Below are 71,630 nucleotides of genomic sequence, written 5' to 3' on the forward strand. Positions count from 1 at the left end.
AAGGCATTCAAAACAAAACAAAAACAACCATCATCTACTATCACCCATTGTTTTATTTTTTTTATTTTATTTTTTTCCCCCAAAGCCCCAATAGATAGTTGTATATCATAGCCGTACATCCTTCTAGTTGCTGTATGTGGGACGCAGCCTCAGCATGGCCAGAGAAGCAGTGCGTCGGTGCGCATCCGGGATTTGAACCTGGGCCGCCAGCAGCGGGGATTTGAACCTGGGCCGCCAGCAGCGAAGCGCGTGCACTTAACCGCTAAGCCACGGCGCCTGTCCCCACGCCCATTGTTTTAATTATTATTTTAAGAAGGACCATGACACTGGAAAGTAGAAGAGTTGCAGACTCGTGGAGCCTGGACCTGCATCTGTGAACCACAGGCTTGGGTGGAGCTTCCTCACTCCGGGGCCCCTCCGAGCTGAGCCACCCTGGAGCAGCCTAAGTGCAGCCCTGTCACCTGCCCAGGCCCTGCGCACCCCTGGGACAGCTGGCAACTATGCTGCGCGATGGAAGAGGCGGGCGACATGAAGTGCATCCCGGGTTGGAATGGGAAAGAGACCCGCGGGGGCACCGTCTGGGACGCGGGGAGCCTCACTCCCCACTTCCCCCGCCAGGAATTGGTGGCTCCTCGGGCTGCAAACTGACCTAGATTTGGTCAGAGGTTCCTTCCCGCTGACAACCCTCCTTGGCCCTTCCGTGACCCCAAAGCCACAGTGACAGTTTCCAGACCCAGAGATGGGCCAGCCTCTGGCCATCCGCCCCCACACTCCGCCCCGCCGGTCCCAACGGCTCCTCGGCAATGTTTGGCCTTGGGGGGTAGGGGCTTCTCCACGCCCTCTCTCTCTGGACCGGTGGAGCCACCTCCGCTCGTTCTCCCACGGGTCTCCCCTCCCTCCGCCGGGTCTCCAGGCGGCCCTCGGCCCCCCATCCGCCCCTTCGGCCCGCGGTCCCTCCAGACCTTCCGCTGGCGCCGGGGACCGGCGCGGGGAGGCTCCGTCTCCCGGCACAGCCCAGCGAGCCCGCGGGCCCGCGGAGGAGGGCGGGGACTCACCGCTCTGCACGGCCGCCCCGCCGCTCGCCGGGCCCTCGGTGCGCGAACCCGGCCTCGGGGTTGTAGGCGGCCAGGGCCTCGCTCAGCGGAGCGCGGAACGGCGTGGGGGTGGAGCAATCCGGGGTTGGCCGGATCTGAATTCGAATTCCAGCTCTGCCATTACCAGCAGGGTGACCTTGGGTAAGTTACTTTTCTTTCCTGGGTGTTAGTTTTCTCATCTGTGAAACGGGAATAATAATATTAACTCCTCCTGTTGGGTAGCTGAACAGGAGAAATGCCTGGAAAAGATATCTCGATCGACCATGCACAGAGATAGCGCTACACAAACCGGGGCTGGAAGAAGCCCGAGTCCCTCTGATTCCTCAGGACCCTGCCAGTTCACTCCCCGCCCCCAAGATCCTCGCTCCCAGGCTCTCCCCATCCCTTGTCCCCTGCATACGCTCTTATCTCCTTCAGGCCTCCCTCCCATTCATTTTCCCTCCTGTAATAAAGTTGTCTGCCCCTCCCACCACCCGGGCTGGTTTTAAACTCTTTAAATTTTAAAGAGAGGGGCACTCCATGGAGGCAGGATTGGCTTCTGGCTGTGGGCATCGGGTTGGGGGGCTGGTTCTGGTGGCAAGAGCAGCCACACTTGGAGCTGGATAAGGCACCAGCCCCCCTTGCTCTGAGTCTATGCTCGCCAAGGAAATGCATTTATAACTCATAAGATTTTAAAAAGTCAGAACCATGGCTGGCACCTCCCCACTAGCTGGTACATATTCAAAGACAACAGGAAGGGATGAGAGAGCATGGACCACTAATTTATCAAGTCATCTATTGTGAGAGGCACATGACAGGCCTTGTGCTATTCAGATTCTATCCGTCATAAAGTTCAGAACCCAATTTGTAAGCACTCAGGCAACAGAGAGCCTTGATTGGCTTAGCTGGAGCAGGGCAGAGGCACAGCTGGTGAGGACTGGAGCCATGCCAGGAAGACCCCTGGAGAGCTCCTCTCTGCCCTGATCACAGCTTTGATCTCCTCCACCCCATAGGCTTTCATTCTCCAGGTGGCAGGGGACATAGTCAACTTCCAGACTCATATCCTCACATTCCCTCACACTAGGGAAAAAGAATGTTTTTCTCACCCTATTCCTACTCCTACTTGGCTCAGAATTTCCCAGGGAAGCATTCTAATTGGCTCAGCTTGACTCATATGCTTATTCTACTTGGCGAAAGAGGATGAGTCAGCTGTGCCCCACAGCAGTTGGGCAGGTAGGGTCATCTAAGAAGCCAGCAGTTTGGACCACATGTCTGGAGCAGGGTAGGGAGAACTTTCTTAAAGGAAGGGGGATAGTGTTCTCAGAAGAAGGGAGAAATTATGGCAGACCATGACAGCATTTTCATAGGTGCTCATACAATAGTTTTAAATGTCATTACATAGCAAATCCAAATGACAGGCATTATTATCCCCACATTGCAGATGAAGAAACAGTCTCAGGTAAAGAACCTGCCCAAACGATCATGGATGGTTGCTAAAAACATCAGGCTGTAGAGGAATAGATTCTCCACATGGTGCTGGAGTTTATCATCCTTGCAAACCACTTACTAATTGCAAAAAAAAAACCTGTCTTCACACAGGAAAGATCTGGCAGTCACTACCTTAAACAGGTGAACAAACAGCACTACTTAGAGTGGAATGATCTGACATCCTCTGCCTCCTGAGGTGACACAGTGTGAAGGAGACATCACCTGTGAGGTATTCTTGCCAAAAATGTTTAATCAAGTGTCTAAACCTCATTCCACTTTAGAGGAAATACAGGGAGTTGAGAAGGAAGTTAAATATCACCACAAGAAAACGGAAATAAATTCTGTGGAAAATTCTAATGGATAGCTGTTCTTGACTCGCTCAAAAGTCAAGGCCAGTCCTCGACAAGAGGGAAGTCAAGATGGCGGCGTAGGCAGACTCTGAACTCAACTCCTCCCGCGGACACAGCCAATTTACAACTACTTGTGGAAAAATTACCCCTGAGACAGAACTGAAAACTGGATAAGAGGAACTCCTGCAACAACGGACAATCCTAACTGAGGTAGAAGAGGCAGAAACTCCCTTCTGGAGAGAAAAACGCCGCCTTCACAAGCCGCCAGCGTCACGGCCGCCCGGGAGCAGCTCACAGGTACACAGCCCTCCCTGGAGGAGCCGGGCCCTGAGCCGGGGAGCGCCCCGCACTGTGGGCATTTTGTGGACCCAGCACAATTGAGGCAAGTGGCATAATATCTGACTTTGCCTGCTACTAAAACATTGGGGAGTACCCCCAGAAAAGCCAGTTCACAAAGAAATTAAAACTGGCTTTTAAAGGGCCTACGTGCAAACTCACCCGTTTGAGAAAGCAACCTAAAATCACCAGAAAGAAAGGTGCACAGTGCTTTGGTGAAAAGAGACTCACCTAATAGGTCCTGAGTACATCTTGGTGAGAGGTGAGACCTCTCCAGGGACTGGGACATTGGCGGTGGCCATTGTTGTGGCCTGGTGTAGGCGTGCTAACACATACGCCATTGGAGTTCTCCCTGAGGCCTGCTAGCCCAGGGTCTACCCCACACTCTAGAGGACCGATTTAATCCAGCTCACCCAGGGCAGGCAGCCCACCCTAGAGACTGGCCCCACCCAACAACAAGCCCTCAGGCAACTTGTGGGCCTGCCTAGATTGGTGACTGGGTTCCCTGCAGCCTGGCAACTGAGCCGACCTCAGTGGGGCAGGGCGTGCACAAGGAGCCAGTGGAGAGTGTGGGGCGGTGGTGGAGTGTGTGGGGCTCCCGCCGTGGAGAGACTGGGTCCGCTTCGGGAGGTCGGGGCGCGCACACAGGGCAGGACTGTGTTGACTGTGTGTGTGGACCTGTGGGCGGCAGGGCTTGTCAGCTGCAGAAGACTTGTGTTTCTCAAAGACCCACATAGGGGGTTTGCCCCACCTTCCAAAGCCTGAAACAATTGGGTGCTCCTATGCCTGAGGCCAGCCTCACCCAGCTGCAATCCTCAGAGAGCTGACAAGAGACATAAAGCCTGGAGGCTTATAGCAATTGTAAGCCCCTGAGCCTAACAACCTACCACGCTGGGGGCCTACTCACTTAAAAGAAATACTACAACACAAATGTGGTATTAGAACTTGCAGCCAACTGTGCTGGGGCTCCCCACACCTGATAAAGAGACTGAAGGGCCCACAGCAACTACAAGCAGCTGAGCATTACAACAGCTGGCCAGGAGTATAACTCGACCTCCCTGGGCGCCTACAGGGAGAGCAAACAGGCCACAACAGAAGGACACATGTAGCCCATACAGGGGTCACCCCTGGAACATTGAGAACTGAGGGATGCACACTGCAGGCCTCCTAAGCCATCACTTACATAAGGTCACCTATCCAAGATCAGGAGACGTAGTTGACCTACCTAATACGTAGACACAAGCACAGGGAAAGAGGCAAAATGAGGAGGCAAAAGAATACATTCCAAGTAAGGGAACAGGACAAAACCCCAGAAAAGGAACTAAGTGAAACAGAAATGAGTAACCCACCTGACAGAGAGTTCAAACAAAGAGTGTTAAGGATGCTCACTGATCTGGGGAGAAGAATAGATGAACTCAGGGAGAATGTCAACAAAGAAACGGAAGATATAAAAAAGAACCAATCAGAAATGAAGAATACAATACTGGAAATGAAAAATTCACTAGAAGGACTCAAAAGCAGAGTAGAGGATACAGAAGAATGGATCTGTGAGCTGGACAAAAGACTAGAAGAAATTACCCAAGCTGAACAGGTAAAAGAGAAAAGAATTAAAAAGAATGAGGACAGTCTAAGGGACCTCTGGGACAACATCAAGTGCACTAACATCCGTGTTATAGGTGTCCCGGAAGGAGAAGAGCGAGACAAAGGGGCAGAGAATCTATTTCAAGAAATAATAGATGAAAACTTTCCTAACCTAAGGAAGGAAACAGACATCCAGGTACAGGAAGCACAGAGAGCCCCAAACAAGATAAACCCAAAGAGGCCCACACCAAGACACATCATAATCAAAATGTCCACAATTAAAGATAAAGAGAGAATCCTAAAAGCCGCAAGAGAAAGTCAAGTTACATACAAAGGAAACCCCATAAGGCTATCAGCTGAATTCTCAGCAGGAACCTTACAGGCTAGAAGAGAGTGGCATGATATTTTTAAAGTGCTAAAAGGAAAAACTTACAGCCAAGAATACTCTACCCAGCAAGGTTATCATTCAAAATGGAAGGAGAGATCAAAAATTTCCCAGACAAGCAAAAATTAAAGGAGTTTGTTACCAAGAAACCAGTGCTACAAGAAATGTTAAAGGGACTGATTTAAGGGGAAAAGAGAAGACCACAAATAGGAAAAATTATCTATTTCCATGATAAGAACGTAATGGATACAAATGCACAAAAAGAGAGGTTAGATATGATATCAAAACATAAAAGGAGGGAGGAGGGGAGTTAAAGAGTACAGCTTTCAGACAGAGGTCAAACTAAAGAGACCATCAATTCTGTATAGAAGGAGAAAGGAACAGAGAAGGACTACTAAAACACTGAGAAAACAAAGTGAAAAATGGCAGTAAGTACATACTTATCAATAGCTACTTTAAACGTCAATGGACTAAATGCTTCAATTAAAAGGCATAGGGTGGCTGATTGGATAAAACAACAAGACCCATATATATGCTGCATACAAGAGACACACTTCAGACCTAAAGACACTCACAAACTGAAAGTGAAGGGATGGAAAAAGATACTCCATGCAAATGGCAATGAAAACAAAGCCGGGGTAGCAGTACTCATATCAGACAAAATAGACTTTAAAACAAAAACTGTAAAAAGAGACAAAGAAGGGCATTACGTAATGATCAAGGGAACAATCCAAAAAGAGGAGGATATAACACTTGTAAATATCTACGCGCCCAATGTAGGTGCACCTAAATATATAAAGCAATTATTAACAGACATAAAAACAGAAATAGACAGTAACACAATAATAGTAGGGGACTTGAACACTGCACTTACACCAATGGATAGATCATCCAAACAGAAGAGCAATAAGGAAACATCGGCCTGAAATGACACACTAGAACAGATGGACCTAGTAGATATATACAGAGCATTCCATCCAAAAACCGAAGAATACATGTTCTTTTCAAATGCACATGGAACATTCTCCAGGATTGATCACATATTAGGCCACAAAACAAGTCTCCATAAATTTAAGAAGATTGAAATAATACCAAGCATCTCTTCTGACCATAACTGTATGAAACTAGAAATCAACTATAGGAAGAAAATCAGAAAAGCCACAAATACGTGGAGATTAAACAAAATGCTACTGAACAATGACTGGGTCAATGAAGAAACCAAAGAAGAAATCAAAAAATACCTGGAGACAAATGAAAATGAAAAAACAACATGCCAGAATTTATGGGATACAGCAAAAGCGGTTCTAAGAGGGAAGTTTATAGCAATACAGGCCTATCTCAACAAACAAGAAAAATCTCAAATAAACAATCTAACAATGCACCTAAAGGAACTGGAAAAAGAAGAACAAACGAAGCCCAAAATCAGTAGAAGAAGGGAAATAATAAAAATCAGAGCAGAAATAAATGAAATAGAGACCAAAAAAACAATAGAAAAAATTAATAAAACCAAGAGCTGGTTCTTTGAAAAGATCAGCAAAATTGACAAACCTTTAGCTAGATTCACCAAGAAAAAAAGAGAGAAGGCACAAATAAGTAAAATCAGAAATGAAAGAGCAGAAATTACAACAGACACCTCAGAAATACAAAAGATTATAAGAGAATACTATGAAAAGATATATGCCAACCAATTCGACAATCTGGAAGAAATGGATAAATTCTTAGAATCATACAACCTTCCAAAACTGGATCAAGAAGAAGTAGAGAATTTGAATAGACCAATCACTGGTAAGGAGATCAAAACAGTAATCAAAAACCTCCCCAAAAATAAAAGTCCAGGACCAGACGGCTTCCCTGGTGAATTCTACCAAACATTCAAAGAAGACTTAATACCTATCCTTCTCAAACTCTTCCAAAAAATTGAGGAGGCGAGGAAGCTCCCTAACTCATTCTATGAAGCTGACATTACCCTGACACCAAAACCAGACAAGGACAACACAAAAAAGGAAAATTACAGGGCAATATCACTGATGAACATCGATGCAAAAATCCTCAACAAAATACTAGCAAATCGCATACAACAATACGTTAAAAGGATTATACACCATGATCAAGTGGGATTTATTCCAGGGATGCAGGGATGGTTTAACATTCGCAAATCAATCAACGTGATACACCACATTAATAAAATGAAGAACAAAAATCACATGATCATCTCAATAGATGCAGAGAAAGCATTTGACAAGATACAGCATCCATTTATGATAAAAACTCTGAATAAAATGGGTATAGAAGGAAAGTACCTCAACATAATAAAGACCATATATGAGAAATCCACAGCTAATATCATCCTCAATGGTGAAAAACTGAAAGCTATCCCTCTAAGAACAGGAACCAGACAAGGATGCCCACTGTCACCACTCCTATTTAACATAGTACTGGAAGTCCTAGCCACAGCAATCAGGCAAGAGAAAGAAATAAAAGGGATCCAAATTGGAAAGGAAGAAGTGAAACTGTCACTATTTGCAGATGACATGATTTTATATATAGAAAACCCTAAAGAATCCACCAGAAAACTTTTAGAATTAATAAACGAATATGGTAAAGTTGCAGGATACAAAATCAACATACAAAAATCCGTTGCATTTCTGTACACTAAAAATGAAGTAGCAGAAAGAGAAATTAAGAATACCATCCCATTTATGATTGCAACAAAAAGAATAAAATATCTAGGAATAAATTTAACCAAAGAGGTGAAAGAGTTGTACACGGAAAACTATAAAACATTGCTGAAGGAAATTGAAGAAGACACAAAGAAATGGAAAGATATTCTGTGCTCTTGGATTGGAAGAATTAACATAGTTAAGATGTCCATACTTCCTAAAGCAATCTATAGATTCAATGCAATCCCTATCAAAGTTCCAACAACATTTTTCACAGAAATAGAACAAAGAATCCTAAAATTTATATGGAACAACAAACGACCCCGAATAGCTAAAGGAATCCTGAGAAAAAAGAACAAAGCTGGAGGTATCACACTCCCTGATTTCAAAATATACTACAAAGCTATAGTAACCAAAACAGCATGGTACTGGCACAAAAACAGACACACAGATCAATGGAAGAGAATCAAAAGCCCAGAAATAAACCCACACATCTATGGACAGCTAATCTTTGAAAAAGGAGCCAAGAACATACAATGGAGAAAAGAAAGTCTCTTCAACAAATGGTGTTGGGAAAACTGGATAGCCACATGCAAAAAAATGAAAGTAGACCCTTACCTTACACCATACACAAAAATTAACTCCAAATGGATTAAAGACTTGAATGTAAGACCTGAAACTATGAAACTTCTAAAAGAAAACATAGGCGGTACGCTCTTCGATATTGGTCTTAGCAACATATTTTCAAGCACCATGTCTGACCGGGCAAGTGAAACAATAGAAAAAATAAACAAATGGGACTACATCAAACTAAAAAGCTTCTGCACAGCAAAGGAAACCATCAACAAAACGAAAAGACAGCCTAACAATTGGGAGAAGACATTTGCTAACCATACATCTGATAAGGGCTTAACCTCAAAATATATAAAGAACTCATGCATCTCAACAACAAAAAAACTAACAACCCAATTAAAAAATGGGCAAAAGACCTGAACAGACATTTCTCCAAAGAAGATATACAGATGGCCAACAGACACATGAAAAGATGTTCAAAATCCTTAACTATCAGGGAAATGCAAATCAAAACTACAATGAGATATCACCTCACGCCTGTCAGAATGGCTATAATTAACAAGACAGGAAACAACATATGTTGGAGAGGATGTGGAGAGAAGGGAACTCTCATACACTGCTGGTGGGAGTGCAAACTGGTACAGCCACTACGGAAAACAGTATGGAGATTCCTCAAAAAATCAAGGATAGAACTACCATATGATCCAGCTATTCCACTGCTGGGTATTTATCCAAAGAACTTGAAAACACAAGTGCATAAAGATACACGCACCCCTATGTTCATTGGAGTGTTATTCACAATAGCCAAGACTTGGAAGCAACCTAAGTGCCCATCAAGGGACGAATGGATAAAGAAGATGTGGTATATATACACAATGGAATACTACTCAGCCATAAGAAACGATGAAATCCAGCCATTTGTGACAACATGGATGGACATTGAGGGTATTATGCAAAGTGAAATAAGTCAGAGGGAGAAGGTCAAATACGGTATGATTTCCTTCATTAAGTAGTAGATAATAACAACAATAAACAAACACATAGGGACAGAGATTGGATTGGTGGTTACCAGAGGGGAAGGGGGGAGAGAGGAGGGTGAAAGGGATAATTCAGCACATGTGTGTGGTGATGGGTTGTAATTAGTATTTGGGTGGTGAACGTGATGTAATCTATGCAGAAATAGAAGTATAATGATGTACACCTGAAATTTATATAATGTTATAAACCAATGTTACTGCAATAAACAAAAAATTAAAAAATAAAAAAAATAAAAAAAAAGTCAAGGCCATAAAAAAAAAGGTGGAGAAACTGTTCTAGATTAGAAGAAACTAAAGAGACATAAAGTCAAATGCAATGTGACCCTTGATTTTTTTCTGATGTGAAATAGAGCAGCTATAAAACACATTCTTGGGACAAGTGGGAAAATTTTGAATATGGACAGCATTTTAGATGGTATTATCGAATTAAATTCTTTTTCTTAGGTGTGTTAATCGTATTGCACTGTGTAGGAGAATAACCTTACTCTTAGGAGAAGCATGCCATGGTACTCAAGGGTGAAGGTTATATATGAGCTTACTTTCAAATGATTCAGAAAATATGTAGGTAGATAGAAAGCAAATATGAACAAATGTTAATAATTATTCATCTAAGTGGAGGACATATAGAGTGTTCATTATACTATTCTTTCAACCTTTCTATATATTGAAATCTTTCAGATAAAAAGTTGGAAACAATAAAAAGAGAACTTGTCTAAGAACACACACACAGCTGGAACTTAAACTCAGGCCTATCATTCAGCCACCCACTATCTGAGTGCTTTCTCTGATGACAGATAGGATGCTAGGGGCACACAGGCCCTGCCCTCCTGGAGCTTGCACTCTAGCTCAGAAGACAGGCAACTGAATAAACCATTTTTTAAAGAATGTGTTCAGTGCAGGAAGGAAGTGTAGCCTGCTATGGGAATCGCAGAGGGAGAACAATGCAGTCCAAGGGAAGACCTGCCAAGGAGGCGCCATTCAGACAGAATCTTATTCCTGAAAGGGAATCACATCGTGCAGAGGTCTTCACCTGCTTTACAGCAACAAACACTGTACATCAAGTGCACAAACAGGCACACGTGCACACACATGGAATGTCAGTCTCACTCACCTTTGTTATGTGCAATGCACACAAATGTCTTCTATTCTATTCTAGTCCTTCCTACTTTTCTCTTTTACCCTTAGTGCTGGTTGCAACTCACTACAATAAATTTTATGACCCACGAGTGGTTTTTGACCTACATTTGAAAGTACTGCATTCTAGGACCCAATGAAATTCAAAATGACTGGGAGAAGAGTGGCCACAAGAGGGCTGGGGAAATCAGTGGGCAGAGCTGGGATGTGAGGGTCTTGTAGGATTTCATCCTGAGGGCTGTGAGGGCCTTTGGTGGGATTAAAACAGTCACATTTGAGTGCCAGTGCCAAAACTCACCTCCCTCCTCCTATCTCCCCCTTTGCCCAAAGACTCCTTTACCTCTTCAACCAGAGCCCAGAAAGTGCCTCTCACCTGGTGGGGCTGAAGGCTGTGTACAGGTATGGCTAGGGACTGCCAGGCCAGCCCCTCCTAGGACTGGAAATTTTAGAATGTGTGCATAAGTTTAGGTTATAGCCTCCTCTGGAAGCATTTTCGTATTTTTCCAGGTCTAGAGTAGAGGGACAGGCAAGAAAAGAGAGAACTGCCTGCTGGAAAAGGGGGTGGAGTGCCCCTGAGCTGGGGCTGGAGTCTAGAGTTCTGACTTCCTTCAGGCTCTGTGTGTCCTTGGTCCAGAGCTCCAAAGGGAAAACCCAAGTGGCCCAAACTATACTTTTACTGCATAACAGAACTAGGAAATGAACAGGCCCCTGCTCCCACCAGTGTCAGCTACTGCCCTCAGGGAATCCACTCAATAGCTGGCTCCACCCCCAATGCAAGGGCTCCCTCCCACCACTCCTGCCATCTAGTCAAGGACATCCTCTCTCTCCTTTCACACAGGCCCTTGATGCTCTCCATACTCCCAGCCCAGCCCTCTTGCTAGCCTTCAATGACTAAGCCACCAGATCGTATGTGGTCTCTTTGTGTCCTTCTCTCAGCACCTGTGAAGAGTTGATATCCTCTATTGTATAGATTCTCAACCTTGGTTGCACATTAGAATTACCTGGGAATTTACAAAATCCCAATATCTAGGCCATACCCCACAGCAAATACATAGAATCTCAGAGACTGGCATGGCGGCATCAGTGCTTCGAAAGTTCCCCAGGTGATTCCAATGTGCAACCTAATTGGGAATTCCTGCTTCACTGTGTCTTGTTGCAGCCAGGAACCATGAGGGGGACAGGGGGATGGGGTCACTATGGGTTCGGGTGACCAACCATCCTGGTATGCACAGGACTAAGCATTTTCTGGGATGTGAGACTTTCCATGCTAAGACTGAGAAAGTCCTGGCAAACTGGGGTGAGCTGGTCACCCTCGTGTTCACCTGACTAAGTTCTAAGAGCTCAGTGAACTAATCTGTCCACTAGTAATACTTGTGCCCGAAGAACCAGAGCCCCACTTTAGTGCTTTGGGTACTGCTAGACAAACTCTTTCTCCCCTTTCTTGGCCTCTGCCCTTGGGGCCTGGCATGTGGCCCTGCACACTTACCTTGTCCTGGGCTGCCCTTCCCTGCAATGCTTCTCTGCCGGTAAGAACCCTGCCCAGCCTTCACACCCAGCTTGTCAAGCCCTGTCTCATCCCTGAAGCTTCTCAGACCCTACAGAAGGAAAGGGCCCTTTCTGTGGTATAAGGAGGGGGGAGGGGCTTGAGGAGGGTCACATGCCAAATGGAGTAAGTGGGCACAGTAGCTCAGAGCTCAGACATCACCTCACAGAGTGTAAGTCCATACTCAGGACATCCAGAGAGCAACGTGACTCTTATTAATGTCAGTAATCAGCTATAGGGATGGTGGAGGAAGGAAGGTGGAGGAGTGCAGAGAGGAGAGTTGAGACAAACAAGACAACTTTGGTTTCCAGTAAACAGACTCATCCCACAGCCATCCACTGAACACCTACCGTGTGTACAGCACCAGACCAGGCACAGAGGCCACAGGAGAGAGGCAACTTTCAGTTTCAAGAGCCCATGATGTAAGTATAATTTTCACTGATTTTTTTAGATAATCACAAATCCAGACTAACTGGAGGAAAAATAATCTGTTTTTTTCAGATGAAAAATAAGCATTTACAGGGCCAGCCCCATGGCATAGTGGTTAAGTCTAGCACGCTCCGCCTCAGTGGCCCAGGTTCACAGGTTCAGATCCCAGGTGCAGACCTACACCACTCATCAAGCCATGCTATGACAGCGACCCACACACAAATGAGAGGAAGATTGGCACAGATGTTAGCTCAGAGCAAATCTTCCTCACCAAAAAAAGAATTAAAAAAGCATTTACAACAAAGTAGGTACTTCTCTCAGATACCTAGAATAAATCTAACAACATACTACCTAGTAGAGGTACTTTTGGAACTTCTTTTAGTGATTAAAATATTCATGGTAAATGGGTGCTCAAAAGTTTTCTTTTTTTTAATCTTATCAATCAATTAGGTATCACACTATTCAACTGCTTTGCAAAATTTTTCCTCGACAATCACATGGTAGTGAAGCTCTGCCTCAAGTTATGATGGAGTTTTTGTTATAGTGGAGTTTGAACAGTAGCTTTTTCTGATAGGAAATCTTGAAAATTATTATTGAGGTTCTTTTTTAAAAAATAGCCAGAAGTTAACAACTTCTTTCTACCTAAACTTGAAATAAATGTGTATTTGTCATAAGGATAGTAAGCATGTGTGTCACTAGGATTCAGTCTGAGAAGCAGGGCTGGGAGGAGATACACACACACACACACACACACACCCCTGGCCCAGCAAGGGCAAAGGAGGATCCAGGGGAAAATAGAGCAGTTGCAGGCCCAGCTGCTGCTTCAGGCCAGTGAGGTGAGTCAGATCAGCAACAACGCGTGTGAGCTACAAAGCAGCTGCTTGTATTCTGCCTCCAAATCTCCCAAGAATCTCCTTGTAGCCCACTGGAACTGAAACATACCAGGAAGGGAATTCTGGCAAATACAGTTCAGTCTACCCAGTCGACACATAAAGCCATGATTTGTCATGCTGAGAAATTATTTGGCTTACAAAATCTGCCCATTTATTAAGTGCATTTATGTCATATAAAACAAAAAAAAAAGATTCAGTAGTCTGCAGGACACTGAGGAGCGAAATATTGGCCCAAGAAGACCCAAGAGACACTTCCATCTACAGTTACAACAAACAGGACAGATGGCAGAAGGAAAGCTATTGGGTTCAAAGGTCATCCTACTGCTTTCCTGATCTATGAGTCTGAATCCAGAATTCCCTGATTGTTTCTTCCCTAGAATGGACCTAACTCATTCCATTTTCAGAGAATGACTATGGAGATTTGAAAAGCAAAGCACAGAATCTCCCCTTTTTTTTTTTTTTTTGGTGAGGAAGATCATCCCTGAGTTAACATCCATGCCAATCCTCCTCTTTTTGCTGAGGAAGACCGGCTCTGAGCTAACATCTATTGCCAATCCTCCTCCTTTTTTTCCCTTTTTCTCCCCAAAGTCCCAGTAGATAGTTGCATGTGATAGCTGCACATCCTTCTAGTTGCTGTATGTGGGACGCCACCTCAGCATAGCCGGACAAGCAGTGCATCGGTGCACGCCCAAGATCCGAACCCAGGCCGTCAGTAGCGGAGCACACACACTTAACCACTAAGCCACAGGGCCGGCCCCCAGAATCTCCCTTTGATGTAGATCCTCAGTATCAAATGAAAGAAGTGCTAAAGGTGCCACTTTAGTCATCACCTCTGCAGTGCTGCATCATGCCCCTTTCGTGTAGACTCTCTGACACACAGCGAGGCCTTCCCCGTAGCTATCATTCCCCCAAAGTGAACCTGCTGATGTTGAATAAGGCAGGAACTCTGTCTAAAGGTGTTCATACACTGAACACAGCCATGAGATTTGTCCACCATGTGGACTTTCAGGTCTTAATAAGAGTTGAACTAGGAATGACGGCCGTCCACACTTACTATACCCAAAGGGTTTCTCCCCAGCTCAAGTTCTCTGGTGTTCAGGAAGAGCTGAGGTCTGACCAAAGGCTTTACCACCTTCATTTCATTCATGGCTTCTCCCTTATATGGATTCCCTGATGATTAATAAGGGATGAACTATACTTGAAGGTTTTCCCACATTCTTTACGTTCAGAGGGTTTGACTCCACTGTGAGTTTTCTGATGCTGAATAAGGTGGGAGTTCCGACTAAAGGCCTTCCCACATTCACTACATTCATAGGGTCTCTCTCCAGTGTGAATTCTATGATGTTTAATAAGGAATGAACTCCTACTAAAAGATTTCCCACACTCATTACAGTCATAAGGAGCCTCCCCTGTATGGACTCTCTGATGCTCAATAAGGTGCGAGTTACAACTGTAAGTTTTCCCACAGTCATTGCATTCATATGGTCTCTCTTTGGTGTGAACTCGCTGATGATCTGTTAGATTCTAGCTCTGGCTGAAGGCCTTCCCACATGCAGTACATTCACAGGGTTTTTCCTGAGTGTGGATTCTCTGATGTCGAATAAGACTTGAGCTCCCACCAAAAGCTTTTCCACATTCATTACACTTATAAGGCATCTCTCCTGTATGAATTATCTGATGCTGGATGAGGTGTGAGCTGCGCCGGAAGGTCTTCCTACACTCACTACATTCATAGGGTTTCTCTTCAGTATGTATTCTTTGATGCTGCATAAGGTTTGAACTATGTCCAAAGGCTTTTCCACATTCATGACACTCATAAGGTTTCTCTTGTGTGTGGATTTTTTCATGCTGAATAAGGTAAGAGTTCCGCTTGAATAATTTTCCACATATGTTACACATTGGAGATTTCTCTTCAATAAGAGTTTGTGGCTGTTGGATAAGGTTTGCGATATTACTGAAGTTTCGTCCATATTCATAGGCTCCCTCACATTTGTTTTGTTCACATTCATCTCCTTCATGTAGTCGTATCCCTACTTCAAGATTTTCTGCTTTATAATTAAATGATCCTCAGTCTAGGTCTCACCATCTGACGAAAAATATAAAAAAGGTAAATGTAACAAGAAAAACTCCTGGGGGAAAACAGGATGATCAAAGAATTCCAAAAGTATTTCATTCAAAAAAGTATGAAAAATGGCCTTGCCATATAAGGAAAAGATCAATACAAGTTGAGCAGATTTGGAGAAAGTGGTGGGAAAGCTAAAGTTAGGATTTATATATGAAGGAGCTAACCAGATATATTGGGATTAGCAGAAAAGGAAAGCAGAGTTTGAGGGAAGTGGGATTATCTCAGAATGCAGGAAGGGTGATGTTGGGTGCTATGTGTGGGAGGGGCAGAGACTGAACAGGATAAGTAAAAGAAGAGAACCTCACCCCAGAGGTTTTGTCTACACGGTACCCTGGCCACATGGATTGTCTCTGCTGTAACAGGGAAGACTCCTTCACATGATCAGACATCAATACCTTCCTCACTCCTGTGGAGAGTCTCTCTCCTACACACAGATGCTCACATGCTCACTCATGAACACAGACACACTCATACCTCACATGTACCTTTATAAACAGTGCAAATTGGGAGGTTCTGATAAAGAAGGGGAGAGAGAAGAAGAAAAGGAAAAGTTGTTTAAAAAGTGAAGCATGGGGTAGAGAGAAATATTTCCAAATCTATTTCAACTCTCAGAGAATACATAAAAACAAATTCTGTACCCCAGCTGCGTCTAAGGGAAACATGATAGAAAAACATCTGTTTACATTAACACATTTCTCCTCTCTAAGTTGTACTTACTAGTTATGGCTTACTGAAGCTAGAGGGGTTATTTTGCAGTGATGTTATAGAAAGTAGGCCCTCTGCTTAGAGGGAGCTTTCCGGAAGAAGGGGGTGCTGAGGAATACCCAATGCATCTTTTCCATCAGCAGTGAAAACCTGATATGTGCACAGCCCTGATTCTATTAGGAAATAGTCATTGCTTTTAAGGAATTTAATAATTATTTGTGATATCATCACAGAACCATATTTACGCTTGTTCTCCACCTCCAGATATGCCCTCATCTTCTGAATGTTCAATTTGGATATTGGGGGGTTTTTTTACAAATTTTTTTTCTTGTGATGAGAACTTTTAAGATCTACTCTCTTAGCAACTTTCAAATATACAACATAGTATTGTTAACTATATTTTCCATGCTATACGTTACAGCCCCAGCCTTATTTATTTTATAACTGGAAATTTGTACCTTTTGACCAACTTCACCCATTTTACCCACCCTCCACCCCTCACCTCTGGCAACCACCAATCTGTTCTCTGTATCCATGAGTTCAGTTTTGGTTTTGTTTTTTTTTTAGATTCCACATATAAGTGAGATCACACAGTACCTCTCTTTGTGTGTTTATTTCACTTAGCTTAATGCCCTCAAGGTGCATCCATGTCGTTGCACATGGCAGGATTTCCTTCTCTTGTATGGCTGGATAATATTCCATTGCATATATATACCACACTTTCTTTATCCATTCATCCATCAATGGACACTTAGGTTATTTCCATTGTAAATAATGCTGCAATGAACACAGGGGTGCAGATATCTTTTCAAGATAGTGATTTCAGGGCCAGCCCCGTGGCTTAGCGGTTAAGTGCACGCGCTCGGATGCTGGCGGCCAGGGTTCGGATCCCAGGTGCGCACCGACGCACCACTTCTCAGGCCATGCTGAGGCCGTGTCCCGTGTACAGCAGCTAGAAGGATGTGCAACTATGACATACAACTATCTACTGGGGCTTTGGGGGAAAAATAAATTTAAAAAAATTAAAAATAAATGTTTAAAAAAGATAGTGATTTCATTTCCTTTGGATAAATACCCAGAAGCAGGATTGCTGGATCATATGGTACTTCTATTTTTAATTTTTTGAGGAATCTCCATACTGTCTTCCAATTGGCTACACCAGTTTACATTCCCATCAACAGTGCACAAGCATTCCCTTTTCTCCACATCTTTGCCAAAACTTGTTATTTCTTATCTTTTTGATGATAGCCATTCTAACAGGTATGAGTGGATTACTGGTTTAATGTTTTTACATCCCCTTGCACATATGTTTACCTCACGTGTCAGACAAATTCCAAGTTCCTGGAAAGCAGGGACTAGGTCTAACAAGTTAGGTACGTAAAGACTGATAAAGACATCAATCAGGTCTAAATGCTAGCTGGGCAGGCCATTCTTTTTAGCAAGATACCATAATGAACTCAAGTCACCCACTGATGCCTAGAACAGCATAATCCAACAGAACTTTCTGTGGTTATGGAAATGGTCCGCATCTGCGCTATCCAACACAGTAGCCAATACCACATGTGGCTACTGAACACTTGAAATGTGGCTAGTGCAACTGAGGAGTTGAACTTCTAATTGTATTTAATTTTAATTAATTTCAATTTAGTTAGCCACTTGTGGCTAGTGCCTCCCCTATTGGACAGCACAACTCTAGAGCTTTCTAAATCTGCCAAATCTGTCCCACAGGGCTTGGAGCACTTAAACTTAGAAGCCCTTCAAAGCTGGATTGATTAAATAAGATGAAACACCAGAAAGAGAAGATGACAAATAGAGTCTCCATCAGCTCATCAACAAGTGAGAGAGCAGTAACCTGGGCATGCCTCCACAGGACTTGGATTTGGAATTCTTCATAAAGCAGTAGATTTGCCTTCTGTACTTGGCTTAGGCAAATATTAAAATGAAGGTTTCTTCTATATCTCCCTGGCCTGGCCCCTACCTGTCTTTCCAGCCTCCTTCTGATCTTCTCCCCTACAAAGCCTCTTCTGCTATCTGTTGAACCACTCTGTTCATTCCCTCCCACAATATGTGAAGGCTTAGATGTTCTAGAAGATGTGCCTTTTATCTGGCCCACTGCCAGAGATTTAACAGCCTGCCCGACAAATTCAAGAACGTAAATCCTACTGCTCTCAGGCCTGTTTAGTATCACCTTCTCCATGAAGCTGAAGGTGATCCTTCTATAGCTCTTGAAATACTTCTCATCTTTAAGAGTCCTATGACACTTCATTCATTCATTCACATTTATTCAGTACATTTTACTGAGCACCAACAACATGCCAGGTACAGTTCCAGGCTCTGAGATACATCAGTGAGCAAAACAGACAAAAACCTGCCCTCAAAGACCTTTCATTTTAGGAGGGGACAGGGATAATAAACTATGTTAATACATACTATTAGAAGCTGATAAAAGTGCTATAGAAGAAAAAAGCAAGGAACAAGGATTAGAGTGCCCAGGGGAGGGAGTGGGCAGAAGGGTTGCAATTTTAAATACTATGGTCAAAGAAGGATGAAGAAAATGGTATTTAAGCAAAGACTTGAAGGAGATAAGGGTATCTGGGAAAGAGCATTACACACAGAAGAACTAGCAAGTGCCAAGGCCTTGGGTGTTCAAGGAGGCAAGTATTACTGGAGCAGAATGAGCAAGGGGAAGAGCAGTAAGACGTGAGGTCAGAGACATAAAAAGGGGATCAGAGAACGTAGGATTCTGTAGGCTATTACAAGAGGTCTGCTTGTACTGAGTGAGATGGGAAGCCACTGGAGGGTTTTGACCAGAAGATAAGATCTGACATTTTAACAGGATCATGCTGGCTGTTCTTGGTTACAGACTGTAGGAAGGCAACGGTAGAGGCAGGACAACCAGCCAGGAGGCTATTGCAATAATCCAGGTGAGAGATGATGGCGACTTGGACCAAGATGGTGGCAGAGGAGGTAGTAAGAAGTACTTGGATTCTGAAAAAAATGTTGATGGTTGCGTCTCCTGAAGGATACAGATATGAATATGAGAGAAACAAAGGTTTCTCTCCGGCTTGAGTAGCTGGAGGGATTGTGTTCCTATCTACTGAGATGGGGGATATTTGCAAACCAGCTACAGCATCTCCAATAATCTAAAAAGACATTTCCACATGGCTCTCATACCAGTCTCTTGAGATCAACATGTCCCAAACCTGCTCCTCCTTCTGTTGTATGAGTATTTGGTATAATATTCTTGCAACTTTCCTGTAGCTTTAACATTTTTCAAAATAAAAAGTAGGGGGGGTGGGGAACGACAACTATCAGTGAGTCCCTTCTCCGCCCCAACACATATGCACTCAGTAAACAAGTACTATTGCCTCTACTACAACATACGTTTGATATTGTCCCTGCCTTCCTGTTATCACTGTTAATGTCCTAAAGTCAGATCCTAATCACCTCTCACCTCACTAAACAAAGCAGATTCTCTTCCTTAATATAGAATGCTCAGCTGCTAGCCTCCTGTTAAGGAAAGCTAACATACCTCAGTATCTGCCAAACAAAATCTGAACTCTTTGGCCTGCGTTCACTGTCCACAATCTTACTCCACTCCCCCTTTACAGTCTCATCCTCTTTCACATCTTCTCCATGGTCCAGTTAATCTGAACTGTTTCCTGACCATTTATATCCCCAGGCATTTCCTTCTTCCTCTACCTCGAACAGCCTCCCTTCCAACTTCACCTATCAAAATCCTATTCACCCTTCAAGGTCCAGCTCAAAGGCTGAAACCTTTCCTTCCTGAAACCTAACCCTGCTCCAATCTCCAGCTGGAAAGGATCTGTTTCCTTTGAACCTCTAAGGCATACAGTTCCTGCCTCCCTCATGGCACTTAACCACATTGTCTTCGGGCCTCTCCTAAGAAATATTTTTAGTTGTGTGTGTGCGTTCTCTTCAATTTATATTGAAAGCATCTCTAGAGTAAACGATGTCTTCCATTTCTTTTTCTCCAACTCCAGTACTACGTAAACAACTCTGCATACATTAGGTGCTTTAAAATGCTCCTGATTATTTCCCAGCAATCCATTAAAAGCAAGTTCTACTCCATCAAGAGAAGAATCTATAAATCACTAAGGGTCCCAAATAAACCACTTATAAAAAGTCTTCAGGGCTGAGACTCAAACAGAATTCAGAGAGGTATATCTCCTCATGGGTCTGAGCCACTTACAGAAAAAATATCAAAAACTTGGATCCAAACTCTGGTAGATGGCAGGACCCCCTGGAATGCCTCAGCAGACAGGGGCCAGTCTGAGACACAGCTGGAGAAGCTCAAGAAGAGAGCAGCTGCCTTCTAAATAACAGGCAAATAAAATGTGTCCCTGTGGATGAAGGTTTAAAAAAAAGTTTCTTGACTGATCTGCTTCTAATTTAAACAGAGGAGGAAATCTATGCAGTTCTTCAAGTAGTTTAACCACAAAGCTGTGTGATTCCAAGTACATTTACTTCTAATAGCAGAAGAAATGAGCAATGCTTCCTGTACTGGGTCAAATAGTATCCCCAAAATTCATGTCCTCCTGGAAAATCAGAATGTGACCTTATTTGGAAATAGGATCTTTGCAGAGGAAATTAGTTAAAGTGAGATCATAAAGGATTAGGGTGGGCCCTACGTTCAATGACTGGTATCTTTAAGAGAAAAAAGAGAGGAAGATTCAGACACAGAAAGACACAGGGAAGAAGGCCATGTAATAATGGAGGCAGAGACTGGAGTGATGCATCTACAAGCCAAGGAGCACCAAGGGTTGCTGGGAGCCACCAGAAGCTAGGAATAGTCAAAGAAGGATTCTGCCCTAGAGCCTTCAGAGGAAGCTTGGCCCTCTTGGACTGTGAGAGAATACAGTTGTTTTAAGCCATGCAGTTGTGGTAATTTGTTACAGCAGCCCTAGGAAACTAATAGACTTCCTATTTGAGCTAACCAATCAACAAACATATGTACTACCTACTATGTGCAAGATACTGGTAGAGGTATTCAAATAGTGCTTCAAAGCACAATTAGGAATGATAACCCCTACCTCAGTGAATTGGGGATGGCATCCTCAAAGAATGACATTGAGCTGAGTCTTGAACTTTGATCAAGATCAACAAGGTAAAGAGTATTCCAGACAAAAATAATAGCATATGCTAAGGCTCAGAAACATAAAAGGGAATACTAAGTTTCAGGAATAGTGAAAAAAGATTCAGTGTGACTGAAATGTACGCTCTGCATAGGCAGGAAGCAGGAGACATGGCAGAAAAATAGAGTAGAGCCAGATAATGAAGAGATATATAAGCCACACTCAGGATTTTGGGCTTCATTCTACAGGCAGAGAAGAATATGACCAACTTTGTTTCCAGGGAAGTTCATCTGGCAGCAGTAGGGAGGACAGCCCAGAGTGGGGGAAATGACTCACTCTGGGGGATATGTCAGAATGGGGATATGTCAACAATCCAAGAAAAATGTAACGGGCCTAAACTGAGGAAGTGGCAGTGACAGGCAGTAGAATCAGGCCTTTCTGAAGAAAAACTGATAGGATTTGGTGGACTGAATATGGAGGAAAGGAGACTAGTAGAGGATGACTCCAGGTTTTCTAGCTTGGGAAAACCAGTTGCTAAAATTAACCAAGGTGTTCATTAGAAGGTAGGGAGGTGGGGGAAGGCAGAAAAGGATGAGCTCAGAAGTGCACCTATGAACACCTAGTATTCAGGAGTCAGCTGGAAACAAGAGAAGCGTACAGTAGTAACTAAAGGCATCGAAGGGGATAGGATCACCCACAGGAGTAAGAAGAGAAGAGGGCTGAGAACAGTCTTGGGGAAAATCAACGTTTAAGAAACAGGTGGAGAAACAGGAATGGGAAAGGCCATGAGAAGGCAAGAGGCAGACCAGGAGAAAATGGTGCTTCCAAAATCAAAGAACAAGAGTTGCAAGGAAGAGTGATCACATCAACAAAAAAATACTAGGGAGTCAAAAAAATTAGGGGTGAAAAAATGTGTCCAATGGATTCGTTAGTTAAGCCACTGGCAACTTGGATATAATCAGTTTTGATGGAGCAGAAGCAGTAACCTGCATTGAGAAGTGAATGGCGATTACAAAGACAATAGCAACTGGTGATGATTTTTTTTTAAAGAGGTATGACAGTGAAGAGAACAAAGACGATTGTACTCACTTCCCCTGATGATCCATCAGCCACCAAGTCCTGCAGGTTTTCATGTGAATGTCTCTTACATCTGCTAGTTTCCTTCCTCACAGCACCTAGTCTGTTTCAGAAGCTTCATGGAGGAAGCTGTCCTGCACTCAGTCTCCAAGCATGGGACGCTGGGATGTGTGGGTTTGGATAGGCAGGGAATGGAAGGGACAGCAATGCATGTGAGAAAAAGGACACATAGGCACAACAGTGGGTAGTGCAAAGTGTCTTTGGCATTACCTTGTGCAGACACACCAGTCTTGCTGGGTTTGTCCTGGGGAACACTGAGGTAAGACTTTAAAGTTGGGTTGAGGCCACACTGCAGAGGACCCTGAGTGCCAGGTATGGAATATGGACTGAATTGCAGTGGGCACTGTGAACTAATGAATAAATGAGTATTTTAGGAAAGTGAATATAGGCATCTGGCCTCTTAGAAAGACTAGCATCAGGGAGCCTATGGTAAGGATCTATCTCCTCTCATCTAAAACCTGATTCCTTTCTTACTCGAAATTCTTTCAAGGCCAAACTCATGACTTTCTAAGGCTTCCAGGGCGAATACGCAGTCCATAGGGATCTCCTCTTATGAACTGCTACATTGTTTATTGTCCTGTAGCCTCTCATAATTAAGTATTCCAACTCAACTCTAAGTTTGTGGGTGAGTAAGGGTTAGGTTTTCTTTCAACTTAATCTCAGCACCTCATAATAATAACTCAATAAATCTTGCTGAGTTAAAAATTTGCCTGAAAACATGATTAGAAGGCTAACTATATAAAAGAAAATCCCCCCAAACATAAGCCATCTCAATGTCCATGATGTGGATTATCTAAACCTTTGTCCCCAATTAAATAATCCAAAGTCCATTTTTTTTAATGGCCAAACATACACCAGATAATAGTGGGATGACAGACTGAAATAAAAATGTTGATATTTATAGTTTAACCTCATTTCCCATCAGCAGGTGGCTGGCTTGTCCATGGTACTCCACAGGCAAGCCACCCTCTTGGAGTTTATACTTGGGTGGAAAACGTACCTTCCCTAAAGATGAAGGAGAGTTTGGGTGGAGTAAGGGGAGGAGCCCACTCTTTTCCTGGTACTTAGGGTATATGGGACACACTTTGCTGGGTTCATTCATTCATTGATTCACACAACATTTACTGAGCTTCTCCACAGGGCAGCAAGTTAGCAGGTGCTGGAACAACAGATCCTCAAGACTGTGTGCTGTGATAGTGTGCTGTGATAGTGCTGCTGCAGGTTTGCTCTGCACAGTCAGAGAGGAAACATTAGCTGTAGGCTTTATTTACATGTAATAGAGCTTCAGGTGAAAAAAAAATAATCAGTAGTCTTGCACCAGGACAATGCTAAGCGTAACATTAATCGTGTCCATCTGTTCTGGGGCTGCAGTTGGAAGGACAAAGTTAGACAAAGATAACCCAGCTAGGTCAATACCTCACCCTTGTTCTTTCGAGGCTCCTGCTAGGGGGATGGACACAGGGACTCCGGGGACATCTGCTCAGGCAGCTTCTCCATGGGCTGGGTCCAATCCCCGGTGCTGCGCCAAAGCCAAGATCCTCTCTAAAAGTTGTTCAGAACACGGCCCAAGGGACAGGCAGATACTTGAGGAAAGGATGGGAGAAGCGGACAGATATAGGGAAACGGTAGGTGAAGCTTTCCCAAGAGAAGCTCCCAACCCAGGAGAAGGTCCGAGCTTCATTCTCCTTCCAGGCAGGCGGGGCCCCACCGCGGGGAGCGGCCAGGCAGGCAGCACCAGAGGGCGGCCTGTGGCCCGGCGCCCGGCCCGGTCACCCAGCAGGTTCCTGCGTCCCTACTCCACCCCCATGGGAGTGCCGTCAGCCCGAGTCGTCCGCTGCAGTCCGGGCTTCGCAACGCGGCGGCGCGGCCCCTCCACCCTCTCCCCACTCTACCCCCCGGGGCGGCCGAGCCTCGACACTCACTCATTCAGCCCGCTCGGCGCGCTCCGCAGGGTGGGCGGCCCCGGCCTCCATGGGGACGGCTGGAACCTCGGGTCCTCGGCGTGCACTTCCGGGTCCCTTTGGGCAGCTCGGAGGTCTAATTTTGATCGCGAGTTCTCCAGGGGCCGTTAAGGAGCTAGGTCCGGAGAGGCGTGGAGGTAGCGGGCCTCCTTCGTTGTTTGTCCTTCCCCAAGAAGGGATGGAGGGAAGATAGAACAGATTTCTCTGTTTGCCCTTCATAGCCTAAGTGGACCTGAGACCTAAATTGGTTGTTTCCTTCTTCCTCATCCCACTGCCCCATGAGCACCCCTTTTGCCTCCTCCGCTCGACTCCTGCCTTTTTTACCAACCATCCCCACCTCTCTTCTTCATGATCGCAGGCCAGGCTGACCCTGCTGAGCCAGAACTCGTTATCTATGCCCTCAGTCCAGCCAGTCCTCCTCTCCCTGTGTCCCTTCAACCTAGCCCCTCCCAGTTTTGCCTGGAGTATATAAACAAGCAGAAGGAACATATTGGTACCAATGGGCTGAAAGAGGAAGAAAAAGCCTTAGAGATGGGGTCAAGATCCAAACACCCTACTGCGCCTGGAGTACAGGCTTGCTAGAGGCATATTTGATTTGTTGACACAGGAAAAAAGGTTAAAGAAATGAGTTGTTCATGATAAGGGAAATTTGCTGCTCAACTCAGAAATAACAGCTACCAATTTTGGAGCACTTAAACTGACATTATCTCATTAATCCTCATAAGAATCCTATGAAGTTGGTACTTTTTACTATCTTACATGCCAGAAGCTGCATAGTTAGTAAACAACTACAGGCAGCATTGGAACCCTGGTCCGTTCAAACCAGCGCCTGGCATCTAATCTCACCCAGTAAAGATAATGGAGGAACACTGGGTGGAGATTTGTAATATAAGCAACTGCAGAAAAGAAAAAAGACAGACGCTTGTAATTGTGCCCAAGTTGCAAATTTAAAACATGAATGAAATACAAATATAAGGGGCTAGCCATTTTCTAAAAGTGAAGAGAGTGGATGGGATGCGTCAGCAAAATAAAAACTCCCAGTATGTATTTTCTTGATTCATACAGGGCACCATCTGTTTGAAATCATTCTTACCGTCTTGGATTAAACATTGGTTCCCTTCATGCACTTGTATTTTGAAGGGAGTGTAAGATGTGATGCCATATGATACAAATGTTAGAAAACAAGACAGATGTCACAGTTTGCTGACTCCAGTAGGGAATGCCTATCAGGAGGCAGTTCCTACCACAGCCCAGGATGCCTGATTTCTCTAGTTATATTTAAGTTCTCCAATCCCAGGGTATCCCTCCCTGGACAATGCTAGTCCTGCACTGCTAAATGCTTGCTCATTAATTCCCTCTTCTTTAGATTTTATGCTAAACACCTCTCTTCTATTTTTACTTTTGTTTTTTTTTTTTTTGAGGAAGATTGGCTGAGTTAACATCTGTTGCCAATCTTCCTGTTTTTCTTTTTTCTCCCCAAAGCCCCAGTACATAGTTGCATATCCTAGTTGTAGGTCCTTCTAGTTTCTCTATGTGGGACGCCACCTCAGCATGGCTTGATGAGTAATGAGTAGGTCTGCACTCAGGATCCAAACCAGTGAACTCCGGGCTGCCTAATTGGAACGCGCGAACTTACCTGGTAGGCCACCAGGCCAGCCCCCTTTACTGGTTTTTATATTAGTACTTATATTAATAACTTTCAGTCACTTACTATGACCAGTACCTTTTACATTATCTCATTTAATTTTCATGCTATTATTAACCATATTGTATAGACAAGAAAACTAGAGAGGCTAAGCAAAATTTCCACAGTCACACAGCACAGTAAACAGCAAAGTTGAAACATAGGTATGTCTAATTCCAAAGTCATTGCTTTGACAACTGCTCTGTTTTAGTCTTCTTTACTCAATGGATGGTTTGCCTTATTTGATTAGGTTAACTGTTCCATTGGCTAGTGCTGAATATCATAGTGCCTGGCAATTGTATTACTCAGTGAACGAATGAAAGAATAGATGAGGTTACAATTTTAGATGTGGGAATTCCATGGTGCATTGCTGACATGCCAGGGGCCTCCTTTGAACTTCATTCTTCAACTCCCTTAATTACCCACAAACTATTTCTTAGAGTGAGGCATTTCTCCATAGAGCTCATTTATTACCTTGAAAATGCCATACTCTCAGGGCTAGCCCTGTGGCACAAGCGGTTAAGTGCGACTGCTCTGCCTCAACGGCCCGGGGTTGGCAGGTTCAGATCTCTGGTGCACACTGACACACTGCTTGTCAAGCCATGCTGTGGTGGCGTCCCATATAAAGTGGAGGAAGATGGGCGTGGATGCTAGCTCAGGACCAATCTTCCTCAGCACACACACACAAAAAGAGGATTTGCATCGGAAGTTAGCTCAGGGCTAATCTTCTCACAAAAAAAAAAAAGAGGAAAATGCCATACTCTCTCATCTGTAGGCCTTCTAACATGCTCTCTTTTGCCCAAAATACACTCCCTGCTCCTCTTGCAGTATTCCCCATCTCTCCAGTCTACCTCTGTCCACTCTTTGGCTCAAGCCAAAAACCTAGGAATCAAACTTGATTTTCCCATTACCAGCTTTGCTCCACTACAATATAGCCAGAGGTAATAGTAAATCTTGGTAAGGATACATGTCCATCAGCAAGCTCTAGTTAGCAGAAAAAATTAAGAGTTCATTTTAGGCACTGAGAAATGGAAATGCAAATCTACTGATGGGAGTGGCGGTGTCTCGGCAGGAAGTAGAAATTTGGGAACTTTGACCTGTGGCCTGTAATTGTCAAAACTGTTTAAGCCTGTTTCAAGGAAGGTCCTCTGACTAGCTCCCAAAAGATACTGGGATAATTTTTCCTAGTATCCCAGAGAGCTCTGGGAGCACTTACAATCAGCTGCAAACTGATAATAGTGAATCACTGGGGCTATAACAGGGAATGAAGAGCTATCACAGAAAACTTCTCTGGGCTCTGGGATGTGTCTAATACCAACATCATGATGATGGAAAGCTTTGGAGTCAAACAGACCTGACTTTGAGCCATTAACTTGCTGTGTGACCCTAACAGGTTCTTTAATCTCTCAACACCTCAGTTCCTCTGTAAACCGGAGCTAGTTCCCTTGCAGAGTTGTTGAGGATTAAGTTTGAATATATACATACAGGTACACGTAGGTAGGTGGACAGATAATAGATAAAATTAGGTGTCCTGTAACTATTAGATTTCTTCTCTTCCCTCTCCAATCTTCAAGACTAAAAAGACCAAGAACACAAACTCATATTGGACCAATTAAATATCAGCAAGCTTAAGTTATTTGCCCTCAAGGATTATTTTGGTTTTTCATTTTTAAAAGTTTTATTTCATTTATGAAAAAGACACATTCTGCCTAGTTCTACTGAAACCTCAAACTATTGCCTCTTATTTTATGTGCCAACAGCATCCCAATCGAACAACCCTTTAAATCTTAAACATTCGGACTTTGCTGCAGAGGTCTGCGGAAGAGCAAGCTTTGTATCAGTATGAAGGAGAGTGATCCACTCGTTGTGAAGCAGGTTTCTGGAAGGAACTCAGTTGCAGCCAAGAAGGTGATTCCCAGATTCCAAAGTGCGTCTGGCTGAGGCCTTCAGATTTTATTTGAAACAGATTCTCAGAGTATCAAACACACCTTTATTCAAGTGGAAGTACAAAAGCACATTCCTAAAACCAAATGCATACATGTGATTTTTACATATCTGTTATTTAGGGATTACTTAATCCTCTGTTCATAATCACTGGAGGTGACTATTGGTCTCTATATGTAAAAGTATACACGTTCACAGATAGGAAAAATAAACATGCACTTTTTCATTTCCTTTTACATTTAAATCAATTCATTTAGATCCCTACCTTGCCCTGATGAGATCCTATGCTTGCTGATGGCTAAGAGGTAAAATATAGTGGTAGAACTATCCTAGAGGTTAGCCATAAGAGGCTTATACAGTGACCAATAAATTTTTATATTTGTTGAGGATCTCTAGTAAATATTATAACATCTGAACTATGAAGGCCTCAATTGCTGGAATGACAACTAGAATTTTAAATAACACTTGTCTTATTCACAAAATTATGAAGCTTAAGATGGAAAAATATAATAAAATGCTTTGACATCATCTACAGAACCATGAACTCTTGCTAGGGGTTATGATGGTGACCCTGAACTCTAAAGCCAACATTTGTGATCACCTTTATCAATCAAAAAAACCACGTTCTTTTATATGGCCTGTAGACTCTAGTAAAATACACACACAAAAATGTGATGATGAACACATAATTGTACACAAAGCCCCCACACTTTAAATACTGTCTGGATTGATGAGAAGAGACTGGGGGCAGAACTCCAAACAGGTAAAGAAGCAATTGTAGTGGTTAAAACTTTACCAGAAATGAACCTGCCACTCTCTCGAAATATGCTCTCTAGAGATATTCACAAGAACAGCAATATCTTTGTTGGAAGGCTGCATTTCCTTATGAAGCGCTCTTATTTTTTTCGGTATATTTTCTTTATGTTTTCCCCTATCAAAAGCAGACCTGAGCATTTTGCTGGCCTTCAATGGAAGTACAGGCATACCCCATTTTATTGCGCTGCACAGCTACTGTGTTTTTTTACAAGACCCTCCAGCAGCAAACAGATTATGATTCGCTGAAGGCTCAGATGATGGTTAGCATTTTTAGCAATAAAGTATTTTTAATTAATGTATATACATTGTTTTTTTAGACATAATGCTATTATGGCACACTTATGAGACTACAGTGTAGTGTAAACATAAATTTTATATGCCCTGGGAAACCAAAAAATTCATGTGACTTGCTTCATTGTGATTGATATTTGCTTTATTGCAGTGGTCTGGTACCAAACCCAAATGTCTGAGGTATGCCTGTATACAAAATTCTAAATTTAGACATGCAGAATAGGTGCTGAATGAATATAGCTAGGCCACCAGGAGTCTTGTTCGCTCCCTGATGTCTTTATCATCTCTTTTAGAGGGCCGTGGATGCACAAGCAGCTAAGAACTTGGGTGTCACTTGAAAATGTTTAGCTGCCTGCCATAAACTCAGGGGATACAGAATCCTTCATACTCATGAATGGATGGGATGTGGAAATCCAGTTCTTTTAAAGGAAGATGCTTCACTTCAGGAGACACCAGAACAGCAACATCAAGTAGGGATGGCATACCTGCTGGTGAAAAGCTTAAAACTAGGAAACCATCATTTGAAGGTGCTTAAAAGAATGCAGAAATCAACAGGAATCCAAGTGTCGTGGCTGGAAAGGAACAGAAGTAAGGTCCTCAGAAAAGAGCGGGCCTAAGAGTCTGTTTTGGAGAGAACTTGGGCTGAGAACAGCAGGAAAAAGCTAAATGAGCTACTTTCCAGAAGTTGATATGTTTTAACAACGGTGTATTAACAGTATCTTAGGGAAGCTGTGAACAATAAGAACCAATTTCAGGAAAAATAAAAATGCTTATAGGCCATATTAAAATAAAAATAGCTTAAATGAGTTCCATAAATAAAGTACACATACCTACTTACAACACCTATTATATTAAATAAAAGAATGCCATGAAAAACAAAACTGCATTCACCACGCCACTCCTCAGACTAGATTCTTCTGCAATGACAAAGATTGGGACTATATATTAACGATTTCATATACAGATAATCAACAATTTTCTAATATTCTGACTTTGAGTAAAGCCTGAAATATGGCAGTAATTTTTCCATTTGCATTATATAAGATTCTCATTTGGTGCGGATATTCTGATGATGAAAAAGACTTGAACTCCAACTGAAAGACTGATCACATTTACTATACTCAAATGACTTCTCTTGGGTATGGATTCTTTGATGTTGAACAAGGACTGGAATATGACTGAGTCTTCCCACATACATACACATTCATTACATTCATAGGCTTTCTGCATGGAACGAATTTGATGCTAAACAAGGCTGTTCCTTTGACTGAAGGCTTTCTCACATTCATTACAGTGATGGAATTTTATTCCAGTATGAATTCTCCAATGGTGACTAAGGTATGAAAATAGCATGAAGAATTTACCACATTCAATATATTTGTAGGTTTTCTCATTGGTATAGGTTTGCAGGTGCTGATTAAGAGTTTAACACTGACTAATAGCTTTCCTACATTAGTCACATTCAGAAGGTTTCTCGCTGGTGTGGATTCTCTGATGCTGAATGAAGGTTGAGCTATGACTGAAAGCTTTATCACATTCTGTACATACATGACTTCTCTCTGCTGTGAACTCTTACATGTTGAATGAGGCCTGAACCTGACTAAACGTCTTCCCACGTTCATTACATTCGTAAGGGTTCTCTTTGGTATGAATTCTTTGATGTTGAACAAGGTGTGCTCTCTGACTGAGGTTCGTTTCCCACGCATCACAATCAAAGGCTTTTTCTCCGGTGAGGATTTCTTGTTGCAGGACAAGATCTGAGCTACGATTGAAACTTTCCTCATAATCATTACACTCATAGGATTTCTCCTTCCTATGAATTTTGTGATGCTGAATAAGGCATGAGGTTTGACTGAAAGCTTTTCCACACTCATTACATTCATGTGGTTTCTCTCCTGTGTGAATTCTTTGATGCTGAATAAGATGAGAATTCAATCTGAAGTCTTTTCCACATTCATTACATGTATACGGCTTTTCTCTGAGATGAACTCCTTGATGTTTAACAAAGGTCAATCCACATTCACTGTATTCATAGGATTTCTCTTCACAGTGGACCTTCTGATGTTCAACTAGGTATGAGGTATTATAGAAATCACTACCACATACAGTACACTTACAGGGCATCTCTCTGTGAATTCTCTGATGTTGAGTAAGGTGTACACTACGACTGAAGACTCTTTCACAACTGCTACATTTATAAGATTTTGCTCTAGTGTGAATCCTCCTATGCTTAATTATGTCCGAGCTCTGACTACAGGATTTATCAGATGCTTCACAGGATTTATCAGATGCTTCACATTTATAGGGTTTTTCTCTAGTGTGTATTCTTTTATGTCGACTAAGACTTGAGCTCTGACTGAAAGATTTTTCACATTCTTTACATTTGTAGGGTTTCTCTCTAGTATGAATTCTCTGATGTCTAGAAAGGGCTGAGCTCTGATGGAAGATTTTCTCACATGCATCACATTTATAGGATTTCTCAGTGGTAGGACTGCTCTCACATTTACTAAGGTGGGAGAGATCCATTAAGCTTTCCTTATATTCACTACTCTGAAAATCCTGTGTTAGATTTATTTGTTCATGTTTACCAGCAGCTGAATTCTGGTTGAGGCTCATGTTATACTTATCAATGTCATCAATATTCTGTATTCTAAGAACTCTCTGATCTATATCAAGGGTTGAGTCCAGACTGAAGCTTTTTTCAGGTTCATTACAGTCATTGTTCTTCTCACTGGTGAAGGTTTTCTTGCTGATTGTTATTTGCCTAAACTCTCTCTCCAGGAAGAGAAATTTCCTTAGGATTTCCTGAAGCCTTTCTAATCTGTCCTCAGGTTTATACACTTCTCTAGTCTCAGGAACTTGGGAAATATCCTTTTTGAGTCTTCCTACTCTCACTTTGTATGAATGTACTTCTTCCGAAATTTTCTGCTTAGGAATCAACAGCTTGTTCTCTTCTCTGGTCTCTCCATCTGATTCAATATATAAATAGAAAACGCACATGTAATCTGTACCCTGTGCTTAGAAAAAGAAAACTCAGAGAGAAGAAAACAAATAATCTAGTATCTCCCAGGGTAAGAGAAGTTTATTTACTCTGAAACACAAGCACAAAATCTCAACAGCATATGTAAGGGCACGAATATGAGCAGTGAGATAGAATCCAAATGGTTCAGGGTGTAGTAGAAACAGAGGGCATGCTCAGCAAAGTAAGAAGATAACCAATTAAGGTGTTTCAAAGGAGATAACAGGGAAACAGTTCAAAAGAATTATAGACGAGCAACTTGAATAGGGACCTAGCACAATTTGTGGGTGATAAGTGATTAAATAAATGCAAAGAGTTCATCAAAACTGAAGGGAAAAGGAAAGAGCTCTCCATTCTGGGATACAGACAGAGCTTCCCATTCTGACTGCCGAAGCAGCTAGAACTTGGCTGGACAACCGGACTTTACTTCCCTACAATTTCCATCTGAATTGATTCTGCCTTACTCACCTGAGCAGTCATCTCTTAAGACTTCTCTATTCTTAGTTTCCAGATCAAAGACCTGTAGATCTTGTTCCAGCTGGGAGATTCCATCAGGCTTGGAAAATGGAAATCCTGCTCATAGAGAAGGAAATGGGATGTGGCAATTTATCCCCAGATACCACAATAGCCACTTTTTCTCTTAACTAATGGTTAATGGAGAGAGAAAGTAATTTCTTAGAAGACAATAGGAAGGCCTGGAGAGTGAGAAGGGCAAAGATTCTCTGCAAGGAGCTCATATTTGTGCTCCAGAAAGAGGTGTGTTAAGGGGCAAGTTGATGACTTTTGGGAGCAGAACTATTCATTTAAACATTACTCAGACAAGGGAATTTGTGCATGGGTGTGTACCTGTCTTCATGGGAATTATCATTATCACTCTTCATCTGTTGCCTATAGATCAATCCTTATATTAGACATGGTCTACAAGACCTGGTCAAAATGGAGGTCATCAAAATATAACTTTGCTAGACTGGAGAAAGGTGAATACTCAAAGCACCTGTTGTATAGTGAGCTAAACTGTAGCAACAGAATCAGTGAGGACGAAAAAATTTTCCAAGGACCAATCTCAAGAAACAATTCATTTCAGTGCACATGAGGAAACAAAGAATAATATGACACATCCTTACTCATTAGGAGTTTATACTCTTGTTTATTCAACAAACATTTATGGGGTGCCTCCTATATGCAAAGCAGGTAGGGAACAAAGAGCCCAAGCAGATAATGTCCATCCCCTCAAGGACCTTACATTCTAACTGCAGAGACAGATATAAACCACCATAATGATATAGTGAGGAAAGAGCATCTTCACATAAAATGGTCTTTCTCTGGCTTGCATAATGGACTGCTAGGATCTAAACTCTTTCAAAACAAAAGCAAGAGGTAGTCTGCTTCTGAGGGGGCAGAACTATTATAGTATCAGAGGGGCAGTTTTTATATGTGTTCAGCAAGCTTCCAGTACACAGACAAGGTCTAGCTCAAGCCCCTCATCTCCAAAGGCCTTTCTCTCTACTAACTGAATGTCTACAATATTATTTGTTCCTCTTATCCTGACATGTCACTACATAATGAAGTTTATAGATTTCTTTTAATTGGTTTCAGGTACTATCATCCCTACTTGATGTATAAACTCTTTGCTAGTAGGGACCATGTATCTTGTATCTTGCAGTTCTTTTGATTCATTTACTTCAGAGCTATTCATTGAGTGCCAATTTTGCACCCAAGTATCAACATATAACAGATAACCAATGTTTTTAAAAGGGCATTGGGCCTGGAAAACATGATAAACCAACATAATCCCTCTTGGGATTCCGTGTGAGTCTATAAGCACGGAGATCAGAACAGACATAAGAAAGGCATTTACTGTGTTTCTGAATTCCTGCTGGGCATTAACAGTCAATTCTCCTTTTGGACACTTACTTAGTTAAGGTTCTTCATGTCAAATGAAATAGTCTTGCAAGTTTAAAAAAAAGTTAACGTGGCATGAAGCAGCAACTACTCTGCTCAGAATTCTGGTGACATAATTTGCAACTTTCAACCTTGAGATATTTATTAAAGTGTTTCTAAGTATTTGATAATTGAAACAAATTTTGGTTATTTACTCTGTATCTATACTTAAATCACACAGGCACAACAAAAAAGATCATCTTCATGTGGGATGCTGGGTTTGATTTTAGACTTGTGTTTAAGGTAATGTAGGAAGGTATAAGAGAAAAAGCCTAGCAGACAGTTAGAGATACAAGACTGCAGTTTAGAAAAGAGAACAGAATTCCAGATATAGACTTAAAGCCACTTGTATCATCAGTATCAAAATATTAAGCTAAGGTTTACTAAGCATTTGGTAGGTACAAAGTACCACGCCAAGAGCTTTACAAGCTTTCACTCAATATTCACCATAACTTTATGAGGTAGGAATTATTATTGTACCCATTTTACAGACGGGAAAACTAAGATTCAGAGAGTTTAAGTAACTTGCCCAAGGTCATAATAACTGATGAAGCTAGGGCTCAAACCCAGATAGTCCTATTTCAGAACCTAGTTTACCTGGCTTTTAAATAATCTACTAGTAAAAAATAATGATTGTGAATGAAATCCATCCCTTCCTCCAAAATAGGTACCGAAAGAGAACAGAAGACCAACATTTTGACAATGGAGTAAAAGGTAAAAATAAGAAGAACAGAGAAACAGAGAAATAGTGATTAGAATCAACAATACATGGACAGCCAGGATCCAACAGATTTGGAGTCATGGATGTTTTAATTAGAAAGGATCTAAAGATCACTTAGTGTCAAAGAAATGAAAAATCTCTCTATAATAAAGATCCAAACCCCTAGGCAATGGTCTGAGCAATATTCAATTTGAGGAATATCCCACTATAAAGAAATAATTTGAACACTCTCCTGAAATTTGTTTGTATTAAAAAATCTGGTCTATAGCTCATATCACTTTCTGTCCTTTCCAAAGAAATATTTAAGTGAGTACCACAAGCCAGGTACTTATATACATAATCTAATTTAATCCTTGGCACTACCCAGAAGGTAAACATTATTTTTCACGTTTTATAGATGAAGAAAATGAGTGTCAGTTGAAATAATTTGCTCAATGTATCACAGCTGGTAAGTGGAACCCAAGTCTGACTCCACAGTTTATATTCTTTCCAGTCTATCACACTAAGGGTCACAGAAAGCATTAAGGCAGGTTTTCTTGCCTTTGGCCTGAATGCCTTTTTCCTAAATTTAAGCCAAAACTCTGTTTTCAAAATATGCATTTGCTTTAAATTTTTCCTATCCAAAATTACTTAATTTTTTATTAAAACCTTTTAATTTTATTTAAACCTTGATAGTTTTCTAACTACATTTATTTTTTAACTTCATCTGGTGTTTAGAAATAACATTTAAAATTTACCTCATTATTTGGTTTGTTGCCTATACCAAAGTTGTGCTAAGATTTTAGCCACCTAGAAGCATCATGCCTTTTTTCCTGGTCCTTAATAAATAAACAGATAAAATCTCTCCTTAGCAATATCATCCTTGTGTAGATACCTATTACAACGGACTGTATCCCTAGACAATTTTACTTCGTCTTGAATGCATGTCCTTTCTGCTCCAAAACTGTACAACCTTATGCCTGTCTGTCCAATTTATCGTGGCTATTTTTAATTGTCATCAGAGTACAGAGCCATAAAAATGTAAAAAAAAACAACATAGGCGGTTAGACTAATTGTCCTAAGGCATAAAGTAGTGAAAAAGATCCTGGGCTTCTGATTCCCAAGCCTACCTCTAATTCTGAGTGGATCACTTAACTTCTCTGAGCCTCAGTTTCCTCAGGTATAAAATAGAATAATACCTGCTCACCAGGTTATGGTAAGGATTAAATGAGATACATATAGTACCTAGTAACATATTGGCTGCTCAATAAATAGTAATTAGCTGTGGCAGCAAAAGACATTCTATAGAAAATCACTTTTGTCCTCATGACATCAACTTCAAAAAGCAAGAGATATGTACCAAACACTCCTGATTTATCAACTCACTTATCACCAACTAGAATTTTGATAAGCATGTTTCTAATGCTGTCATCTAATAGGGCACCTGCCACACTGCCCCATGTGAAATGTAATCCAGGCCTCTTTCCTGGTCTCAATCTCCAGCACCGTCACAGATAACTTCCCTTTGGGTATAACCCTCAAGCCAGTAATTCACTCATTGTCAATAGAATATGCTTCTTTTAGATGGGGTAATGAAAATTATGATTTTTTATGTACTTTTTTACTCTTTTACTCAGCTGTTCATATTCTGCGCATTTACTACTATACAGTGGAAGCACTTAACCAGAGGACCAAAGTTCTGATATCTGTGACAAATACAACTCAGAGCTACTGCCATGAGAAAAAGATGTAATTGGAAAGTGGGGCTGCTAAGTCAGAGACTGAACTATAAAGTCCTTATTTTACAACACTAAACATTAAGCTAAGTTAATTAAGTGTAGAAACTTAAATTTCAGCGGGAGTTTGCTGAACACGCAAATGTGAAAATGACTTTCTAAGGGCTGTAAAAAATAATTACTAAGAAGACGCTGCTGACTTGGTCACAAAAGCAAGTCGAGTAGGAGGATTTCTTGTATGCACCTGTGCCTGGTAGGTGTGAGTGTGCATGTGTGTCCTTTGTGTGTACAGAGATGACAGAGGAAATGGGATAAAATTCAGTCTAATAGCATGCTGTGCTATTAGGCTGATTAAACTGCTAAGAAGTTTCTTTACTCCAAAAAGTAGACAGGATAACTGTTGGAAATTATGTAATTATTAGATAAAATTAACAGTAGTTTACAATTACACATCACTTTACAGTTTACAAAGTTGTTAAATATACATTCAATTTGATACCCTGAAATAAAGAAATTAAACTCTTTTGCCCTCCCATTTCCCCTCCATCAAGGACAGAGCTAACGAAAACTTGATCAGGAAAGGTCATATAAATGCATCAATCTGTATAGCACCACAAAGAATAAAGGGGATGAAAGTAGGACCTTGGAGGGGGCCACAGGGACTCAGAAGAAGACTAGAATGTTAAATATGAGGAAAGCCCAGGGGTCACAGGAGAAGTAGGCAACACAAGGGGCAGGTCATGTTCACTATAGAAAAGGAGTGGCGCACAGCATATGTTTCACATTCTAAAATAACATGAAAAGATCATAACTGAAGAGCTGGAGTTGAACTTGGTGGTTTCTCAGAACACAGGTAGGTGACTACCAACCATGGCTTCTGAATGAACTCAGAACTCAAGGTTCAAAGTGCATCTGGTTGCAATGGAGGGTTTCCTTGGCCCTTTAGAAATTTAACAAAGGTCATTTGAGGAGCTGCAATTTTACACAGTGGTGGCATCCTGAGCATCTATTCCATCAATCAAGTGTAAAATCTTACAATCGTGGAAAAGGAGTTTCCGAGCAGGGACGAGCAATATCGATGGGAAGCCGATACTTGGGCCATCTCTTGGAGATTCCTGCTGAAAGGACTGCAAGTGTTTCTCCAGAGAAAGCACTTGCCTGGGTATGACTCAGGGCCGGGCAGGAATTCACACTATGAATCCGGGAGGTGGGAAGGCGGAGAAGTATGCCTACAAAGATCAAAGAACCAGGAATGGAAAACACACTAAAAACCTTCCCAGTGGGCAGGCTGCCTCCCCACAGATAAGAAGACCTCTTTAATCTTGAGTGTAATCAAGGAGACAAAGCAACACCCTGGATGCCACCAGCATAGGCAAAGCAAAAAAAAAGAGAGAGAAAAAAAGTGTGATTAAATCCATACATACGTAAAAAGAAAAGAGCAGAGACGGGCAAAAAAAAGAGGAAAAGGAGCAATGTTCACATCAAGCGGGCTGCCAACAACTCGAACTGATGCTTCTCTACAGCACTACAGTTCGCCTAATCTCGATGCCTACTGTCCCATCCAAATGACAAAGGGGAGACAGGGTTTAAGTCAGATTTCTGCTACTCCAGGTGAGGTTACTTAGCATGACCATCTGGGTAACTCACTGAAAAGTACTCGCAATGAGTCATGCCTTTAAATGAAGTCTCTCAAATTCTGCCTGCTTGGAGATGAATTTAGGGATCTTAAGAGGTGACAGATTATTCAACAAGAAGGATTTTAGCCTACCTTAAAAAAAGGCACTTCTTCTGAAGAAAATGGGACACTCTCAGATACAGGGGCACTGAACTACCAGACAGGAAAGCATCTGGTTGTGGGTTGGGAGGCCCCAGAGTCTCTCTCATAAAAAAGGAAAAGGTAGGGAAGATGAGGACTGAGGCAAAGCACAAGCAAGTTTCTCTTTTCAGACAGGCCACAGATGCCCCACAAAAGCAGGAAACATTAACTGAGCATAAGGAGCTAGAATGTATCATCTTGAAACCCCCAAAGGAAACCCACTCCCAGGGGAGACGCCCTTAAAGATGGAGGATTTGGAGGCTCTAAGACCTGGAATCTGAGCCACACTCTACTTTCTCAGAGCCCTGACACCTACTCAGAAACAAGGAAGTAAAGAAATCCTAACAGGTAAACTGAATAACAAGAAAGACAGTCCTTACCCAGTGAGACCACGTTCCCATAATTCTCTAACATCACTTCTCTGTAGAGATCCCTCTGAACAGGGTCCAGGCATCCCCATTCCTCTCGAGTAAGGTGCACAGCCACATCCTCGAATGTCACAAACTCCTGAAATAACACAGCCTGGCTGCTCTGGGGAATGAGGCCACTATAGCATCATGGCCAGACAATGAAGGAGATGATATAGAGAGGATTTCCAGTGTGTACTTATGTTGGGAAGAGGGAGAACAGATGAGAATCTAGGGAGTAAGTTCCATAAGTCTTTTAACAACTAATAAGTGCCCATCACAGCACCAGGAATAAAAAAGGAACAGTGTTTGCTGGTGGTGTTGGGGAGATGGGAAGGTGGTTTGTGTGAAGTCCAGGTTTCTGAAGAGGATCAGTTCCCAAACTGGGAACTTTTTTGAAAAAAATTCCAGGCAAGGATTATGGATGGGATGAGGGAAGGGCCACAATCAATCAGCAGCAATAGGCCCTGAGGAAAAGCAGAGGTTCCTCAGCTCACCTGGTACCTGGCTGTCAGGAGCGCAGCTGCCTGGTCTCCTGGGCTTCCCTCGTGGGGAAGAGCAGGCACCTGGGGAACAGGTGGAGCTGAGGGAGGAGAAAGGAGCCAAGAGTGAGAGCAGCCCTTCCCCAGGGCTCCCTTACAGAAGAGGGAGTCAGAGGGACCCTTCTGCACACCAACATTCCAGTAAAACCAATGAACATTTATCAGGTATTGAGTGTGTCTACTCTGCTCCTTCTCAGCACTTGGATGCTCTCCTTACACGTTTAGTCCCGTGATACAGGATTTTATTATGAAATTGCATAATCTCACTTCATCTCACATTTCACTTCATCCTCATGACGTGACATTCCTCTAACAGAAGGGTAAGTGCTACACCTGTTTTGCACATGGGCAAAGCAAAGCATGAAGACTTGCAGTGACTTGTCTATCTAGCAGACTTCTGACCCTTCCCAGACACTGTTGTGTAAATTTCATCAAGCCTTTCTCTTGTGAATGGACACTGTCTCTGCAACCAGTATGTAGGCGTCCAAGAATAAGGAATGGTCATCTGTTTCCTCAAATCCTTTCCATACTCCCACAATGCCCCACAGCACTCTGCACCCTGTAGCACTCCGTCAGTGTTGCTGACACACAAGTTACTTCAGGAACTGCAGTTGGCCACAAATAACCTAAGACAAGGTTCTTACAACACAAGGGAAGTACAAGACAGATCAACCTATCTATATAGCATGTAAAAGTGTTACTGTATAGTTAATATGTGACATGTATACGTTCATACAGGCATTGTGCTCAACCAAGGAATTAAGTGGTTGTTTTCTTGACTAAAATTAGATTAGTTACAAAACACTGCAGTTGTGATAGAATGGCAGGTGGCAAAGCACACAAGGTCACCAAGGAGGAAAGAAACTAAGTGAAGGGAACTTGGAGGGAGGAAGCCCTAAATCTAAGAGGAAGTGAAAATGAGGCAAGGATTGTGAGATACGGCAAAAGCAGCATATCTTAGAAATTACTCTGGATGTGGTAACTGGGATGAAGTGAAGGTTGTATAAATGAAAAACAGCCAAAGCAGAGTGACTACCACTCTGAATATTTAAGAACAACAGGCTGTCCCTAACAGAGGGGCCCAGACCAAGCCTGAACTAGGTCACATCTCTCCCTCCCTTCCAGACCTCCCTCTAGGGGTCACCTTCTTACTGAAGTTCCTGGCCTCTCACACCAGGTCCAGAAGCCCCTCCACGCTCCCAATCTCCTGGATGTAAGTGCTGTCTCTGCCTTACCCCCAGTGAGTCCCTGTTCCATGTCGGTGTCCTGCACGAATTGAGGCTCTGGGGACAGATCCTCAGACTGGGTCTCCAAAGACTGAAACTGGGCCCCTGATGATCCTGCTGCTTCCTGGGCCGAAATTTCCTCCATGCCTGTTCTGGAGGACAATGACCATCACTGTGGGGTGAGATTAGGAGAAATTATTGCAGTAAAACAGCCCACCATTTTATACCCTCAGGACTTAGCAAAGTATCTTACACATTGTAGACACTCAAAAAAAAGATAGCTGATAATGATTAACCACCCACATTAAACAACAGAAAGAAAAAGGGATATTATTCAGTTTCAAATATTTAACACCCAAATCATATGGTCCAAGTATGCAGATTTGTTTGAACTCTGCTAATTCAGAATTTATGGTATTTCAAAAACAAAAACAAAAACCCAAGACAGTACAATTTAATAGTGTAAAGATTTCTGTGGAAAATTTAAAATATTTGGAATTACGAACTTCTTTCAAGGCTCAAATTCATACCCTGAGAAACACGCTAGTTATGATTCCTCATCATTTTTTAAAAAGCAGGCCCCTTAGGAATTACTTGGTAACACTGTCAGCCCACCCTGAATTACTGAAGGGGCTTGACTGACAGAACCCCACTTGGGGGAGAGACCTTCGCTACCCCAGACCAGGTGGGCAGGCCTTTTCTCAGAACCCTGACAGTAACCCGGGGAAGAGCCGCGATTCCAACAGATTTTCACTGGCGTCCTTCAAACCCAAGGACGCGACAGGGTTCCGTCCCCTTCCGCCACCCTCAGACAGGGCCCCGCGCCCGCTCCTCAGAGGCCGCGCCCGGCGCTGCCCTCCTCCCACTTTCCTGTGAGCTGACGACGCGGCCCCACAAGGGCGAGGCGGGCCACAGCGACCCAGCTCACCCCAGGGCACGGTCACCGGGTCCTCAGGCGGGGCCCTCAGTCCGTGGGGCGTCGGGGCGAAAGGGGGCTGAGGAGAAACAGGCCCGCACACCCCGGCCCCCGCGCGCTCCTGGGGACGGAAGCCGCCGTCGCCGGAGGCCGGGCGCCTCCTCCCGCTCCCAGGAGGCGAAGCAAGGGGCTGGCCCCACCGCGACCCCAGAACCGCTTCCGGGGACTCACCCGAGCGGAGGGGCGGGCCAGTCGGCCTTCCCGTCCCGGACACCCTCGCTCGCAGGGCCGCCCCAGCCTTTCAGGGGTCGCTCTAGACCGCTTGGAGGCCGGTGCTTCTCGGTGGTACTTCCGGAGGCGGAGTCTGACGGACGGAGGGCGGGCCCCGGATGAGGGCTTGGAGCTGCGGAAGCTCGTTTGGGTGGCTCTTCCACGTCGTTGTCCCGGCTTCCGCCTCCTCGGTGATAAGCGCAGTGGGCGCCTCTGCAGCCGGAAGACCGATGATGACGGCGACAGCTCAGGACTTGGGAAAGCGCCCCTGCTGGCCCTTCCCTGGCGCCAGCCGACCCTCGAGACTGCCCGCGGGGTGGTGCCAGCCCAAGTGGGTGCGTGTCGGTGGTGAGGGGGAATGGCAGACCCAGTGGTCCGACTTCCATGAGTCGGCCGGTCGGGAACTAGCGCAGGGGTACAGAATACACTGATTAAGGCGCTTCCGTGCTATGAGGACCACAGGAAGTCGTGGGATCGGAATCTAAGGTTCTTGGGGCAAGGAGGGAACACTGAGCAAGTTGGAGTGGAAGAGAGAAACTGAGCGTGGAAGAGAGCTGCGTTCCTGGTGGGAAGAGTGGACTGTGCAGAAATGGGGCTAAAGCACGGAGCACAGGGACAGCAGGCGGAGCTAGAACAGGAGCCCCTAGGGCATTATGACCTCCGGGATCCTTACAGAATGTGATGTCTTGTGGTGGAACTATATCTGCAAGGGACAGGCAAGTCTCTTAAAAAATCAAAAAAGTGATTTGGAAGGGACTTTAGATATTACTCCTTTGTTTAAGCTCACGAATCAAATGTTAGCCTTTAATGACATTTGACATTCCAAATTAAATATAAAAAAAGTCAAAGTGTAGCATTCTATATGCTTACTCAAACTACATCAGTCCCTCGGAGATTCTGATATGCCTTCTTTCTTTCTTTCCTCTTTGAGTATCATAGATGTAATGCAAATTCCTACTGTGACACAATCTCTCTAGTCTACAGTATCCCGGTCACAATGGAGTCAGCATCAGAGATACAAAATGCACTGCTTAGTCCATCTCTTGCGGGACAGCTCCAGTTAGAAACTTCTTGTGGTGAATGGAAATATACCCCCTGGGGGTGTGTATCTCCTGTTCCTGTTGAGGTTCCTGGGACAACAGTTAACACATTACTTCCTCCTTTTCATAACAGCTCTTCTAATAGTCTAGGATGGCTATAGGTTTGGAGTTCTTGCCTGAGTTGCCATTTCCCCACAGGTTGTACCTATTACTAGAGTGGTGGGAAACCACTTCTGCCCCAGAGGTGAGCAGACTATGGCAGTGGTGCCTTTGTGTCTAAGTTTTAGCTGACTCAGGCAGTTTGCTCCAGGAGAGGACTACAGGAGGCACCCATTTAAGAGTACATGTCCCACCAATAGGCATCAGTCCCTAACAAAGTGGTGAGAAACAGTAGCTATTATTTTGCTTTTGAGCAAAGTTTTCTTTCAGTGGTTCTTCAGATGACACATGTGGAAACAGTTAACCAACTCATAAAATTTGTGACTTTTAGCTTAAACTATTTGCTTTAAAGAAAATGTGTAAGCAGATATTCTCAAGGGATTCACCACTTCGTTCCTCTCTCCCATATGCCCACCATTGCACTAGGCGTGGATAGATACAAAAGAAGTAAAATATCACACCAGAATTGGTACATGCCCTGAATACGGGTTTGTCTTCCCTGACTGCTTTGCCTCCACCAGCACTATCATCTGAGGGCTTACAGGATGCCTTATCCATTGGACATACCTTAAACTAAGGAACCTATTTTATAGTCAAGGATGTGTGACAATGAGCTTGTAACCATAGACTTCATGGTGCTTACTCATCACCCAAAAGCAGCTAGCCTGATAGAACTGTGGGATGGCATATGGAAGACTCAGCAGAATTGCTGATACAAGATACAGCACCTTGCAAAGTTGGAGAGATGTCCTCCAGGATACAGTATATGTATTGAACCAGTAATGTACATATGTATGGTATTGTGTCTCCAATAGAAAGACTACACGGGTACAGAAACCAAGGGGTCAAAACAGGAGTGACCCTTATTACTATCATACCTGGGAACCCACTTGTGGAATTTATGCTTCCTATCTCCAAACCTAGAGTCTGCTGGGTTATGGTCCTGATTCTCCAGAAGAACATTTCTTCTAGGAGGTACATTAAGTGTCCCACTAAAGTGGTAACTGAGAATAACACCAGGCCCCTTTGAGTTCTTTGTGCCAGGAGATCAGTAGGCAAAGAATGGAGTTATTATAAAGGCCCCCACAGTCCCTGCCACACACACTACATAAGTACAAAAACCTATACCCAGCCAGCTGCCTTCAATAATCTACCTTACTGGACCCTTTAGGCACTTTAATGAAGGAATGGGGTAGGCTAGAGAGGAGAAAGCTGGTTTAAACAAAGAAGAAAAATACAATGCAATGGCTCTTAGAGATGACTTGGAATGTTGGAAGGAAATATGAGGAAGTATCTGGAGGAAGAAGTTCTGGGAATATGATATCTTCAAGGAGGGTCATAGGTTAGCAGGCCAGCCAGTGATAAAGGAGCAAAGTGAATTACTGAAAAGAGTGTGGGAAGTAGAAAAACAATGGCAACCACAGCACGGTCAGCCCTCCATGGGAACGGAACATTCAGGGCTTGGAAGGTTATTCAGAATATCACCGTATCATTGGTAGCCTCTGTAACAGGTGGCAGTTCCTTTTGTGGGCTTTTCCATTGTGCTCAAACTTATCTTGGAACTTAGAGTCATGTCACAGTCATTCAAGGTCTCAGTTATGTTTTGTAGAAGGTGAGGTCTCTGGACCTACTCATCAAGTAATAGTAAAAGCCATAATTATTGTGATAGCACTTTGACAGCAAAAATGCCTCAAATTCAACTTTCTATAGTAGTTGCACTCTTGTTACTCTGAAAACTCCCTGGAAACATTCAGCTAGCTCAGAATCTTATAAGTATCTACTATTGGAAAGAATATCTCTTGCCCATAGGTCAAGTATTTGAAAATACTGCCCATTGAAGTGCCAGTATGTAATCAGGGTCCCTAGAGAAGCAGCCACTTCCGTTTTGCGAAACCATTCACCCTTGACTTCGCTTTGATCTTCCTCTGTCTACATCTTTGTTTCAGTTCCTCTGCCAAAGACACAATCACTAAGTATTGTTTGAAAATAACAGGAATTATTGTGATTACTGCCATCAATAAGAAAAATAGGAGAAATATAAGTATCTGAGGAGGACGGTATAAAGGGAAACGTAACCCCCTTTTCCCGGACGGGAAAAGCTGAGCTGAGGCAAGGGGTCCCCGAAGCCCAACTCTCCGATTGGGGAACAAGGACGCAAAGTCCTCCCGCGTTCCTAGAGAGGCCCCCGAAGCACAGCACAGACTCGGATGACGATTGTGACGCACTTCCGGCTTCTGTGCCGCTTTCTGTGGGGCCTGCCTGAAAGTCCAGTGCCCCTCGATGCCTAAGGTCACCTCCCTTTTCTGTTCCAGCACCCCAGACTTCTCCGGGGTTCACGGTGAGACGTGGGTCCGGCCGAGGAGGACGGGAGGGGACAGAGGTGAATGTGTACGGCTGTGTTCCACGATCCCTCTCGCCACGACCGCCCCCGGACGGGGTGGAGGAGGGTCGGTATCTCTGTCCTTCGTCCCAGCCTCGGCCGTAGGATGTGCGTCTCCTGGCAGAGACAGCCCTGGATCCACGCGGGAAGGGAATGACGTTTTGGTTCCGCACTGGGATGAGATGCCTCTGCGTGCCCCACCTGGGCCCCCTCGTCCTGGGTTTTCATCCCCAGGCGTGGCGGACAAAATCACCCTAATCTAATTTCTGTGCTCCCCGGTTGTCCTCATTTCCTTTCCTTCCAGTAAGGGCTTTTTTTCTGGGTTCCTAGGGACCCCGGGGTGTAAAATGAAGACCCTAGAGGCTACCAAGCTCCACGGGTTTGTTTTTGTTTCGTTTTGTTTTTAGCGAACAAGATTATTAAGCCTCATAAATTTTTGCATATCATCTGCTCATCCGTAAACCCAGCTCCATTAGTGGTTGTGATTAAAGAATGTTTGAAACCTAGTGAATAAAGTGATTTGGATGCAGTAGGAAAAGATTATATACCCTTCACTCTTTTCCTATCAGTCTCCGAACTTTCTGAAAGCTTTTTAAAGGAGTGATTTCGTACGTTAGGTGGATTTTTCAGTTGTGGGAGACAACTGTGCTTGACTTGGAGCAGTAAGTAGTAAAGGGAGTTTGTGGTGGTGTGGTGGAAAGTGCATTGGGCCATTAGGAAACCAGTTACCAGCATTCTATCTGTTGCTGATTAACAGGATGATCTTGGACAAAACACCACCAAGTCTCAAATTTGTCCTAGGTGGAATAAACTGGATTATGTGAAAGGGCCCTTCTGACTTGGAAATTCATTGATAGAGTGAATTTAACTGAAAAATCCAGCTAGGTCAAACCTAATGCCTCATCTCCATTTCCTGCAGTGCCACCAGTATACAGAAAGGTACTTTCCTTATTGAGAGAGGCTGTTAAGTGGCAGAAGACCGAAAAAAAACACTTATACAGGCCAGTACTAAACAGATAATATGCAATCAATAAATAAATTGTGGAGGATACATTATAAGCAGATCAATGAAACATTACTATTTATTGGAGAAGTGGGTTGGTTACACAGTGTAATGAGAGACATGTGAGTAACTTACCCACAGACATGTAATTTACTTCTGTGTTTTAAACCTGTGCTGCTGTAATATTCCTCCCATTCTTATTCAGATGTCATAAATAACCTGACAGTTGCAATACAGTGAAATCTCTTAATTTATAAGTGCCATTCCAAGTATTGAACTACCAGGCCTGTAATGAATTTGTTGAGCTTTCTACGAATGGGCAGAAAATGTTGACATTGTATTCATGCAAACAAATATTTTTTAAATGTTTACTGGTTGCAAGGAACTGTGTTAAGTGACTTAGGGGCAACAATGAAAGCAAGAGACAGTCTTTATTCTTGAGGAGTAGTCTAGTTGAGATAAGGCATGAAAGCATTAAAAATTAAATTTCAGGGTAAAAGCTATCAAAATATTATATACCAAACTGGTGATGGAGACAGTGAGTCTCTGAAGTCAAGAGATGACTGAGTGCTGGGATCATTCAAGAAATGTAAAATAAAACCCAGTCTTTCTGCTACTTGCCCAGAATATGAGCAGGAAAACACTGCGGAAGGGCCTGTGCAGGTCAGGGAGGAGTGACTACGCTCCCAACCTCAGCTTGCACCTTTGAGTTTCACCTCCTTGGAGTCCCCATTTTAATTCATTCTGCCACTGTGAGGGAAGGCCTCTAGAAATGTTTTATTCCCCCTCCCCACCTTTAAAATTTTGACACAGATGTCAAAAACCAAGATTCCTTTTCCTCCATCTTTTTAAAATACCTGAGACAGAATGGAATTTTCAGAAGATATATCACTAAAATTGAGGGAGATGAGCAAAGAAAATATAATAGTTGGGAGATAAAGATAAGAACAGCAACACAAATGATGACAATATAAATCCTATAAGATGGGGACAAAAAAAAGGGGCTATCAGGAAAGGTTAAGTGGGCTTCAATAATTTTAGAATATAAATACAAGTTCTAATTTTTTTGTGTGTCCCAGTGGATCATCTTGTAGACCCTACTTTGGTGACCACTTTTTAAAAGTGACCAGACCACTTTTTAGAGTGACTAGATGGCAGTGTAGCAGCATGGTTAGGACCCTGGGCTTCAGACTTAGGTTTGAGTACGGCCTCTACTACAGAAACTATATATTGTTAGACAAGTTGTTTAATCTTTTTCAGCTTCTATTTTTCATCTGTATAATAGGAATAATAATCATGTGTAGTTCATTAGGTTTCCATGAGTATTAAATGACCTATGTATGTAATGTACCAAATCTGCCTGGCACACAGGTGCATAAATGACGGTTGTTCAGCATTTACCATGTCACACCATTGGATTTAGTCAATTGTCTTCATGAATACTTGTATGAGGTGTTAGCAGCATAGCCATACAATGTTACTTTTTAATACTGCTATAAATTTTTTCTACCCTGCAGGGTAGCAAAAACTGATCTCATAAAACATCTAGGACAAAAGCCCTGCAAACAGACCCTATTTGGGTTAGGTGAGCCGGTTCTTTGAACCTGAACAATGACTACTGAGTCAAAGGATACTACAGATTTGTGTCCCCGGGCTACGAGGGAGATGGAAGGCATAGTGATAGTGAAAGTGGAGGAGGTAGATGATGAAGATGAGGAAGACCATTTTCAAAGGGAAAGACGTAACATAGAGTTATCACCACCATTTCTTAGTCGTTCCACAACTATGAATGAGAGAGCCTTATTATCATCATATTTAGTTGCATATCGAGTGGCAAAAGAGAAAATGGCTCACACAGCTGCTGAAAAAATTATTCTTCCAGCATGTATGGATATGGTACGTACAATTTTTGATGATAAATCAGCTGATAAATTAAGAACTATACCTCTTAGTGATAATACAATATCTCATCGAATCTGTACTATTGCAAAACATTTAGAAGCAATGCTTATTACAAGGCTACAGTCTGGTATAGATTTTGCAATCCAACTGGATGAGAGCACTGATGTTGCAAGTTGCCCAGCACTCTTGGTTTATGTCAGATATGTGTGGCAAGATGATTTTATCGAGGATCTGTTGTGTTGTTTAAATTTAAATTCACATATAACTGGATTAGATTTATTTACTGAATTAGAAAAGTGCATTGTTGGTCAATATAAATTAAACTGGAAAAACTGTAAAGGAATTTCGAGTGATGGAGCAGCAAATATGACTGGAAGACATAGCAAAGTTATTGAAAAATTGTTAGAAGCAACCCATAACCATTCTCTTTGGAATCACTGTTTTATTCATCAAGAAGCTTTGGTATCCAAAGAAATTCCACCAAGTCTAATGAATGTATTGAAAAATGCAGTGAAAATCGTTAATTTTATTAAAGGAAGCTCATTGAACAGCCGTCTTCTTGAAATACTTTGTTCAGAGATTGGAGTTAACCATACCCACTTATTGTTTCATACAGAAGGTCGTTGGTTATCTCAAGGAAAAATATTGAGCCGAGTGTATGAACTTAGGAATGAGATTTACGTTTTTCTCATTGAAAAGCAATCTCATTTGGCAACTGTTTTTGAAGATGACATTTGGGTAACAAAATTGGCATATTTAAGTGATATTTTTGGCATTCTAAATGAATTAAATTTGAAACTACAGGGGGGAAAACGATATATTTCAATATCTTGAGCATATTCTAGGTTTCCAAAAGACGTTATTGTTGTGGCAAACAAGACTTGAAAGTAATCGCCCTAGCCACTATATGTTCCCAACGTTGTTGCAACACATTGAAGAGAACATTATTAATGAAGACTGCTTGAAAGAAATAAAATTAGAAATATTATTGCATCTGACTTCTTTGTCTCAAACCTTTAATCATTACTTTCCAGAAGAGAAATTTGAATCATTGAAAGAAAATATTTGGATGAAAGATCCGTTTGCTTTTCAAACCCCAGAATCAATAATTGAGTTAAACTTGGTGCCTGAAGAAGAGAATGAATTATTGCAGCTCAGTTCATCATTCACACTGAAGAATTATCACAAGACGTTAAGTTTATCAGCATTTTGGATTAAGACTAAAGATGACTTTCCATTGCTAAGTAGAAAGAGTATATTGCTATTATTACCATTCACAACTACCTATTTGTGTGAACTAGGATTTTCAATCTTGACACGATTAAAAACAAAGAAAAGAAATAGGCTCAATAGTGCACCTGACATGCGTGTGGCCTTATCTTCATGTGTCCCGGACTGGAATGAACTTATGAACAGGCAGGCACACCCATCACATTAAATACGGTCTTTATGAAATTTTGGTTTTATACTTTTTTAGGCATTTTTTTGTATATTGTATTTAAGTATTAATAAAATATTTGGAATTTACTAGCTTTCTTTTCCTGTATAGTATTGTTGTTGAAACTTGTTTCAGTTACATAAGTGTGTGTGTGAGTGTGTAGAGTAATGATATTTCTGTGAATTACTGTCAATTTTGAAAAATAATGCTCTTGACAGTTTTCTACTCAAATCTGTTCCCCTGTCCCCTGCTGCTGCCTTGCTTCTTCCTTTCAGGCATAGCCCCATTCCTGTTGAGTTCCTCACCACCTATGTGCCTATGTGCTCATCCCTTTTTGTTCCAATTCCAGAAGGTGAATCTTGATGCTAATCATGGTTTAACAGCATCCTCGTCCCTGGGTTTATTTAAGCATGGCCATGGATTATAATTCTAGCTAGCTAATGAGATGTGTAGGGCAGTCTATCAGGATATTTCTGTGAAGGTTTCCCTTGCTCTCAAAAAAGGGACTCGAGAGAAAAGAAATGATAGTGGCATAGTTTGTGAATCTCCCTAAATCTCTTCTTAAAAACACACAGAACTAGGATAGCAAAACTGAAACCCATGGACAGCATCAGCAACAAAACCATATGACAGGATACCCCCCACAAAACTAACGTAGTCTCAAGCCATCATGTCAAAGGAAGCAGAGAGAAGCAACGAGCATCTGACAGATTTGAGAGCTGCAAAATAATCAACAGGTATTCATGCAAAAATCAACAAGTACTCATGAGCTACAGTGATAAAAGCAGCTGACACTAGGAGGAGTTTGCATGCCTCAGTGGAAGGTAGGTGTTAGGGGTTGGTGGTAATGTCTGGAAGCTGTGTGGGACCTGTGAAATAGAATCCAAATTGACCAATACAGGGACAAGAGAGACCAAGTCTTATCTTTGTGTCCTTGAGGATTGCTTTGTTTGGTTTCCTCTGGCCAGAGTCAAGATCTGTTTGGCTCCTGATTGGTGATGATTGGCCTTTGGCCAAGTTCCAGGATACAAGTTTGCACAAGCACCATCCTTATGGGCCAGGGCAGTTTTTGTGGGGTCTTTTCAATCTAAAATCATGCCTCTTCTGGGTCAAATACTTGGTTCCTTTGTGTTTTATCACTATAACTAGTGCGTATATCTCACTAGCACAATTTCACCAGGGACAATTTGGAATTGCAATGGCCACTTTGAGGGAACTTAACATGAATGAGATTGTTCATTTGAGAAGTGCATTAAACCAAAAAGGAAGAAACCCTCACGAGAGTATCTGTCTTGTCTGAAAGAGACCATTTTGCTTAATGTAGGAGACAGACCCTCCTTTGTTGTTTCTCTATTTTAGGGTTTAATAGGTACTGGCTTCCTAATGGTATGGCTGTGTATCTAAAGATAGTTCTGCCTTTTTTTTTCCCCTTTCTCTCATTTTCCCTTTCTTGGGAAACTTTTAAAGATTAATTAACAAGGGAAAACCAAATAGTCACTTTGTGTGCACTCTAAAAATACCATTCTAGTAGACAAAAATAACTAAGAGAAAGGAAAAAGTATTAAAACACTTATTTTGCTTTAAGAAAAACTTTTATGTATTCCTGAATATTAGTGAGATTGAGCATTTTTATATGTATATTACTATTTATATTTTTGATGAATTATTCATATCCTTTGTCCATGTTTAATCTTTTTTTATTAATGTATATAAGCTCTCTTTTTAGAATGGATATTAATCTCTTGCCTACTATATATTGTGCAAACATTTTCTTCATGTATATTTTAACTTTGTTTATCCTATTTTTCCCATACAGAAGTTTTACATTTTTATGTAGTGAAATCTGTCAATCTTGTCCTTTATGATTTCTAGGTTTTGTGTCATAACACAAAGGACTTCCTTGTACCAAATGTATTAGTTAGAGGAGGATAAACTGCCAAAATAAATAGGCCCAACATCTAATAGCCCAAATAAAATAGAAGTTTGTTTTGTTCTCTAAATAGTCCAGGACAGTTGTCCTAGGTGGGAAGAAAGAGGTGGGTTCTAGTCAAATACAGTCTTTCAGGGACCCAGACTAACAGTGGCTGTGTTATCTTTAACATATGGTTTTCAAGGTCACTCTGGCTACAGACAAATGTGCATGGGAGGTTTTATGGGCTAGAGCCACAAAGTTTGCATATAAACTTTCTGCTTATAGTCTTTTGGAGAGAACTTAATCATAGGACCACATTTAATTACAAGGGAGGCCGGGGGGTATAACAAAGCTGGATATATGAAAGATGGGAGTTGGGTTGTAGAAATCTAGCATTCTCTGCCACAGTCCTTCCCTCTGTCCCATAAGTGGAATAGATTTACTTCTTCCCCAAGAGAGAGAACGCAAATTCCAATCCAGGTACTGCATTCAGCTCAACGTCCAGTCTGAAGCATCTCAGTTTCCTTAACTTTTTTTTTTTTTTAAGTTTTAATTTTGTGTGTGTGTGTGTGAGGAAGATCAGCCCTGAGCTAACATCCATGCCAATCCTCCTTTTTGCTGAGGAAGACTGGCCCTGAGCTAACATCCGTCACCAATCCTCCTCCTTTTTTTTCCCCAAAGCCCCAGCAGATAGTTGTATGTCATAGTTGCACATCTTTCTAGTTGCTGTATGTGGGACGTGGCCTCAGCATGGCCCGAGAAGCAGTTCGTTGGTGCGTGCCTGGAATCCGAACCCGGGCCACCAGTAGCGCAGCTGGGGCACTTAACTGCTAAGCCATGGGACCGGCCCTCCTTAACTTATTAATATTAGTTCTCTAGTGAATAGTAGTAGTTCTTACCTAACAGCATCTGTTTCCTGCATTAACATTTTCTTTGTAAAGAAACACCTCTACCCAACTCTCAGTCCATACAGTCCAGATGAGGCTCACCATCCTTCCATCCAGACTCCAGAGGTGGGTCAGTTACTCAGGCCTAGAATATTCCATTGCACTGGCCATAGTAATTGGTTCAGTGGTAGCCATGTGACTCATGTTATTCCAAAGGACCTCAGCCCTGAATTTTTGCTGAGGGTACAAGAAAGTGGTGCTCTCTTTTCCCTGGGGTTGCTGGAAGGTAAGCCTTGGGCTATCAGAGGAAAGGTTTGTCACCATTTTGGAAGAGGCAATGCCTGAGATGGAAGCTAACTCGGGAAAGCAGAACCAAGAAATGAAAAGAAGGATTCATTATAACACCTTTTGAGCACCAGGAGCCAATCTCCCTGGACTTCACAATTTTGTGAAATTTCCCTTTTTTGCTTAAGAAAGTTTGATGGTTTTTTTGTTGTTGTTGTTACTTGTAATCAAAAGAACCTTAACACATCTTCCTTTCCCCTCCCTCTTCCACCCTATCCCATATTCTATTTTAATGATTGGATCTAGGGATGAGCTTAAGTGTCCGGGGTGAAATGAAGCCTTCTAGCAGGTAGACTTAGATCTGCTGTTCACAAAGTACGGGCTGCCCGTATCCTCAGTGTCAGCTGAGAAATCAAGCAATCGAGAGTTGCAGCTTTAAATGTCTCGGGTCTTTGCTGTGTCACCTGAGGGACACCAAGGCTTGGGGAGATGCCAGAGCTGCGTCCATTGCAGCAACCCCATCTGGGCACGGAGACCTCTCTTCCATTCAAACCAGTTCAATGTGTATTTACCAAAGCCTGCTGTATGCAAGGCACTACACTAAGCTGGGTTGCAAAGACAAATAAGGCATCCCTGCCTTCCAGAATCTTAAAACAGGATTTACAGACTAAAATGCCCACAGGGGCCAGGCAGGTAAAGCCAATGGGGAGGAGGGCAGTGGAGGGAGTGGGAGGAGCCACAGCTGCACCCAACCCGACGAAAGGCTGAGATTCAGCCAGTGTCGGGGAGGCGATGGAGAGAAACCCACCGGGCAGCAGCTACTGAACTCTAGCAACTTTCACTTGGGAATTCAGGCCCGTGCCACCAGATCTTTTCAAAAAAAGTTCGAAAACTAGCTTCTCAGGGAGTGAAATTTCCTAATTTTTAAATGTTGCCTCAAAGGTGTTAAAACTTGGTGAGAGCCAAACAGTGCGTATCTGTTGCACACATCCGACAATGGGCCATCAGTTTGCTGCCTTAGCCATTTGCTGGGGAACAAGGTGCAGCCCGACATTTTCGAACTCAAGTGTTTCTATTCACTTCCAGGAGTTGGCGCCTCTGTGCCAGATGGACACTTTCTCTTCTTTTCTGGCCCTTCACCCCACCACCACAGTCCCCACGCTCGCCAGCTAACTGTGCCTTGGGCCCGGGTGGGTCCAAGCCTCCCCTCACCCCTTCCGCCCGAGGCCTGGGACCCCAGACCGCAGGCACTTGGGCACAGACTGCGGCACAGGCAGCTCCTTCGTAGACGGTGGACAGAGCCTGGGCCGCCGAGCTGCCCCACCAGCCACCCCGGCGCAGATGCCTAAACCCCCGCACCCCGGGCGCGTTTGTGAGGTAGACAGAAAGACCTCGTGCAGGGCGCGCCTGGGGTGCGAGTGGGCGCACAGGGGCGCCGGGCGCTTCTCCTCCCGGTCCCCGGCACCGCCGGCCAGTCCGGCGAGTGACGGGCGAGGTCCAGCCTGTGTTTCCCTAACTGCAAGAATTGGGGTCCCCTGGGTCCGCCACTGTCGCGATCGCGGACAAGCCAGAGCCCAGAAAATGAGTAACTACGAGAGAGAGAGCCGGTCCCCCCACGCCCACCCTGGGGACCTCGCTGGAGCGGACGGTCTGCAGGTTTTGTGTCACGACGCCCCAGTACCGAGTCAAATCTGAACAAAGCATATGCGGGCTGTGCGACCAGTAAACGCTTGGGCCCGGTGCCCCCACCCCCACCCCCTCTGCCGACTGTCTCCCTACCCCCACCCCCACTCTGGGGCCGCGAGCCAGGGAGCGCTGCCCAATAGCTGCGGGAGAGGAGGGGGAGCCTGAATCGCAGCCAAACCTGCCTCGTCTGCACCCCACCAGGGCCTGCGTTAAGTCAGGAGCTGGACTCACGCAAAAGTAGCGGTGAGGCGCTTGGGCCCTGGCCTGGAGATGCTGAAACTGAGGATTTTTGACCTAAGAGAGATGGAATTGGAGTTAGGTGAGTGATGGCAGAAGGTCCCACAGACAGGAGTCAGAAGACTGAGTCCAGTCGTGGACCTGTCCCTCGCTAACTGAACTGGCCCAGATTTGCTGGGAGGCCCTTTTATGTAAGGATATTTTGCAGAGAGTCCCTATACATCATAAGATGTAACGATTATTGTTCTCAGCGCCAGACACTCTCTGGGGCTGGGGGGCAGGGATGGGGAGGGGGCATCTACCAGTGTGCAAACCTTTCTTTTGGGTTCTTACTGTTATGGTCGGTGCCAAAGGCGTGATGCAGAGGTGGGTCTGTAACCCAAGCGCTGGATCCAGAGTTAGCACACTGGTTTCTAGCCCATGTGGCCTTCCCTGGGCTGTCCCCACTCCAGTCAGTGTGGGCCCAGGGATTAGGAAACTTTATGGAATTTTTTAATGATCTTGTTGAATTTCTTCATTTTGCAGATGAGAAAACTGACTGACCAACCAGGACTAGAACTCTTGGTCTTAAATGCTTCTAATGTTTTCTTCTATGTTAGAGTAGTATCATTTTAATATTAGACTCGATACAATATAATTAAGATGGAAAATCTATGGTTAAAAATGCATTCCAAAAGTAGAAGGAAATGAATTTTGGCTTATCCCTTATTTTAGGATAATTGTGCCAACAGGTTTTCTCAGCTGCACATGTCTGTTGGCATAATGTATGTTTTATTCTCCAGGCATACATCCAGCAAAACCCCTTAGATTGCCTGGCTTTTGTCTATTAAACGGCATCAAGTAGAGACAACAACCGGTTGTAAATCAACCATGGGCACTAATTAATTTGAGAGAGCATCATTTCCACATGCTAGGAGGCCACAGGCACCTCCAACCTGCCACTGGCATCTCCCACCTCCTACCTATCGTCATTCCTAGTGTTCCTTCCTGGTGCTTGCTCAGCTCTTTACCTAAACAAGGAGTGGGTGGGCAGGTAGAGATGGGGTGGGACAGTTGATGAGGAGCAGAGAACGTCCAAGTCCTAAATACGCCAAGCATCAATTGGAGACACCTGGAAGCTACTGCTGGCAAGTTGTGTTAGATACTGCAGGGGCAATCAAAGAGGACCAAAACGTGGTCCTCGTCCCCTACTGGGTTTCCCTGAACCCTTTAAGGAAGACAGACATGGAGACGACAACTAACTAAAATGTCGGCAGAAAGAATAAAGTACTAAAATACAGAGGAGAAACAAGGTTCTGTAGGCCCTTGAAAGAGAGGATGGGTTGTGAATTTTGACTTGAATCATGAAAAAGACTTCATAGAAGAAGTCACATTTAACTGTGCCTAGAAGGAGAGTGGATGGAGGAGCCAAGAGAACAGCATGGTCAAAGGCAGGAGGCTTGCGGTGTGCTGTGGAAATGACATGGAGTTAGTTCTCAGTGGGAGTAGATTGGGGCTTAGACCGCTAGGAGTTAAAGGTATGTGCCATTCAGGTCACTGTAACTAGCAAGAGCATTTACAACAGAGGACTGGGACTGGGAGACTACTGCAAAGGGTTAAGAAGCTTGCCTGGAAATGAGAGAAGAGAGATGAGATGGGACTTCAAAGGAGGAAAGTCTATGGCAAAGTATTTTTTGTTTGTTTTTAATAGTAGGGAAAGCACAGGTATGTTTATAAAGAGAAGGAATCAATGCAAAGGACACCACATCCATCTGCCTCTCTCACTCTCCCTTCTGCAAAGACAGCAGGAGGTCACCAGAGGAGAATGTCCTTAATTTCTATCTCTTCTACCTCAACAGTTTCCCCTATGGTCCTTTCCTTCCCTCCTGTATCTAAGGAAGCAGTGTTCCTATCATGGAAGATGAACATCACAGTCTGCATCCTCCATACCGTTCCCTTCTATCTCTGGGATCTCCTCCCACCAAGTTATCTCGTTTAAATGTCCTACTTTCCGTTGATTCCTTCTCTTTATAAACATACTCATGTATGCAGAGAAGATGAAGGGTGCCTCGTTACCACTGGGTGAGTGTGGAAGTGCAGGTTTTCCACGTGGTCTCCACTGATACCAGCCTGGTACCAGCCCAGACTCCCCACTTGGCCTTTGCTGATGGGGATGGGAGTGGGGCCATAGTTTTTTCTGTGGTCTTTAAGTGGAGTAGAGCGGTTGTTGTCTAAACCTTTTATGTCTTGCTAGGTTGCCCCTTTCCTACAGGATTTTCTTGTGGCTATTTAAAGTCTGCGTCCATTGTTGTTTCCAGGTTGCCAGCTTCTCCAGTACCCAGTCTGGCATATAAAAGGCAAAATGAAAACCCAGGGAACTCACTGCTGCATTGTTCCTTGGGCTCCAAGTCCTAAAGATAGTCTTCCTCTTTCTCTCCACCTTTCAGAATCTTCTTATGTTTCTTTTATATGTAATGTCCAGGAGTCTTAGCTGTACTTTGTGGGAGGAACAGGGGAAAGTACTCCACTTTCCAGAAGCGGAAGTGCTCATAATCTCACTTGGGTTTTAAGGTCGTGAGCTAAGAACAAGATGAGTCGGCAAGGGTATGTATTTTTCTTCACTCCAGTGACTGGAGTGCAAGTACAGAGTAGGCAGAGGTTGAATTTAATCATGATTGTGACTTTGTGGAGTAGGTATACCAAAGCAAAGAGGGACGGGGAGCTGAGTGATTATAATGACTGCCCATGGACTTTACACTGGGCAAGGAGAGTAGGGAGGACGTCAATGGGTGAAGGACAGCAAACATGTGGCTACCCGAACAAGTGGATAGGAGGTCCTGGCAGTATTGAAAGGTTGTTGGAGTCTGGGTACACTGGAGAACGGAAGCTGGAAAGACAGGCAGTAGTGGTCAGAGGGTGGAGTGCACGAAACTGAGTTTCAGGTAATGACAACATCTGAAGTATGACTGTGGGAGCGTGTATTGGGGAGGATGGAGGACAAGATCATTGGAGGAGAGCATTCAGAGAACTGAGAGACCAGGGTGTTAGAAGAACCACTTCTTTCTATATAGAAATTTCCGAGAATTATGACAATAGTATTTTTAAAGAGTGAGAATGATCCAGGAGCTAAAATCAAGGAGAAATGAAAGAAAATGACTTAGGGGCCAGTAGACTATAACAATGGGAGAGACAGAGAGAGGGAGTAAGGGAGTAAAATCTGATGACAATGCCAACAATCTTCCCTATATCACACTGGCTCCTAGTTCCTGTTAGCTGTCTTGTTACTTTTGGGAAAATAGATTCTGTGATTCAATAGGTCATTAGCCATGCAATCTGTCTCCAATTTTTCCAGATTTTCAAGTCAGGAACTTTGGCTTTCTTGCTCACAGAGACTTTATCAGGATCACTATGAAGAATGAGCACCAAAAAAAATTGTTCTCACTAGGTAAGTTTTCTGGCTTGCCTAGACCAGAGCCTGGGGCCTTCTTCACTCTCTGGTTTGTCATGACCGTCCAGGTTTGAGAGGGAAAGCTGGGTCACCATTGTGGATTGAGGGAAGAATCAACTAGAGTACATTTCTCTAACATATCTCCTTATGGGACATATGGGATCTCCCCCCAGACTAACAGTCTCAGGACTGATGCCCCACTGCTCAAGATTTACTCCCTAATTGGCTGAAGATGACAGCAGAGACAAGGCAGCAACTGGTACCCCTCTGTTTCCATACGGGAACAAAACCAGAAACTGAAGGGGGTCAACCATGGGAGAGAGGCTGGAGGGAAGGAAGAAAAGTTACATTGATAGAGCACCTACTATGTGTCTGGCACTACATTAGGTGCTTTCATTTTTTGTTCTCACAGTAACACAGTTGGAAGCTGTTTTCTATTTTTGCAGATGAGGAAAATGCTCAGAAAACTCAGTAACTGGCCCATTGTCACATTTACCAAATGGCAGAGATAGGATTCAGACCAAGGTTTACCTGATACAAAAGCCTATGCTGTATTGTGAGAAAGCACCTGGAAATTACAGTATGACACTGACCAAGGATTACATAGTGATATATGCACCACAGTTTTATTGAAGAAAATGTTTCTTAATGTGTCAGTGAGAAATCAATTGGGCTTATTACAACTTTTAGTTTTATCATTAAAATAAAAATAAATAGCTGAAGATCTGACACATGCAACTATACTTATTCACAAGCCCAGTCTTTTCCTAGCCACTCTTTTCTGCATGGAAGAAAAAAATATGTCGGGCGGGTCCGGTGGTGTAGTGGTTAAGTTCACATGCTCCACTTCGGTGGCCTGGGGTTCACAGTTTCAGATCCCAGGCATGGACTTACACACCGCTTATCAAGCCATGCTGTGGCAGGCGTCCCACATACGGAGGAAGATGGGCACGGATGTTATCCCAGGGCCAATCTTCCTCAGCAAAAAGAGGAGGACTGGCAACAGATGTTAACTCAAGGCTAATCTTCTTCACCAAAAAAAAAAAAAGAAAAAGAAAAAAAATGTAAAAATACCTTTTGATAAATAAGTAAATACAGTTACAGTCATATTTTATGTCCATGCCCCCCAGATATGCAAGTATCTCCCACACACAGATGTGCATTACGAGGACGTACAGAGAAATTGGCATAAATAAGTAGACACATAAAAATTGGTAGGAAGGTAAAAGGGAAGTATCGGTCTTCGAAGGCAGGAAAAGAGGGGTAGAGAGCAGTTAGAAAAGTGAGGGAGACTTTGGAGATCTCAGGTTGGTAGCAGAACAAAGGACACAGTGGCCAGTTACAGTGCCGGATCTTCAAATAGACGTGTAGCTTCGTGATAATTCTCAACAGAACAAAGAGAGGGCCCATGAGCATCCCTCTCCTGAGAACAAAGGGAGTCCCAGGCTGGGTTGCCAGAGCCAGATTTGTTCCACTGCTTCTGAGTTTTCAGATTCAGCCAACAGGAGACCATCTACTCTTCAACCAATTTGAAAGATTCTGCACCTTTCCTTTTAAGTAAGTAATATACCTTTTCTCTGGGGTTTCCACAAATATTTGGGCTCTATGAAGCACTCGAAAGAATCAGAGGTGTGATACTTGGTCCTCAAAATTTGCTTTCTAAGCTTGAGAGATCAAGTACACCCAAATAGGAAGCTTGAAGAGCAGACCCTGAAGCCGTTCTGCCTGAGATGGAATCCTCGCTCCAACACGTATTAGCCTGTACTTGGGCAAGACACTTAGCTTCTGTGTGCCTCAGTTTTTTCCTCTATAAAATGGAAAGAATAATTGTACCTACCTAATAAGGCTGCTATAAGAACTAAATGAATTAATATACATAATGCACCTAGAAGAGTGCCTGGCTTATTGTAAGTGCTACACACGTCTGAAGGGAAAGAGGGAGGGAGGCAGGAAGGAAGGAAAGAAGGAAGGAAAGGAGGGAGAGAGAGAGGGATCCCGGCACGCACTGACGCACCACTTGTCAAGCCATGCTGTGGCGGCGTCCCATATAAAGTGGAGGAAGATGGGCATGGATGTTAGCCCAGGGCCAGTCTTCCTCAGCAAAAAAAGAGGAGTATTAGCAGATGTTAGCACAGGGCTGATCTTCCTCACAAAAAAAAAAAAAAGGCAAGATTGCCGTGATATGAATGTTCATAACCCTTGAAATTTGTACTAGGGTTATCTCAGCCATAAACTCTGATTTTAGGATGAACTCTGAGAGTTCCTCTCTTCTCCGCCTGTCCAGTTTTGGCTTTATTTTATGCCTCTGGCTAAGCATGTTGGGTCCCACAGGCAAATATTATTCAGGTTAGCAACAACTCTCATGTTTTTGAGAAATACAAATATTTTGTGAACTATTATTGAAAAACTATTTTGTATAGGATATATACCATCAAAGCCGATAAAGAGAAACTCTAATTTCCTCTCCTCTTTTTCTTTACTCTTCTGGGCTGCCAAAATACACTTTCTGCCTGCTTCCTCACTCATAATGCAGTCTGCATAAACCGGCTTTTCCCCCAGTCTCTAACTGCATATCTGGTGAACATCCCATCTTATACCTGGCACTTTGGTGTTTTCTTACTTTAAGTATTCTCAGGCCCCCACCCCAACCTGACCCTGATGCAATTCCTCTGAGTCAGCTTTTCCCCTGTGCCCTTCCTTTTGGAATTGCAGTGGGTCCACAGACACTTAAACTCTGCATAAAACTCTGTATAAATGTGTACTTTTCTGGGGAGAGACTGGTGGATTTCAACAGATTCTAAGAAGGTTAGCTAACCCCCAAAATGTTAAGAACCATTGCTTCAGGAACTCTTCAATGTTCATATGGGTTTTTCTTCTTAAAGAGAGAGCAGACTTTAATCTCTCCCCCTTTTGCACTTTTAACACATAGGACCTACTCAATTAAAAACTTAACTGTTTCGTGTTCCATTTGATCACCTTAGAGTCACACAGTTCCATCGGCCAACGCATAATCTTGAAAACATTGTGTTTTATTTCAAGTTATGCCTCCTCTGAATCTTTTGGGGCCACATCCTGTTAGCAGCCTCCATGGGCTGAGAGGGGAGACGTGAATGGGGGTTAAGTCTAAAGGCCAAGAGAGGAAAAGTCTGTGCTCACATTTAGGACGTTGAAGGTGGAGGGCTGCTTGCACCCTATAGCCACTAGGTGATATATGAGCTGTTTGTACCCAAGGCTCCCCCCCCGGAGGGCTAGCTCCTCTCTCTACTCGCTGGAACAAACACTTGAGATCAGACACTTAAAGAAAAAGACCCCACAGGATACTTCTAAGGGGAAGAAGAGGGTGGAATGGTGGATAGGAATAGCAATGTTGGGCAAGAAGGTGGAGCACATGTCATTTCACCCTCAGTCATTGGGCATCCCCTGTGACAGACCTGTTTTAGGCTCTGAAGTGGGGAAAGGAAGCAGAAGACACCGTTGGTTAGCTTTCCTCCTAAGGGAAAAACAGCATACACATGCTCACATGCTCACAGGGCAAAACAGATTCACAAAAGACAAATGCTAGTAAAATAAATGCTAGGGCTATAACACAAATTATGGACACTTGTGTAGAGACAATTCATGGCAATGGAAGAAAATCAAGTTATGAGAAAATCAAGTTATGAGATGCTTTATTAACATTCCATCATCAGTCCCCATCAGACCCTGATCCTTCTGCAGAGCCCTCTCCCTCAGTGCTGCTGGAGAAATTTGATTGGTGGAGGTGGCTTCCAACACCCTCTGCAACTTGAGAAAGCAGAGCTGAGGCCAAAACTGGCGAGTTCAATTGGCAGAGTAGGGTGGAGATCAGAGAGGAAAAAGAATAGAGCCTCCTGTGGCCTCAGAAAGCCTTCCTCCTTTTGCTCATAGCTCCCTTCACGGCAGAGAGATGGACACCTCCAGTTACATTTTCTCATATGTACCCACAGCAGCTAAACCCACCACCACTGTTACTGTGTTTCCAGCTATAAGTTGCCCCCACATCACTATGGTGGTAAGAGGAGTCTTCTCTGCAAAGCTTAAGCAGTCTAGATGTGGCCCAATTCCCTCCTTAAGTCTGTTGAGTTTCTAGCAGTAAGGTCATTCAGGAAATAGAGGCACAGAGTCAAATTGAACCATTCTCTGACATATTCTCATTAGCAAGTTGTTACCTTACTCTTTGGGGGATGGTCAGGGAAGAAAGGACAGAGGGATATTTGGGAGATTTTGTATGGGAAACAGAAGTGCACATTGACATCTATGGCATTCCAGGTCATATATGCCCTTCAAGGCCACCTTCTCCATAACACTTTCTGGAGCTAGCTCAGCCTCACAGACTTTCTGATAGACAGGCACATGGCATGAGAGGTCATTTGGTCCATTCCCCCATCCAATACAGGCCCATTCTTACAAGATTCTTGACAGATGGTCATCAGCCCGCCACTTGCAGGGATAGGCAGCTTGGTGCTCTGACCTTCCACCTCGCATGGATGGACTTTTCTGAACATTCTAACTTACAGTTAATATCACATTATTTAAGACAACTTCCTTATAAGGTTTTAAGAATAACTGTTCCATAGAGTATCTACTACAGGGATGACACATCAAATGTATGTAGTGAACATTTTCTTGAGTGACTTGGTTGGACAGAGGATGTGGGGTAGCACAAAAATTACCCAACGGGGTGTTTCATTTGCTCTTTTGATGGGTGCCCAGATATATAAGAAGACTAGTACAGTAACAACAGTCATTTCATGTAGACAAGTTCTCAACACCCCCCAAACCTCCTATTTCCACCCTCAGCCACCTTTCAGCAAATGATCTCACCTTGGATTTAGTTTACTTAATTGAGAAACATAATTGTAAATTTTATCTTCCTACCACCAAATCTATAATCTTTGTGTATTCATCCATTTTTCCTTTTTCCCTCCTGTATGGTGGAGATGGTGGTCCTTCTCCTACTAGAGGTAAATACCTCCACTTATGGCCCTAGTTTCTTGCCCTCCTTTCTTCTCAAGAACATCAATTCTGTTATTCTTTCTCTCTTCTGGCTTCTAATCTCTCACTGTCTCCTGGTTTATTTCTATGAGCATATAAACCTGTCCTGATACCTCCCATCTTACAAAACCTCCTCTTTGTCCCTTACACATCCTTTCACCCGCCATGACTCACTGCTCCGCAATGCTGCCAAACTTCTCCATCCAAATGGCATGGACCCCTCTTTGTTTCCTTGTCATTCTTCCATCCACTCCAATCCAGATGCCACCCCCACCACTCCACTAAACCTGCTCTTGCCAGAATTACCACTGGCTTCCGTGTAACCAAACACAATTATGATTTTTTTCCCATCCTCATTTTGCTTGACCTTTTGGTAGTCTTTCAGAAGTTGACCATTCTCTTCGCCTCAAAACACTGTCTTCTCTTAGCTATAATCTATTGGTTTTTCTCTCCTTACTGGCTCCTCCTTCTCTACCCAGCTTCTAAATGTCAGAGGGTTACAAGACTCAGTCCAAGGTCCTCCTCTATCTTCTTATTCTCTCCATAGGTGATCTCAGTCATTCCTATGGTTTTGAACACTATTTATCACTATTTACTATTTTACCACTGCCAAATTCACATCAGCAGCCCACACTTACCCTTTGAGCTTAGGACTTTGTAACCTGTCTACTAAATATCTCCATTTCAATATCTTTCATGTATTTCAAAACATAACATGTCCCAAACCAAACTCTTTATCTCCCTATACCCTGCACATACCATATCAATCACATCCTTGCTTCTGCCCCAATCATTCCTAGCCCAGTAAATGGCACCACCAGCTGTCCAATGCTGAAGCCAGAAATCTGGTAATCAATACTGACATCTACCTCTCTCTCGCTACCCCACCTCCATCCTATCATTAACTTCTGTCAATTCTACTTTCTGAAAACAGCACTGTTGAGGCATAATTTACATACCATAAAATCCAGCCATTATGAGTTACAATTCCATGATTTTTATCATTCTGTTTTGTTTTTTGTTTTTTGCTGAGGAAGATTCACCCTAAGCTAACATCTGTGGCCGATCTTCCTTTATTTTGTATGTGAGCTGCCACTACCACATGGCCACTGATGAGTGGTGTAGGTCCACATCTGAGAACCGAACCTGGGCTGCCAAAGTGGAGCATGCAGAACGTAATCCCTAGGCTACTGGGGCTGGCCCTATGGTTCTATTTTTTAAATAATGAACTGACTTAGCCCTCATCTCTCCAACCCACTCCCACTAGAGTCCAAGCCTCCATCATCTATGTCTTAAGGCACCAAGGAGCGTAACCTAAGTGATCCTGCTTCTTTCTGCTCTTAAGGCCCCCATTCTCCAGTCAGCAATGACTTTTAAATATATAAGCAGGATTATGTCTCTCCCCTGCTTAAAACTCTTTAATAATTTCCCATTGCATTTAGGATAAAATCTAATTCTTTACAAGACCCTGGATGATCAGCCCTCACCCACCTCTCTCACCTCACCACGTACCACTCTCCCTCTAGTCCATCCTGCTGCAGCAACACTGATCTCCTTTCAGTTTCCACTGCTTAGAACAGACTATGTCACTTTATTCACCTGACCAGCTCTGTGGAAATAAGCAGAGACCACCCAAATGAAAGCAAGTAAAGGCTATTAATTTGGAGCCTGCTACAGCAAGGCAGTCAGCCACCATCACTTGTGTCGTGAGACTCAAAGCCAGGCAAAGGAGCGGACAACAGGGAAGGTTTCATGTGTGCTTTGAGTGGAGGCTGTTGGCCTGGGGAGGCTTTGGGCGGGCTGACTAGAAGCAGGGCATCCTATGTGACTGGTTAAGGGCACATATTTGGCTTTCGCCAGTTGGTACTAAGTTGGAAGCAAGAGCAAATATTAGGGAAGCTGTCAGTTATTAATCAAGTCCTGGTTATTTGGGGACGATTGTTACAGGGGCTATTGTTTGGCTTCCTGGACTGGTTGCTGAAGACAGTGGTCTGAATTCCTACAAGTCTGACTTGTAGATAGTAGGTTGGCTCCCTGGGCTGTTTACTGTAGATTATAGGTTGGTTTCTTGGGCTGGTTGCTGCAGATTGTGAGCCAGGTTCTATTTTTATATATGGTCTGGCTACTGTCTGTTTTTATATTCAGTCTCTCAGCTCCCTTCCTTCTTTGTGGTCTCAGTTTTAAATTTGACTTCCTTAGACTTCTTCCTTGTGCACCAATTTAAAGTAAGTCCCTTTGTTATTTATTCGCATTATACCCTGTCCTTTTCATTTGTGATATTTCCGAAATTTTTTAATTATTTGTACTCTATGCTTTTAGTTAATGTCACACATAGTAGGTCCTCAACAGATATTTGTTGAATACAATGATGAATGAATAAATGAATGTAGATCAGGGTCTCTTTTTCCCATTTATATCTGACTCTGAAAGGTTACAGAATTATAGAGTTAGAGCCAGAGGGGCCTTAAGGCTATTTAATCCAACCACCTCACCTTTCCCATGAGAAAAAACAAGGCCCAAGAGAAAGTAGTGACCTGCTCAGGGTCACAGGTAATAGTGGGAAAGCCAGAGCTAGAAACCAACCCTCTGGTTCACAGAACAAAGCACATTCCTCCTAATCACAAAGCCCAATAATGAGGATACTGGGGCAGGCTGAGTTTCTTTATTCTTTATCAGGGGTTCCTAACTTTCCTGTTTTAGATCACCACTGTCGTGTTAAGCTCAGCTTTTTAGTTCCAGCTCTGCTGATAGGTTTGTTAATCTTAGATAAGTTACTGAATTTTTCTGGGTCTATTTTATTTATTTATTTTTTTAGGGAAATACACCTGAACCCCATCTAATTTTTATTTATTTATTTTTCCCCCAAAGCCCCAGTAGATAGTTGTATGTCATAGCTGCACATCCTTATAGTTGCTGTATGTGGGCCGCGGCCTCAGCCTGGCTGGACAAGCGGTGCGTCGGTGCACGCCCGGGATCCAAACCCGGGCCGCCAGCAGTGGAGTTCGCGCACTTAACCGCTAAGCCACCAGGCCGGTGGGTCTATTTTATAATACCTGCTCCATCTTGCTTACAGGGAAACTGCAAATTGAAAGTGAGATAGTGGATGTGAACACACTTTATAATCATTTAAACCGCCAGTACCCTTAATACATAACAAAGCAGAACTTCCCTACTGAGCTACAAGTGCACAGGAAAGAATTGGAAGCAAACTAATATTCTAAGACTGTAACTAATATTCTAATATACATGCTAAGCTGACTTCTTACCCTTGTTACTCAGGTTTTGGGAATAAAAAATCAGGCAAATAGTCCTCCAAAACCATAAGGACCCCCAATTAAAGAGATGATCTCTTTCCTAAGAAGAAGATTAATGCTGAAGATGATAGACAGAACAGGAAAGAAAAAGCTGTTCCATGACCCTCAAGGCTGGGAACGATGTACTAATAATCCACTTTCCATAGCTGCTCCTGCCCTGGTTTGCTCAGAGTGCCTCAGAGATAATTCTGGGGAGCTGTCATAAATTGTCTAAGGTCATACTCCAGGCTTCTCATTCCTGGACTAGGACTGGCTAGGGTCCCAGAATGGAAGGCAGTTTCTCAACATCTTGCTGTCTTAAGGGAGAGATATGGCAATACACTCCCTTTTGAGGTGAACACTATGCCAACTGAAGCCTCCCTGGGAGGCTGGGAACATGCAAGGAAACAGCCCCAAGTCTCCACATCCCAGTCAACCCTCCTTATCTGGAAAGATGTTGGAATGGGGAGGGGAGATTCGAGCAATTTTCTGCCAGAATGAGAGAATTAGAAAGCTGTGAAAACATCATATCCCAACCTTCTTTTCTCTCACTGTAGTGTAGAGCACTACCTAGGTTAGGATTTGGGAGACCTGAGGCTCCAGGCTCCATTTCAGAGTTATGGTCAAGTCATAATATCACTGTGCCTCCATTTTCTTCATCTACAAAATGGGACTATATTGCTTGCTTTCCCTGAAGAGCTTTTGAAGATCATGTGACAATGCTTTGGAAACTTAAAGCACTATATAGAGCATAAACATTCATCGAAATACATAAGAAAAAAGATACTCCACATACTGCAGAGAAATAACTCAGGCTTCAGAGCTGGCTACATCAGGGTCATAGCCTTGACTCCAATTCTTGCTACCTATCTGACCATGGACAATTTATTAACTTTCTGAGGCTCAGATTGCCCAACTGTAAAATTGGGATACACTCAAGTAGTTATTGTAAATATGTGGTAAGCCATGTGTTATGGACTGAATTGTGTCCCCCCCAAATTCATACATTGAAGACCTAACTCCCAGGATGACTGTATTTGGTGATAGGGCCTTTAAGGAGGTAATTAAGGTTAAATGAGGTCATAAGGGTGGGGCCCTCATTGATAGGACTGGTGTCCTTATAAGAAGAGGAAGAGACACCAGGAGTGCACACGCTCAGAGGAAAGGACATGTAAGGACACAGCGAGAAGACAGCCCTCTGCAAGCCAAGGAGACATGGCTCAGTAGAAACCAACTCTACAGACACCTTGATCTCTGATTTCCAGCCTCCAGAATGGTGAGAAAATAAATTTCTAAGTCCCCAGTCTGTGGCATTTTGATATGGCAGCCAGAGCAGACTAACACAACATGTAAGGTACTTAGCACAGAAATAAGCACATGATCAGGTGCACAACAAATCTTTCTTTCTTTCTCTTAGAAACAAGATTATACTATTGTCCCAACGGCTTGTCAAGGTTATTTATCTAGGCCTGGTGATGGGTTTGTGCTAATCCAGTCATATTCTCTCCTGGTTGCCCTCATGATCAGTGGTATATATTTGTAATATTTCCAGCCAAGGATAAAACAAAGCAGTTACCATATTGCATCAACTCATGATTCATCGTGCTCATCGTTCTGCCTCTGTCAGAGGCACCAAGGGACAGACAGGTTGTGAAGAGGTAAAATTGTCCTTGACATCAATTCCAAAACACACTAGTTCCTCCACTTTGGTACTCACCCTTGAATATCCCTAATTTTTTATCTGCTATATTTTCTGTATCTCTGTAGGTACTTCATTAGTTTACTACCCGTGGAGCAAGTGTACTTCTGATAATTTTTCTCCTAATCTCATTCCGATTTCAAGGAGTGTCTCTTAGTTCTACTATCTGTGATTTGGCAGGTTCAAATCTGTGACCACCCTAATTTTTATAGCTTCCTTCTTCTGGAACTTCTCTAGGTTGTTCTTTCTCCTTGGATCCAAACCACCAAAGCTGCACTTGCTGGTGAAATTTTCCTATGATTTGTACAAGGGCAGAAAAATACTAGTGTCTTGTTTTGTCTCCACTGCCCTTCCTAATCAATCCCATCATTTGGGTTAACTCAAAGTACATAGCTGGATTGGGCAGGGGGAGAGTGAAATGTGGGAGAGGGGCTTCTCTCCACACCCTGCTGGAGCCAAATGCCAGAGACAGTGACTATGCACCTCAAGTCCCCTCCACCACCTGCAGCCAAGAACTCAGAGCCGTGGGCTCGGCCCGGGAAAGACACAACAAGCCGAAGACCAGACCTTCAAGACAAATAGAACAAGTCCTGGAAAGCCTAGCGGAAGTGCGTCACAGCACCGCCCCTCCCCCAAAGCTCCACCCCCTCCGTGTTATCTAGGAATCCAGGAGGTCTCGCTGTCTCAGTGGTTCCCTGAGCCTTCCTAAATCGAGGAGAATTTAACCTCCTCCCTCAGTCAGGGGAAAAGACAAAGGTTTAGAAGCAGCTCCTGACCAAAGAGATAGAACTAACGGACTGATGGGGAATCTAGCCTCCTGGGTGGAAGGTGCAGGTCACAAGTTTTGAGAACTAGCACATGGTGTTTCTAACTGTTCCTTCTGCAAGGAAAGAACCCAAGCTAATGACTGGGTCACACTCAGATGGCTCCCATACTTTTGTAAAAACAACAAAAATTTTTGATAGAATCAACCACAGGCTTCTCCCTGCCCTAGTAGTGTAGCAAATATCTCTATCGAATTCAACCAGCATGCTCCATGCACCCATTTACTGATGTAATTGGAATGCAGATTCTACTGTTCTGTTCCTTTTTTGCTTTTACTCCTTTCCAACATTTTGATGTTAAAAAGAATAAGTAGCGTCTTGAGAAAACAAATCTTGCTCTAACTTGCCCAAACTCGAGCAAACAAAATATGACCCTAATATTTTGTTTCCCTTTCCTCTTGCAGGTTGAGAAGGGAAGGCTATGATGGATGTGGTGACTGAAGGGCAGCAAAAAACTTTTCAGTCAAATGTTCAAATCATAAAATTGTCTTAATTTTTTTCCTGCAACTAGGAGCAATGAGAGAAAGACGTTAATACTACAGATCAATGTCGTTTTCAGCAGAGAAAGAAGCTTCTGGCAATCAGAGCTGTTTTAAAATGGAAGAGGCTGGGGCTGGCCCGGTGGTGTAGTGGCTAACTGCACACGCTCCGCTTCGGCAGCCTGGGGTTCGTGGGTTCAGATCCTGGGTACGCACTTACACGCTGCTCATCAAGCCATGTTGTGGCAGCGTCCCAAATACAAAGTAGAGGAAGATTGGCACAGATGTTAGTTCAGGGCCAATCTTCCTCACCAAAAAAAAAAAAAAAAGGAAGAGGCTGCCTTCAGAGGCAGTGAACTCCCCATCACTGGAAGACCCTCATGCAGAAACTGGATAATCTGTTGCCAGGAAATGTCTTCTCTAGTTCAACACAGTTATTAAGCATTTGTTACAGGCACGTGCCTACAAGTTGAATGGGGACTGCTCCAACCGGTGGGAGGTTGGGTTTGATGATCCCATGGGACCCGTTACAATTCTAAGATTCTCTAATTGTATGATTTTATCACATCTTGGATCAAAACTGTTGTTTTTTGTTTTTTGTGAGGAGATCAGCCCTATGCTAACATCTGCCAATCCTCTTCTTTTTTTTGCTGAGGAAGACTGGCCCTGGGCTAACATCCGTGCCCATCTTCCTCCACTTTATATGGGACGCCGCCACAGCATGGCTTGCCAAGCAGTGTGTCGGTACATGCCCGGGATCCGAACTGGCGAACCGCAGGCCGCCACAGCGGAGCACGCACACTTAACCACTTGTGCCACCGGGCCAGCCCCAAAACTGTTTTTCACACAGATGACAACAACATAATTTCACCACTTTGTAATGCTTGCTGTTTAATAACATAAGGCATAGTATTAAGAGCTCAGCTTTTGGAGGCAAAATGATCTAGGTTCAAATGCTGGTTCTGCCACATATTGGCTGTGTGACTTTGGGCAAATCAATGAACTAATCTGAACCTGTTTTTCCCAACTGTAAAATAAGGGTGCTATTAAGTGCAAATATGAGCAAGTAGTCATCATGTTGTGAGGATTAAGTGAGATGGTCTACCTAAAGTGCTTAGCATGATGTTTAGAACATGGTAAATGCTCAATAAACATTAACACCAGGCTTTACTGACATCATTCTCAATTAAGTCTTACATCTGACCTTTAGCTCTGTGATTCTGTTTGCAGGAGACAACAGTCTCCTTAAATGCCATCAAGGAGGCCCTCTCACACACTTTGCATTAAGTTGGTGGTTATTTGTCACGAGTGTGTCATTCTTCTCTCTTCAAGCAATTGGTGGCTTTCAGCAAGAGCCACCTATTTCCATAATCCTTATATAATTTTCATTTTTCCCCCCAAACCTTACCCAAGTCAGTATACCCCTTTCCACACGTATCCCATCCCAGTTCACCACAGTGAATGTCTCACAACTGAACAGCCACATGACAGGGAATACAAATACTCCGCCCACCATCAGTGACCGGGTCCCCATCGCCTCATGGAGAGTGGCCAACTCCACAGTCCATTCTTACAGTCAGCCTCCTAGGACCACTCATGGCACCAAATGTCTTAGATTGGGTTCCCTAAAGCAGAGCCTGAGACAGGAATTCAAAGCCATGTGACTTGTTGAGGCATGCTCTTTAGGAAAAGTCATTGTGGGAGGGAATGAATCAGGACAGAGAAGGGCAGAGCCAAACACAGATGTAGTCTGGTCAAGTCTAGCCCTGGCCTCATTCACAAAGGGGGGGGTGGTTCTGGAGCATAAACTGAACGTTTCCCCCCACTTGAGGTGAGTGAATCAGCCTTCTGTACCCCATGCCAATCAGTCATTGGCTGGGGGGTGGGGACGGCAGGTAACTCCTGGGTGAGGCAGCTCCCATCACCTGAGGGCAATTCTCGAGTCTCTGGAGAAGAGGGACAGCTGTGAGCTCTCAGCAGCCAAAACTCAGAGCAGCTGGGGGAAGGGTGGGCCAGCAGGCAACAGGGATCTGGGCAGGACACCAGCGTACAACAGACACAAACAACAAGTATTTATTGGGTGTTTATTGTAAGCCAGGCAGTCAACAGAAGCAGGACTTCAGCAGAGCCCAGAAGCACTCTCTCCCTCTCT

At 43.3% G+C, this 71,630-nt stretch overlaps 3 protein-coding genes and 2 long non-coding RNA genes across 18 annotated transcripts in view; 2 read left to right on the forward strand and 3 right to left on the reverse strand.

The window, feature by feature from the left end:
* The first annotated feature begins 1,135 nt into the window (after positions 1-1,135).
* On the forward strand, positions 1,136-28,052 carry LOC131422213 (uncharacterized). Its single transcript, XR_009224049.1, has 3 exons — positions 1,136-1,235; positions 12,399-12,582; positions 27,951-28,052. It is a non-coding gene; the product is annotated as an uncharacterized LOC131422213 (long non-coding RNA).
* On the reverse strand, positions 14,182-25,177 carry LOC131422212 (uncharacterized). 2 transcript variants are annotated; one of them, XR_009224048.1, is made up of 4 exons: positions 24,844-25,177; positions 24,468-24,669; positions 23,967-24,128; positions 14,182-15,568 (listed from the first exon to the last, which is right to left on the reverse strand). It is a non-coding gene; the product is annotated as an uncharacterized LOC131422212 (long non-coding RNA). The 2 variants fall into 2 exon arrangements; XR_009224047.1 differs by having other exon boundaries at positions 24,468-25,177.
* Positions 28,053-28,118: 66 nt separating the features above from the next.
* Positions 28,119-41,889, reverse strand: ZNF655 (zinc finger protein 655). 7 transcript variants are annotated; one of them, XM_058569224.1, is made up of 6 exons: positions 41,776-41,884; positions 40,638-40,800; positions 39,358-39,443; positions 38,834-38,960; positions 32,729-32,833; positions 28,119-32,210 (listed from the first exon to the last, which is right to left on the reverse strand). In XM_058569224.1, the coding sequence occupies exons 2-6, from the start codon at positions 40,771-40,773 to the stop codon at positions 30,814-30,816; spliced, it is 1,851 nt and encodes a 616-aa protein (XP_058425207.1). In that variant the 5' UTR covers positions 40,774-40,800; positions 41,776-41,884; the 3' UTR covers positions 28,119-30,813. The 7 variants fall into 7 exon arrangements, with proteins under 7 accessions (XP_058425207.1, XP_058425211.1, XP_058425209.1 ...); XM_058569228.1 differs by having other exon boundaries at positions 40,638-40,780; positions 41,776-41,867; XM_058569226.1 differs by lacking the exon at positions 41,776-41,884 and adding an exon at positions 41,557-41,721 and having other exon boundaries at positions 40,638-40,780.
* Positions 41,890-45,258: 3,369 nt separating this feature from the next.
* On the forward strand, positions 45,259-49,825 carry FAM200A (family with sequence similarity 200 member A). Its single transcript, XM_058569231.1, is given in 3 exon segments — positions 45,259-45,351; positions 47,914-49,104; positions 49,106-49,825. Coding segments are annotated over 2 exon segments (1,728 nt in total). The 5' UTR covers positions 45,259-45,351; positions 47,914-48,007; the 3' UTR covers positions 49,737-49,825.
* A 21,701-nt stretch (positions 49,826-71,526) lies between these two features.
* ZKSCAN5 (zinc finger with KRAB and SCAN domains 5) overlaps positions 71,527-71,630 on the reverse strand; it is a 21,294-nt gene continuing 21,190 nt past the window's right edge. For all 7 annotated transcript variants that reach the window (XM_058569219.1, XM_058569216.1, XM_058569218.1 and 4 more), the window contains one exon: positions 71,527-71,630. This exon is cut by the window's right edge and continues 2,234 nt beyond it. The gene's annotated coding sequence lies outside the window, so the exon portion shown is untranslated.

This window comes from Diceros bicornis, chromosome 26, assembly GCF_020826845.1.
Source record: "Diceros bicornis minor isolate mBicDic1 chromosome 26, mDicBic1.mat.cur, whole genome shotgun sequence".
Lineage (NCBI taxonomy): Eukaryota > Metazoa > Chordata > Mammalia > Perissodactyla > Rhinocerotidae > Diceros > Diceros bicornis.

What these genes read in the sequence shown, in the direction of transcription:
- ZNF655 (XM_058569224.1), bottom strand. Translation starts at nt 40,773, where the DNA reads ATGGAGGAAATTTCGGCCCAGGAAGCAGCAGGATCATCAGGGGCCCAG. An exon ending in TCCTGACAGCCAGGTACCAG is followed by an intron (nt 38,961 to 39,357) that starts GTGAGCTGAGGA and finishes GTGTTATTTCAG; the next exon opens with GAGTTTGTGACATTCGAGGA. An exon ending in TGGGAACGTGGTCTCACTGG is followed by an intron (nt 32,834 to 38,833) that starts GTAAGGACTGTC and finishes CTCTATGAGCAG; the next exon opens with GATTTCCATTTTCCAAGCCT.